The 72,089-nt window shown below is 40.6% G+C and overlaps 2 long non-coding RNA genes across 2 annotated transcripts; one reads left to right on the forward strand and one right to left on the reverse strand.

Annotated features, from left to right (window-relative positions):
- Nucleotides 1-20,838: 20,838 nt before the first annotated feature.
- LOC116044934 lies at nt 20,839-38,084 on the reverse strand. Its single transcript, XR_004103783.1, has 3 exons — nt 37,992-38,084; nt 36,119-36,122; nt 20,839-20,850 (listed from the first exon to the last, which is right to left on the reverse strand). It is a non-coding gene; the product is annotated as an uncharacterized LOC116044934 (long non-coding RNA).
- Nucleotides 38,085-39,685: 1,601 nt separating this feature from the next.
- On the forward strand, nt 39,686-40,780 carry LOC118495902. Its single transcript, XR_004898354.1, has 4 exons — nt 39,686-40,001; nt 40,114-40,185; nt 40,316-40,399; nt 40,526-40,780. It is a non-coding gene; the product is annotated as an uncharacterized LOC118495902 (long non-coding RNA).
- The last annotated feature ends 31,309 nt before the right edge of the window (nt 40,781-72,089 follow it).

Genomic DNA, 72,089 nt, shown 5'->3' on the forward strand with positions numbered 1-72,089 from the left:
CCCATTATTATCATAATAATAATATCATAATATATAATATCTATTTGAACATATACCATTATGTGTGCAGCTACATACTTCTTAGTCTGGATAGATGACCGTTCATTTACCAGAATAGTTCCGACGCCACCAGGAGCTTCTCCCAGATGTCGCTCACCTTCGACTTTCTTAAACTCCGGTTGTATCGATGAATAGCAACCGGAACCTCTGAGCAACATTACACGCTGAAAAAGGCAAGTTTTGAAGAAAATTTTAATCATGCAACAAGGCGGGCCTGCTTGGTTATTTCGGGGAATGATTGTAAAGATTTACAAAGAATATGTTAACCGCATTTACTCTACGTTTCAGACCTATAATCGGGGAATTACTATGGACAAAATACAAACGTGATACACTGGTAAGACGCAAATTACGTTTAACCATGTATCCAGTAAATTTAAATCGCTCAAGTTACTGTACACTGTTGTATGAACAGTTAACTTAAAGTGACTATGTAATTTTTTTATGTTTTGAAAGCTCTGTCATTTTTAAATGACCTGTAACAGCAAACGAGACTAACAGTGAAAAGAACGTTATTTTTATATCGTTTTTCGAAAGGCATCTACCCGGGTTTGATTTTTCCCGCGAAGTCACAGAATGATTAGGTAGACGGAGCTACAGTAACACATTCTGACAGGTCACAGATTTCAGCGTGACACCGGAAAAGCCTGTGTTAGCGTATACCAGCGGAGCCAGGTCAAAGGAAGCAGGAGATTTCTCTTAAATAGGCCTAATTGTATTTTAATGTTATTTTAGAAGTGATCTGTTGTAGTTATGGCTGATACTGGGGCAGCACCATCACAGAAAAGAAGGAAATTAAACAAAGAACAACTAAAAGCGGGGAAAAGTGAAAGACAAAGGGCGATACAGTTTTTTTCCGATTGCTAAGACAGTGGGCACAAGTGGAGTCACGTGCAAAACTCCAACTACAGTCTACACAGCAGCAGTTCATGTAGACCAGACTCTAACTACAGTCTACACAGCAGCAGTTCATGTAGACCAGACTCTAACTACAGTCTACACAGCAGCAGTTCATGTAGACCAGACTCTAACTACAGTCTACACAGCAGCAGTTCATGTAGACCAGACTCTAACTACAGTCTACACAGCAGCAGTTCATGTAGACCAGACTCTAACTACAGTCTACACAGCAGCAGTTCATGTAGACCAGACTCTAACTACAGTCTACACAGCAGCAGTTCATGTAGACCAGACTCTAACTACAGTCTACACAGCAGCAGTTCATGTAGACCAGACTCTAACTACAGTCTACACAGCAGCAGTTCATGTAGACCAGACTCTAACTACAGTCTACACAGCAGCAGTTCATGTAGACCAGACTCTAACTACAGTCTACACAGCAGCAGTTCATGTAGACCAGACTCTAACTACAGTCTACTCAGCAGCAGTTCATGTAGACCAGACTCTAACTACAGTCTACACAGCAGCAGTTCATGTAGACCAGACTCTAACTACAGTCTACACAGCAGCAGTTCAGTGGACCAGACTCTAACTACAGTCTACACAGCAGCAGTTCATGTGGACCAGACTCTAACTACAGTCTACACAGCAGCAGTTCATGTGGACCAGACTCTAATTTGTTTTTCATTGCTTGAACACAGTTTTCAAAACTCTACACAATTATCCCATGACTTTAACCACAACCTGCACTAATGCTAACACACTGCTGTCAAAACTGTTAACTACACATTCAAAACAGAATAGATTTCAGCCTGGTGCATTGCGTTAGTGAATACATATTGTATATACAGTATATAGGGAAAGCTCAGAAAGCCTTATATGGGAAATAAAGAAACCCCAAATAAGAATGAAACAGTTAAACAGTACATTGTACCATTTGAGAGAAACAGCGAACAGGTAAAAAAGCAAAGATACCAACATGTCCAGGTAAGATGTCTGAGGTTACATACTGTACACAGTTGTGAAAATGTGACACTTCCTTTACTGTAGTAAAACTGCGCACTTACTGCTTTTCAGAAAGTAATGGAGGTGTAAGCAATGGGAACACCACAGACATTAGTATTTAGAGATGATGTAGGTTCATGACAAGAGAAGAAAAACTTGTAAAACTTCTGGACTATTACATACCTTTAGTTTGTAACATTTCCAGTAATTATGTAAATTACTACAAACAAAATAAAAATAAATAAATAAAAAAGAATATATATATATATATAGTGCTGCTCATAAGTATTTATACCCATGCTAAAGTTGACTAAAAAAGGAATAAAAAAATCATCTTTTGGAAATTGATCTTAATGCCTTAATTTAAAAAAATGAGGAAAAATCCAACCTTTTAAGGACACCAATTTTTTTGTGAATTACAGTTTTTCTTGATTGCTTTGACCTGCTTAACGAAACTGGGATCCACTCGGTTTTCATCATCACTGTCTCAGCAGAGCAGAAGACACCGCTTGCAAATGTGTTAACCCTTTCTCATTGGATTGACACATTTTCCCCACCCTTTTGCAGAACAGTTAACACGGATGTCATTCAAGCAGTCCAAACTCCATTGTTTTAGCTATGGTAACCAAACAGAAACCATCTGTTCCTCACTATTAGAAACTACCTATATCAGTATGAAATCACTGAAGCACCTGTTTGACACTCCTTCACACAAATTTTCAATCAGTCTGCAGACCTTAAAGGTGCAGCGTCTGTGTTGTTCTTTGCCAACATGGATGGAAGAGGTCAAAGGCAGATGAGAGTGAGGGGAAGAGGTAGAGGGGTCCAAGAAAGAGGAGTCCGAGTGCGAGGTGGAGGTATAGTTGGAAGGGCTCAGGTTGCTGATGAAATTTTGGCAACTGTTATTGATCACGTTATCAATCATGGCCATGTGGCCCCATCATCAAGACAGAAGAGACTCAGTATCAATAGTGGCTATTTCTTATACTCTACAGTAATAGATGTTTATACTTTACTGTAAGATATTTTATTTTTATGTTCTTAATTTCTTATACTCTAATATATTTTATTTTGGTTTACATGTATTTTGTGTTATATTTACAGTATTTCAGTTTTCAGCCACAGTTTGAAAATAAGAATTAATGGAATCAATAAAATTTGCATCAAAGCATTTCTGATTCTGGATCCAATTCTTTGCAAGAAGGCAAATTTGACAACAAATGGCACTGGCATGAAAGCTGAGTAGAGTAATAGGCTACAGTGACAAGCAATGGTGCACCGATTCCCACTGAGTGCTGTATTTTGTATTTTGTTGTCCACTGTGTAATGGTTGATTGGAAGAGCTCATACACGTGTTTGCAAGTTGTGTTGTTTGAAGGCAAAATTAGCTTTTGTTGCATATTTTAAATGTTTTGGCATGGTTAGAGCCTTTTGCAAACAAAATGTGTCATTTTGCCCATGAGTGCCACTGTTTCGGCCTGTGTGTTAACTGTTTTGAAAAATGTGGAGTTTGAGTTGACTGCTGCATCAAAGCAATCAAGAAAAACTGTAATAATGTATTGTAAATAAATAAATGTTCTTCCTTAAAATACAGGGGCCATAATTATACATACCCCTATGTTAAATTCCCATAGTGGATGGCAGATTTTGGATCCAGGATACTATGCATCCTGATAAAGTTCCCTTGGTCCCCACATCATCACATCCCCTTCACCATACCCCACATCATCACATACCCTTCACCATACCCCACATCATCACATACCCTTCACCATACCCCCACATCATCACATACCCTTCACCATACCCCCACATCATCACATCCCCTTCACCATACCCCCACATCATCACATCCCCTTCACCATACCCCACATCATCACATACCCTTCACCATACCCCCCACATCATCACATACCCTTCACCATACCCCACATCATCACATACCCTTCACCATACCCCCACATCATCACATATCCTTCACCATACCCCCACATCATCACATATCCTTCACCATACCCCCACATCATCACATATCCTTCACCATACCCCACATCATCACATACCCTTCACCATACCCCCACATCATCACATATCCTTCACCATACCCCCACATCATCACATATCCTTCACCATACCCCCACATCATCACATCCCCTTCACCATACCCCCACATCATCACATACCCTTCACCATACCCCCACATCATCACATATCCTTCACCATACCCCCACATCATCACATATCCTTCACCATACCCCCACATCATCACATCCCCTTCACCATACCCCCACATCATCACATACCCTTCACCATACCCCCACATCATCACATATCCTTCACCATACCCCCCCACATCATCACATCCCCTTCACCATACCCCCACATCATCACATACCCTTCACCATACCCCCACATCATCACATATCCTTCACCATACCCCCACATCATCACATACCCTTCACCATACCCCCACATCATCACATACCCTTCACCATACCTAGAGATTGGCATGGTTTTATCTCAGTTAGCCTAATAGCTAACTGAGATAAGATCCATATCAATGCAAATCAAAGCTATTAGGCTAACTGAGATAAAACCATGCCAATCTCTAGGTATGGTGAAGGGTATGTGATGATGTGGGGGGGTATGGTGAAGGGTATGTGATGATGTGGGGGTATGGTGAAGGGTATGTGATGATGTGGGGGTATGGTGAAGGGTATGTGATGATGTGGGGGTATGGTGAAGGGTATGTGATGATGTGGGGTTATGGTGAAGGGTATGTGATGATGGTGGGGTATGGTGAAGGGTATGTGATGATGTGGGGGTATGGTGAAGGGTATGTGATGATGTGGGGTTATGGTGAACGGTATGTGATGATGTGGGGGTATGGTGAAGGGTATGTGATGATGTGGGGGTATGGTGAAGGGTATGTGATGATGTGGGGGTATGGTGAAGGGTATGTGATGATGTGGGGTTATGGTGAAGGGTATGTGATGATGGTGGGGTATGGTGAAGGGTATGTGATGATGTGGGGGTATGGTGAAGGGTATGTGATGATGTGGGGGTATGGTGAAGGGTATGTGATGATGTGGGGGTATGGTGAAGGGGATGTGATGATGGTGGGGTATGGTGAAGGGTATGTGATGATGTGGGGGCCAAGGGAACTTTATCAGGATGCATAGTATCCTGGATCCATGAAATAACTGGCCTTTAAAAATAAAAGTCTGCCTGCCTCTATGGGAATTTAACATAGGGGTATGTATAATTATGCCCCCTGTATTTTAAGGAAGAACATTTATTTATTTACAATACATTATTCATTCACAAAACAAATTGGTGTCCTTAAAAGGTCGGATTTTTCCTCATTTTTTTAATTAAGGCATTAAGATCAATTTCCAAAAGATGATTTTTTTATTCCTCTTTTTAGTCAACTTGACCATGGGTATGAATACTTATGAGCAGCACTGTATATATATATATATGTATATATATATATATATATATATATATATATATATATATATATATATATATATATATATATATATATATATATATATATATATACTGGTAAGCAAACTGAGGATTATTATTCATTCTTCTTTACCTCAAAAAAGAAAATAACTTCACTCTTTTCAAAAAAGAAAATATTGATTAGTGTAAAGTCACTTAAACTATACAGACTGTAAAGATGATAAAGTTTGTATTTTCTGTATTGGTGTTTGATGCTAGTGTTTTTACTATCAGTGTGTTCTCAGTGTCAGTGTGTGTGTTATCTCAGTGTGTGTGTTGTTCTGGGTGACAGTGTTTGTTATCTCAGTGAGGGTTGTTCATAGCGTTTGGCTGCACTGAGCCAAACGCCAAACGCAGAGACGTGTGGTAAGAGTTGTGTTGCTGTGAATGAGTTTTGCAGGAGATGTGAACTGTTTAGTTCAGGTGACTGTTGGTAATGCAGACTGTAGTTAGAGTTTTCCACATGTGGCCTCAGTTGTGACCACTGCTGTTCAGCAATCAAAAAAACTGTAACAGATGGAGACAATTACGGGATTGTTAATGATTTACAGTTTTTTCGATTGCTAAACGACAGTGGGCACAACTGGAGTCACGTGCAAAACTCAAGCTACAGTCTGCATTACCAACAGTCACCTGAACTAAACAGTTCACATCACCTGCAAAACTCATTCACAGCAACACAACTCTTAACACACGTCTCAGAACAGGCTCAGTGCAGCCAAACACTATGAACAAACCTCACTGAGATAACACACACTGTCACCCAGAACAACACACACACTGAGATAACACACACTGACACTGAGAACACACTGAGAGTAAAAACACTAGCATCAAACACCAATACAGAAATTACAAACTTTTTCATCTTTACAGTTTGAACAATTTGAGTGACTTGACACTACTCAATAGTTTATTTAAGGAAAATATATACCAATTTTTACGTAAGGTAAATAAGAAGGAATGAAAATCAGCAGTTTTCTTCGATATAGTATTTTGTCTCTAGTAATTTATGGAATTACTGGGAAAAAAACTAAAGGTACATACGTAACAGTAACAAAGAATAGTGTGACTAATCCTGCCTCTCTCCAGCATCATGTGGCAAGTTTTCTTCATCACATTGGATGTCTGCATCATCTCTAAATACAAAAGAATGTGGTGTTTCCATTGCTTTCACCTCCTTTACTTTCTGAAAAACAGTACGAAAGCAGTTTTACTTTTGTAAATATATAGTGTTTTTCATTTTTTTTATAGCTGTGTATATAACCTCAGACATCTGACCTGAACATGTTGGTATCTTTGCTCTTTTACCTGTTTCTCTCAAACAGTACAGTGTATAATTGTTTCATTCTTATTTGGTGTTTGTGTACAAAAAAAGTCTTTCTGATCTTTCTCTGTATAAATACCATATATGTTCACTAACTAGTCTAAAAGAAGACACCTGCTCAGGCTTTCAGTTAAAATTGCAATCAGCAGTGTTTGATAGGCTCCAGACTGAAATCTATTCAGTTTTGAATGTGTGGTTAACAGTTTTGACAGCATGGTGTTAGCATTTGAACAAAGTGCTGTAGATCCACAGTGTTGTGCACGTTGTGGTTAAAGTCATGGGAAAAGTGTGTAGAGTTCTGAAAACTGTGTTCAAGCAATGAAAAAAGAACTAGCGTTTGGTCTACATGAACTGCTGCTGTGCAGACTGTAGTTAAAGTTTTGCACATGTGACTCCAGTTGTGCCCACTGTCGTTTAGCAATCGAAAAAAACTGTAAAACCGTCCCTCAGGTATGTAATAAGTCTATTTCATTCATAAAATAACTTTATAGTGCACGATGTGGTTGTACGTCAGTAGCCAACATTACATTACGTCCCCCTTCCATTTAGCACGGACGTTTTCCTTTTAGTCCGTGTTTGTGATCGCTTACTATTTTCTTTTCCCTTGTCCCCCTGTAACGTTAATTGTGTAAAGCGTCCGTAGGTTTCATATAATTAATTTAAATTAATATTATGTTGGTTGCTTCAACAAACTCCTAATGCTTTGGCTCGTGACAGTGACAGTGATAACGTTACCTGGTTTATCTCACGATACATTCAAAGTAGGCTAAGTTACCGTATGAACACTTGAAATGCAACGATGCATCTCTAACTTATTCTCTTATTGTAAAGGAATGATTTTCTGTCTGAGCTAAACATTCCTCGCAACTATATGGCCTCCCTAGTGTCACAGACGCAATGAATTTAGTACTGTATGTGGCATTTTCTTTTGCGGGAAATGTGTGCAAATGTTCCACCTAAAGAAGTTCCTTCCTGAGACTATTTTGCAGAGGCACGGTCGCTGCGTCCGGAGCTTAGCGTCGCCCAAAACGATTGTGATTGGTTTAAAGAAATGCAATCCCTGACTGTTTTTTTTCCCTCCGCAGCCCTGTGGAGATAGGTCTGTGATGCCAGACTATATAGTTCTACTCCTGCCTGTCACAGTGTATTTCCATTTAAATGTCTTTTAGTGCAGGTTTGCATTCATGCACGACAGTATGCATTTGATTGCTACATACAGCTATATACAGTACATGTATGCACCTGCTTGAATGTGTACTGTATGTGCATGTGCATGTGCATGTGCATGTGCATGTGTGTGTGTGTGTGTGTTTGTGTGCGTGTGCGTGCGTGTGTGAATATGTGCAGCTAACAAACAGGGGAGCAGCTGACAGAAAACATTATTCAAATCATGCTTATCCCCCTCTGACTGCTAAAACCATTAGCAGTCAATTAGACATTTATCTGCAACATGAGCCACTGCTGAAAGTAGTAACACACACCAACACACATGCTCGAACAGAGAATTTAGACCACTGTTTTCACTCTCATTCCCAGAAGCCCTTGTGGGATTTGACTCTGGACCCTTGCAAGGTGTTATTATTGTTCCTCTCTTATTAATCAAATATTTAATTTGGGCCGATGCCAGATTATTAGCAGAGACAATGAAAAGGGGCTGATTTTCATGAAGTGTCCTCTGTCCTTTCTCTATGTACTCTGTTGTTACTTCGGGGACTGCACTCAAGGATTTTGGAGTGTTTGTTGAGTATGTGTATGTGAGAGTGTGTGCGATGTTTGCTGCTGGGTCAAAGTTTATGAAATGAGCATGCTCTTTTAAAATGCAAATACAATCTCTGTCCATGAAAACTGAGGGAAATTAATTTCACACTGCAGATGTTTGTCTTATTTTAGCACAAACAATTACACAACCTCCTTCACATGACCAGCATGACCAAGCTAGTAGGTCAGACATAATGTTTTCTTTTATAAATATTTTTCTCAAAATGATAGGACGGGCATATGCCAAGTTTCACACCACAGGTCCAACAAAAAAGATTTGTCTCTAACCTTCAGCTACATTCATAATCTGTTTATTAAATAATTTAACATTAACAGCTGTAGTGTATTCGGCCAACCATGACTTTAACCAAATTCTTACTTGAACTTTTATTACTGCAAAGTAGCATTAAAATGTCTTTGACCTCCAGGAGGCAGAAAAAATCACTACAGAAATGCAACCCTGATGTGCTATTGCAAGATACAATGCAACATGAGCATCTTGGAGACATGTTTCTGTCCACCTAAGTCCGATATTTACTCTCCTTTTAGCTCTGTTTGGTCTTCACTACTCTGGATCGCCGACTGTTCATTTGCCGGACAGTTCCAGCGCCGCCGATGTTCCTCACCTTCCACTTTCTCTGTGTTTACATTCTAAACTCCAGTGTATGGCCTGGCGTGATATGTTGAAATGCTAAAATGCCACACATTTTTCTTTTAATACTCTCAGGCTGTTTAAACTATGTAGAATAATAGCTGTAGCAATTATAGCTGTTTTTTGTTTGTTTTTTAAAACAATGATCAAGTGTCAGCGTTTCCTTTAGCTTGATGAAGAGGATGTGATGAATAGGATAGATGAAGATGAAGGATGATGATGCGTGATGATAGATGAAGCTCTGGGGGGGAGGGGGTTGAAACAGGGCAGAGCAGTACTGAGGAATCTACCTGACAACTGCGCAGATAAAGTATTTATGTTACCAATGTAGAATTTTTGAGCTCTTCCTGAAAAAAAGTCACACATAACGTTTCTGATTGATTTGATGTTGTAATGTTGCAATGTGTCTTAGATATCACATTTCCAATTCATAATTTTGACATTCTTCGCTTTGCTACAGATTCAGAAATCATGTCTGTGACAAGACCACACACGATCTGCTGATGCTGTGCTCACCACTGTTCAATACCCGTGAAGAATGTTATCTATTCTTATCTATTCATAACTGAAAAGCAACGCTGAGGCGCCTGGTCAAGGTTGACCAGGCGCATGCACACAGTGGAACAGGCCAAAACAAAAGATTCTGGTTGTAAACAGACTGGAAGCAGCTGACTGTGAGGAATGGCTTTGTGTGTGTGTGTGTGTGTGTGTGTGTGTGTGTGTGTGTGTGTGTGTGTGTGTGTGTGTGTGTGTGCTTTTAAATAAAGGAAGGCATGAAGGTGGAAATAGAATAGACCGTGTGTTTTCCTGTGTGTTCATGCGAGAGGGTAAATAATTGATTTTTATAACAGAAATGGAGCGTCCACACTTAATATTGGCATCTCTAATGGAAGCACAGGCTGACCTGAGCTGCAGATAGTATGGCCCCATGGTCACTGACACTCTCTCTGTCTGAACAGTTCAGATTCTGGACCAGTGTCTGAAATTGAGCATTACAGCATCTCTATGGGAAAATTAATTAATATTTGACTGTCACTGTAGAGAGCTGAGGTTGCAACAACAACAATGTCATGTGCAATAGGGCAGAAACACAAGCGAGCAGACAGGGAGGTTGTGAACATACCGCCATTCTGTAATACTGTAACTATTGTTTACAGTAAACAACCTGTCAACTGTAATCAGCTGTTCAGTTTTGCAGACCAAACCACATTTCCTACTGTAGTTACAGTGTGTTTACTTTCTGTTTCATCTCCAAATAAGTGGTTTTGACAAGGTTCAGCTTTATTGTCTTGACAAAAACAGTAGTGCAGCTTCACACACAGAAATTATATAAGTAAGATAAATAAATTATCTATAAAAAAGCAATGTAATTGGGATTTCTAAGGAGGTCAACCTTTCTGTTAAAGAGTAAGATCCTTTCTTTAAACATAAAAACATTTGTGAAATTGCGTTCGCTAAACCCACCAGACTCCGTGTAAATAAACAGTAATTTTAGCATCGTAAAATACACATCATTCAAAGCCGACAGAAACAAAATAAAACTATGAAAAGCCGTTTTGGGTCGTCTTTCCACTTTTCCAACCATCACAACTCTAGTTTTGGTTGAAATAAACACATAGTTTACCGATTTACATGTGAAAATATGTTGACTCTATACACGCTAAAAGTCTTGCTGGCAGAGTCTGGTGGGTTTAGCGCTAGCCACTTCAGAGCTGTTTCTGGTTAAACAGAAAGGTCTTAAAAAGGTTTTAAAGGTCTATCTCTGTAGGGATCCTTTCCATAATGTTGTCAGACACTTAGAATATTAATCTGAGCCTGTCAGTGGCAAAACGAGCACTTTTGTGAAGGTAAATACAAGCTGGACGATTGCCCTATTAACTTACATTGTAGCTTGTTTCACCGCTGCTGACTGTAGCGATCTCTCTTAATACTGGACCAATGTCAAAGATTGTTGTTCTCATCAGTCACTTAGACACAAAAACATAGATAAATAGGGTTTTTTAACTCTATTTCTAGTTCCTGCCTTGATTATGAACTCTTTTGAAGTAATCTTGCCACTCCCCAGTTACTCCTCCTATTAACTTGTTTAGTTAAATGTAATAATAATCATAGTAGATGGAATTTTGTGGATTAATACCGGACTCTGCACTGCAGCTGGCAGGCTTCCAACTCTACAGAGTGGACAGAGACAGGGACCTCTCCGGCAAAACTAAAGGTGGAGGAATCTGTTTCTACATTAACAGCGGTTGGTGCAACGACGTCACAGTGAACCAACAGCACTGTTCTCCTGACCTGGAATCTTTCATCATAAAATGTAAGCCTTTTTATTCTCCCTGTGAGTTTGCTTAATTCATTCTGGTCGGTGTTTACATCCTGCTGCAGCACAGCGCATGCACGCCGACCAGATACTGTGTGTGGAGCGGACCAACCCGGACTCCTTAGTTATTGTCCTTGGTGACTTTAATAAAGGAAACCTCATCCCTAAATACAGACAGTTTATTAAATGCCCAACCAGAGAGGAGAACATTCTGGATCACTGTTACACCACAGTCAGGGATGCTTATCACGCCGTCCCCCGTGCTGCACTGGGGCACTCTGACAACGTCATGGTTCACCTGATCCCCGCCTACAGGCAGAAACTAAAGCTCTACAAACCTGTAGTGAGGACATAAAGGAAGTGGACCAGTGAGGCTGTGGAGGATCTCTAGACGTGTTTGGACTTTACTGACTGGGATGTGTTCAGGACTGCTACCAACAGTCTGGATGAGTACACAGAGGCTGTGACATCATACATCAGCTTCTGTGAGGACTGCTGTGTTCCATCACGCACCAGGGTGAGTTACAACAATGACAAACCCTGGTTCACAGCCAAACTCAGAAGGTTAAGGATAAGGAAGAGGCCTTCAGGAGTGGGGACGAAGACAGACTTAAAGAGGCAAAGTACACGTTTAGCAAGGTGGTGAAAGAGGCTAAACAGCGGTACTCTGAGAAGCTACAAAACCAGTTCTCAGGCAATGACTCTACGTCTGTTTGGAATGGGCTCAGACAGATCACCAACTATAAGCCTAAAGGCAGCTACACACCGGGCCGATAATCGGCCGTTGGACAGTCTGGCGAGGTCAGTGACTCGAGTCTGTTCGGTGTCTTCCGTGCCGTCGTCCATTGGAGGAGCTGTCGGCCTACATTTTGGCCGACCTGACATGCTCAGTCGGAGATAGGACAGTCGGGACTCACCCTGAAATGGCAAGCGGAATGAGCGTGACTAAGCTTCTCAAAATCTGATGAAAATCTCTTAAAGTGACCTTTGTTGATCTGAAATGAAGACAGATTCAGCAACTGCACGGCCTATTTCTCTCTTAAAATGTTTTCAGAAACACGTTTCAGTGAACTATTTTAGTACAATATGAGATCGTATTCTGAATGAGTCGCCAGTAATGGCCGGTTGAAAAATCCAAAATCCGGAAACAGCAGCCAGACCCACGTGACACGTTCGTCCAATCAGCTGGCGGTTTTCATTTTTTGGGCGACAATACAGATTAGCGGCGCCTGCTGTTATGGAGACGTATTACGTCTCGTCTCTTCGGTGTGTTCTGAGGAACTTTTTTGACCAACTCGGGGAGACTGATCAGTCCAACTGCCTTTTCTGCCAACAGTCGGCGGTCTGGTTGGTCTGTAACGGCCTTTAAGCCCCCCACTCCATCAAAGACCAACGCCTAGCCAACGACCTGAGTTCTACTGTCACTTTAAAAAACAAAGGGTCAGTCCTGAAACCATCCCCCACGACACCTCCCCACAGCTCTAGCTACAGAGCATCACCTCCACCTCCACCTCCCCCACCTCAGCAGGGGCCTGGACCCCCCCACCATTGCCCACTTAAATACCATCATCCCGGCTCTGCTTCAGGAGAAACTCTCCCAGCTTGGTGTGCCTGACTCCACCTGCAGGTGGATCACTGACTTCCTGTCTGACAGGAAGCAGCATGTGAAGCTGGGGAAAGACATCGCCGACTCACAGACCATCAGCACCGGATCCCCCCAGGGCTGCGTTCTTTCTCCTCTGCTCTTCTCCCTGTACACCAACAGCTGCACCTCCAGTCACCAGTCTGTCAAGCTTCTGAAGTTCGCGGACGACACCTCCCTCATCGGACTCATCTGTGATTGAGACGAGTCCGCCTACAGGTGGGAGGCTGACCACCTGGTGACCTGGTGCAATCAAAACAACCTAGAGCTCAATGCTCTAAAGACAGTGGAGATGGTTGTGGACTTCAGGAAGAATTCAGCCCCACCTGCCCCCATCACCCTCTGTGACCCACAATTAACATTGTGGAGTCTTTCCACTTCCTGGGAACTATCATCTCCCAAAACCTCAAGGGGGAGCTGAACATCAGCTCCCTCGTCAAGAAAACACAACAGAGGATGTACTTCCTGCGGCAGCTGAAGAAATTCAACCTGCCAAAGACAATGATGGTGCACTTCTACACAGCCATCATTGAGTCCATCCTCACATCCTCCATCACCATCTGGTACGCTGCTGCCACTGCCAAGGACAAGGGCAGACTGTTCTCACATCCTCCATCACCATCTGGTACGCTGCTGCCACTGCCAAGGACAAGGACAAGGGCAGACTGCAGCGTGTCATTCGGTCTGCAGAGAAGGTGATTGGCTGCAATCTGCCGCCGCTCCAGGACCTGGACTCTGAAGCGTGCTGGAAAACTTGTGGCTGACCCCTCCCACCCTGGCCACAAACTCTTTGAGCCACTCCCCTCTGGCAGGATGCTGCGGTTCATCAGGACCAAAACCACACGCCACAAGAACAGTTTTTTCCCATCTGCCACTAGCCTTATTAACAAGGCCTATTAGTTATACAAGTTATACTTGTGTTTATATTATATTTAGAGAATGTGTGACATGCACCAACAACACCAAAACAAATTCCTTGTATGTGTAAAAAACGTACTTGGCAATAAAACTTTCTGAGTCTGATTCTGATTCTGAATAGTAAATTTATGCAGAGCTGCACTGTTTCAAACGCGTCTCTTAAACTCAATTACAGGTCTTGTCACAGACAACCAGTCTGATTAATTGTACTGTAAAAATGTCAAACTGCATCATATCCATCACATCAGCCTTGACAACAACAAGACTGAACCCAATGTCGTTTTTAATAAAAGGTCAATACTAGTGCAGTGTCGGCCTGGACTCTATCACTGACTCTGTCCATCCTCACCTCCCTCTCCTTCTCCCACTCTGTCCATGTTCCTCTATCTCCTCCCTTTCATATTCTTTGTGTAAACTCACTCTCGCCCTCTTGTATTGCTCTTCCTCTCTCTTTTAACAGACTCCTTTATATTTATCTCACCGTCACAGCTGGCGTCCATTCATCCTGATTCACTGCCTAAAGTGCAGCGTAAAAGGACGTCAACAAAATAAATAAATAAATCAAGACAGCATGAAAACAACTGGCATCACGCTGCCTCTCCAGATGATATCAGCTTTTATCTGTGAAAGGAAGCATTAAAAACACCTCGCCCTTCACCACCTTCCTCCCCCATGGCTTTCTCTCTGAAACTTCTGTTTCTATTATAAGACTTTCATTTTCACAATGAGCGAGAGGTAATCACCGACATATTTTCTGCTTGCATTCTTCACCCCCAGCATTGCCTGCTGCTGACTCCCTTCTCATTTCCTCTTTTCCATTATTTTGTTGACGTGTTTTTTAAAACGAAACTATCAAACCACTTTGGAATATGTACTTTTTATTATATATTAAAATATATTTAATAGGTAATTACTTATGTGTTCCAAAATGCAGAAACGGGCTTCAACAGAATACCTCACCAAAAGCCACACTCATTTATATATACAGTAGACTGTTGTTGCATCAGTTGTTGCATTATTTAGATTTGATGGTTTTTCACAAAGAAGGATATATCAAGACAGGCTAGCAATGCCTGCGAAGATAGGCTCTAAAGAAAGTGACTTTATTTCCAGGGTGGCTGAAGATTTTGGCAGAAAACTGCAGTGATTAATAAAAATTGGCATGAACTTGTTCAGTTTCTATGTGTCTATCCCATCACTCCCCCCTCCCACACCTGATGAAATGAAGCTGTTGCTGCTCGTCCTAATGGCCCCCAAGCCTTTGGAGGATGTTTCATGGATGAGCTCACTGGCTCTTGGTTGAGAAGGAGCCTCTTTGGGCTGTTGCTGCCTGCCGCCAAAGAATAGATCAAATGTGGGATGCACACAATGCAGTCAACGATAAACTGGAGCCAATTATTATCTTTGTTTCTCCGCCCCAGGGGCCCCAGTGGGACGACTCGACCCAGGCGCTGGGATGGGCGAGGGATGGAAGTGGGTATATGGTGATGTGTATGTGTTGGTCGAAGAAGGGGTGTTGGGAGTGCACAGAGCAGCGAGTCAAACGCCCCTGGGAAAATATCAGCCGCCAGTCCAGTCACCATAAAAACATCATGAAGCGGGGCCCTGGTTGCTCTTTTCCTTTTTTTCTATTTCTATAAGAGCAAGCTGGCTATTAACTATTAAGAGGCCAATCCGCCGAGCAGACTGTTGCCATAGAAACGAGCAATAAAGGAGTCTGGGAGAATGAGTCCTCTGGGGGGTCATGTTTGCGCTGACCCCATGGCCTTGTTCCTATATATATATGACCCATTTATGTCTCCATCACTGTTGCGGCTGACCTTGGTGTTTACGAGGCCGGCACAGCAGAAAAGGCCATCATACAATTGGCCTGATTCATGTGACATGTCGGCTAAACAACGGGCTTGTTACCCCCGCCACCCCCATCTCACTAGCTCGTAGCGGTTGCTATTTATGTTCTCGCTAAGATATATTAGCTCTGAGCTCAAGGCGTTATTTTGACAGGTAGATTTAGTTACCTGTTAGGATCGATACCCGCTCCTGTACCAGTTAACAGTCGCAGTGCTTCATATATGTTGGTGACATTTTCCAAAATGACATTATAGATTTTGTAGAGCTCAGGCTCCATTATTAAAATTTTTCATATCAAACAGCTATTACATGAATAGAAAATACTATAAATCCTCACTCACTGTTTATCTGTGACCCTTTCTTTTGATACCTAAATCCAATCTTTTCCTTTTCATTGGCACCTCAGTGATATCAGACATGTTTTGTTTTGCATAAATCGCTTTCTGTGACCTGCAGTACGCTGATTGGGCAGCCAGGAAGCAGGAGATAAAAGGCCAGTAATGCCAAATGTTTAAACAGTAAACATCAGTGTTTTTATGGCGGATCGTCAGGGTTCAGATTGGGCTTCTTTAACGCCTGTGTGCAGGCTCTGTGGATGCTGGGTACCTCAGCCTCGGGCAGGATGACAGCTCATCAAGCTGACTGACAAGAGTGTGTTACTAACAATACACTCCTTATCTGAAGCTGAAAAGTTGAATTTTGTAGTTGTAAGAGTAAGAGACATTTCATACCGCTGTGGAGGTGTGACTTTGCTGCATTTGTTATTTTTGTCTTAATTAAAAGAGTCTCATTATGATCAATCTTTGCGCCCTTGAGAAGTAGGTGTCAGTAAGCAAGTATTCTTTTACACCTTAAAAATGTACTTCAGGAGGTATTTTTTGGTTCTAGAAGAGAATACCTAGTGCTGTTGATGTAGAAAGTTGGACAGTTCTTTTGATGAAGTAAATTACAGAACATGAAGCAATGTCTGCAGTGGTTAAGGATTTTGTCAATAAAGCTCAAGGTAAAAACAAGAAGAGCTAACATTACTCTATTACGTTTCTGTGACTTTAGATCATTGCTGTAGAACCTCTCTGCTTTCTCTTCTGGTTGCTAATGGTCTGACAATGTTTTAGAGTACAGTATATTAAAATGTGGATCTGATCTGTCTTTAGTTTGATTGTTTAGGATTGGTCGAATTTCTTATTTTATAGATTGCTATCATTGTCCTGCCGATTTATATTGATTGTTTTTGGTTGTTTCTATTCATTATTTTCATTATATATATATATATATATATATATATATATATATATATATATATATATATATATATATATATATTCAGTCAATACTGTTGCTCTGTAGCTGACTCCTTATGCTTCCTATCTTTATAAATATATATTTTTAATCTCAATGAGACTTTTCTTAGAAGAAAAAGCCATGATGTTCCAGCACATTATTTTTCAGACATCACCTGTCAATCAAGCAGTGTGGGCGGTACTGTGACATCTACACACTTGTCAGATGGGATGCAGCATGATTAGCATCAATGTCATCTCATCATCTTCCAAAATGACCCATATGAGCACAACATTAAAACAAAAAGGTATTAAATCTTGGGAAATACATTTGGCTTTTTCTATGTGAAGTTTAACTGGCAGGAACATCCCAAGACACAGTTTGGTTGACATCCATTGGCAGACATATGCATCATTTCCTGTTAGTACAAAACAGAAACATACACAGATTATTTTTGTGTACTAGCTGTAGAAATGGTATACTATGACAGTATAGTCCATTTCATTTTTTACAGCTGTGTATGGAACTGGAAAACAATACACAGCAAATATTTTGAGGGTGAGATGTGCTTCTATTATACAGAAAACACTGCAGCATCCAGTTTCAATAAAAACAGATTATAACCTTCATTAGTATAACCCATTTATCGCAGGACTGTTTAATTCGACTACATTAGTTTTAGCTAGCTACCTAACCACTGAGTGCAAATGAAACCCTTTAAACGTACAATATGTAATTTTCTGCCGCTAGGGGTCTCTCAACCAAAACAATGGATTGTAAACATGACTTTTGATGACGTTGTGAAGTTGGGACTGGGAAAGTGGAATTATGTGGAATTATGGGAGTTGTAGTTTTCATTGTTAAACACCATTGCTGATTAGAATGCATCTGTTCACGGACTAGTTTACCCATTCAACTTTATTCACGTTACGTTTAGTAACATTTATTCATGTCATTCTAATAAAGTAGTTGCAGTTTCCCCAACATAATTACATTTGTCTTGATTCAATTTATATTGTGTTAGCTGACCAGTTAGCTAGTGAGCCAGCAAGCTAACATTAGCCAGCAGCTAAAACCACACTATCACAATATATTTCACATGTCAATGTCACCTTTTGGATGTTTTCACCACTGGGTGGGAAGGGGTTTGTTGTAACGTTACGCAACGAGGCTGAGAGACGGTGTGGGGGGGGGATTGCTGGGGGAATTTCTGGGCGGTGAGGACATCCGATGGCCAAGGTTGTGCAGCAGCAGAAGATCTCCCAGCTGCCCGGAATTATCTCCCCCTTCCCTTTTCTGTAATCTTAACTAGTTGTTTTGGTGCTTAATCCTCCTTTTGTTGGCTAAATGTAACTGTAAAGACAGCTAAATGCGAAGGGGAGAGAAATTTGGCAGGGAGGATATTTCCGGCATGAACACCGTTAACGCTAACGGAGACGCATCATTACGGATGGCCGCTGTTCTGACTTGGGTGCCTGGGGTCTAATATGGTCTGTTTCCCGACGCTTAGGGTCGTTAGCACCCGGCGCTGGAGTTAAGTGCTGGCCGGGATCAGACTGCTGTAATGATAGTGGCTGGCTGGCTTGAGGCTAACGGTAACTATATGTCTGGGGCTGTTGTCAGCTTTCATCCCGACTGAAGTCTCTCTGTGCTGGGGGAGTGAGGCAGACAGACCGGGGTGTGCTAGTGGGCTAAATAAGCATTAGATTAGTCGTCTATCTATACAGCTAACATTACTAGTGAATTTATTCGTGGGTTAGTCCAGTGCTGTTAACGTGGTCAAAACAATCATACTAAAAATAACTTTATGAGCGTGTTGAACGATGTTGTAACCTTATGTTACTCACCAAACATTAGCATTAATGTTAGCTACTTGTTAGCCAGCACATTGTAGTAAAGTTAAGCTGGATCAGTCGATATTGATATGTATCAATAAATAAGGTTTCTGCTGTATTACTGTGTTGCAAAGTGGCATGTTATTAATCACAAAATGATGTCTTGTGGCAGAAAAAAAAGCAGTATTACGGTTACAAGTATTTCTTTCTGTGACGTTGTATGATTTACAATTACTCTCGAACATGTCATCTGGGTGCCTGTGTTTTGACAGAAGTTAGTGTAACTAGAGGGTGAAAGGTTATAATGATGGCACTGACGGGCGACTAAAGGAAACACAACTCAACAAAATATATAACATAGCTATAGTTGTTTTTGGACATTGTAATGCAGAAATGTTATATATTGTATCTTTAAAGTTATGTGTTTAATTGTAAATGTTCATATCAGTCACAGATCATACATAATAGAATCACAGATCATAAGACCAGTTCTTCATATTTCATATTAAATTTGAGGTTCTGAGGTTCATATAAACAATTTGAATATCCTCATAAAACTGATTTCAGGAGCAGAAATATTCCTCCAATATGAATATTGGAGGAATATTTCTGCCACTGATGTGGAAAATGTAGTTTACTGTGCTGTGTTTGGTGATAAAACTGCTGGCGGAAAAAAAATGCAAACGGTTCCCTGGTAGTTTTCTTGACAGGTTTTAGAAGCTTTTTCCTCAGTAGCTCCATGCATAAATTCTCTCTCCTTCCATCCTTATGTCTCTGTCTTTGAACCCACAAACGCACCCATGCTCCCACTCGCTACCCCACACTTTCCTGACTTCATTTTCTTCATTGACATACTATCATTTCCTTTTATTTCCAATAGATTTTCTTAAATTATTGCTTCATTTGATGTTTCTGTTTGCTTTGATCAGACACCTCATATTCCTATACAGTTATCATGCATCACATTTGTAATGTTCTATTGTACAACGAACACACTACTCTTAATAAAAACTTGAAACAAACGAATATCAAAGGCGAGTCTTGACAGTTGATTCAATTAATACCCCACATACACACACACACACACACACACACACACACACACACACAACCCTGACCCCCCCACTCCACTTCCCCTTCATTCCCCCTGAGGTTGCAGTGCAGCATGGGTCCCAGCTGCATGGAAGCAAGCCTGAGTGCATCTCACCGTTGTCATCGCAACCTCATAAGCCACAGGCGACTCTGGGTGCCGAGCATGAGGATATATTTTGTGTTTACATAGAGAAAGTGGGTGAATGTGGTGATTAAAAAAGAAGCCGCAAACACACGCTCATATACACACGGACAGACAGCACAGAAAATGACAAGGCTTCATTTGGAAAAATTCAAAAGCTGCATTCAGAGCGGGGAAATGTCGAGTCTGCGCGTCATTTTGTATGAATAATTCCTTTTATTTGCACTTTCAAAAGATGGCTCTTTTGATCAAAACGGTGTCAGGCTGTTCACAGGTGTGCATGTGTCCTTGTAGCGCTGTATTTCATGGGATGCTGTGTTTGTGAGTTCAGTCCCAAAATGCTTTAAATTCACCCTGGGGAAACATACAAAAAAGTTATCATTCAGTATTTGTAAAAACACGAAGAATATGGTTCGTAAAAGTAGAAAACTGCCAGGGTCATAAGTTTGTTTTAATGTTTGCCTGTTTGTGCCTATTACATCTCAGTGAGAAGCAGGCTTCACTAGATGTTTGCTGGTTCAAATCTTATGACAAATTAGTGCAAGTAAAGTGAAAGACTCAAAGTGCCTTTGAGCAAGACATGAGAGGAGCTGCTCATTGTCCAACAGCAGAATATACCAGTTGTCTGTCCAGTTGTATATTCTCCTTACTTATATTTATTTATTATTTGTTTATCTGTTTCTTGTACTTTTCCCCCAATCCCTTGCTGCTGCAACAGTGTGAATTTCCCCATTGTGAGATTAATAAAAATATTTTGAATCTTGAATCTTTTGAATAACTGCATGAATGTAAAGCAAAGCTTTACAGAGGCACTATTGTGCACCTTAGCTAACTTTGATTAAAGGTGGAATTCTGCTCCTTTATTAGATGTCAGTGGCCAGCTATTATTCTTGGAGTTGTTGAAAACCTTCTCCATTCATCCTGCGGTCCCATCAGAGTCACTGTATTCTGATCAACACAAACTGAAGAAAGAAAGTGAACAAGCTGCAATTATCAGACAATGAACATGTTGATGATAAGCTGCTTAGCAATCAGGGCCTCTTAATAAGTACTTATTGGAAGATAATAGGCTTCAGGCTCATGACTATGAACCATTAGCAGGTAATTGCTAATTAATTAGCTTTGCAGACTCATCCAATTAGAGAAATATGAGTCCATTAAGGAATAACCGATCGGTCGTTAGTGTCAAGTATGCAAATAAATGCTTACTCATTAGGGGGAAATCTATCCAAGGACAATCCTGGGGTAGTGTTGGAGTTTTTGTCCAACTTGGCAGGGTTAAAAAAAGTGTCTATATTTTAGAGATATTTTGCTTCCTGAATTCATCAGTCAGTATTTCAAAAGATTATTCACTCCTCATAAAGAAAATATTTTCAAAGCTAATTGTTAACTTGACTCCTGACTTGCAGTAATCATTAATCTGTTTGAATTTCATGCCAGTGGTTTTGTTATGTCTTTTGTCTGTTTTGTTTTCTTCCAGTGGAAATCTTCATTTACAGTGCAGCTCTTCATCTGCTCTCACAGGCAGCTCTGCCGTGGGTTTCTGCCTAACGCAGCACTGAACATTTAACAAAACCTCAATACGAACACTCTTTTATTCAGAAACACTGAGACAAAAATACTACAGAGTGCTGGCTGCTGGAGGAGAGACCAAAGATGCAGTGAGGAAAGTAAAAGCAGAGCTCAGTTCAGTAAAAATGTGACAAGGAGACGACAGATGGAGAAGTTTTTGTTTCAGTGAACTACTTCGATACAGTTTTAGGCTCCGCAGCTGCAGATATATTGTATGTCATGTTGTCTGCATTCAAAAAATGAACCCAAACATACAACAATGTTACACAATATGTCACGTCCTATACTTAGAAAGTGCATACTCGTAGTATACTCATAATGCAATAAAAAGTATTGCATGACTGAGTGAAGCAATAGCAAGAATTTTGGTTTGACATTCAGTATTATGTTTTACTAATCTGTCAAATTCTGGTTCCGTTTATACATTTTCTTTATTTAGGATCTTTACATTTCAGTATTTCTTTCCTTGGTTTATTGTTCACTTTGATTAAATGTTCTTTTCTTTGAGGTCTTCTTCCTTGTTGAAGATGTTGATCTCATGAACGTGCACACATTGTCACGGCTGGTGCGAAGGCAGGCAAGGTTGGGACCCAAATGCAGTTTAAAGAGCTTTAATTAAACAAAAGCAACACTTACTGGGAGCAATAATCCAGAAAACAAGGAAATCCAAGACAGGGAACTCAAACAGAACGCACAGCAAAAATAACGAGACGATCCGACAAGAGACAAGGGAAAACAGAGAGGCTAAATACACAAGGTAATGAGGGAATGAGAGGCAGGTGACACAACAGGTGAAACAAATCAAAAAAGGCGGGAAACAAACAAAGACAGGAAGAAAGCTAGACAAGACAGATAACAGAAAAAAGTCAAACGGGGCTAGGGAATGGAGATGCCACTCGGGACAGGAAGACCCCAGGACAGGGAACAGGAAGGCCCCGGGACAGGGACAGAGAGGCCCCGACAACAGGGAACAGAGAGGCCTCGGCAACCGGGAACCATGGGCACCTGGACCAGCAGCGAAGACAGAACCCTTCAGGCGGCGAAGGCTGAATCCTTCAGGCGGCCGAACAGGTCGGCGAAGGTAGAGCCCCTCTGAAGGACGTCCGTGAAGGCGAAACCCCTCTGGAGGGCGACGGCGAAAGTAGAATCCTTCTGGAGGCCGGTGGCGAAGGCGAAACCCATCAGCAGACCATCCACGAAGGCGAATCCCCTCTGGAGGCCGTCCGCGAAGGCGATACTCCTCCGGAGGCCGGTGGCGAAGGCGTAACCCCTCTGAAGACCGGCGGCGAAGGTGAATCCCCTCAGAAGGCCGCAGGCGAAGGCGAATCCCCTCTGGAGGTCGTCCACGAAGGTGAATCCCCTCTGGAGGTCGTCCACGAAGGCGAATCCCCTCTGGAGGCCGTCCACGAAGGCGAAACCCCTCCGGAGACCGGCGGCGAAGGCGAAACCCCTCCGGAGACCGGCGGCGAAGGCGAAACCCCTCTGGAGGCCGGCGGCGAAGGCAGCATCCCTCAGGCGGACAAGCAGGACAGCTAAGGCTGAATCCCTCTGGAGACCTGGCGGGCCAGCGAAGGCTACACCCCTCTGTGGGCCGGGCAGGCAATGGGTCAGCTGGGCTGAAGACAGGCGACGGGTCAGCTGGGCAGAAGACAGGCGACGGGTCAGCTGGGCAGAAGACAGGCGACGGGTCAGCTGGGCTGGAGACAGGCGACGGGTCAGCTGGGCTGGAGACAAGCGACGGGTCAGCTGGGCTGGAGACAGGCAATGAGTCAGCGGAGCCAGTGTCTGCCAACAACGCAACAGAATCAGGAACAGGAATCAAGGCAACAGGATCAGAAGTCGGCAACTCCACCGGCAGGGTAACTGGAGCAGAAGTTGGCCGGACCCCCGACCTAACACGGGGGGCAGGAGTGGGCCGGACCACCAACAAAACACGGGGAGCAGGAGTCGGCCTGACTGCCGACAGGACACGAGGGGCCGGAGTCGGCCTGACCACCGACAAAACACGGGGAGCAGGAGTCGGCCTGACCGCCGACAGGACACGAGGGGCCGGAGTCGGCCTGACCGCCGACAGGACACGAGGGGCCGGAGTCGGCCTGACCGCCACAGGCAAAGTCTCATGGGTGCAGAACAAAGGCAAAGTCACTAGGGAGGTCTCTGGGACGCCGGAGACCGGCAAGGCTTCAGGGGCAGTCTCTGGGATGCCGGAGACCGGCAAGGCCTCAGGGACAGTCTCTGGGGCGCCGGTGACTGGCGAAGTCACTGGCTTACCCGTAGACGAACCCCCTGGGAGAGCGGTCGACGTAGACTCTGGGAGATCTGTCGACGTAGACTCTGGGAGAGTGGTCATCGAAGACTCTGGACGACTGGAAGACTCTAGCAGAGCGGTCATCGAAGACTCTGGATGACTGGAAGACTCTAACAGAGCGGTCATCGAAGACTGTGGACGACTGGATGACTCTAGCAGAGCAGTCATCGAAGACTCTGGACGACTGGATGACTCTAGCAGAGCGGTCATCGGAGACTCTGGACGACTGGAATACTCTAGCAGAGCGGTCATCGGAGACTCTGGACGACTGGATGACTCTAGCAGAGCGGTCATTGAAGACTCTGGACGACTGGAAGACTCTAGCTGAGCGGTCATCGGAGACTCTGGACGACTGGAAGACTCTAGCAGAGCGGTCATCGAAGACTCTGGACGACTGGATGACTCTAGCTGAGCGGTCATCGGAGACTCTGGACGACTGGAAGACTCTAGCAGAGCGGTCATCGAAGACTCTGGACGACTGGATGACTCTAGCAGAGCGGTCATCGAAGACTCTGGACGACTGGAAGACTCTAGCTGAGCGGTCATCGGAGACTCTGGACGACTGGAAGACTCTAGCAGAGTGGTCATTGGAGACTCTGGAAGGCTGCACATCAGCGAAGCTTCTGGAAGGCTGCACGTCAGCGAAGCTTCTGGAAGGCTGCACGTCAGCAGAGGAACAATGGTGAACTCAGACTCAGGAACACTGGTAGACTCAGGAACAGTAACTCTGGTCCGCACGGACTCAGGACCGCTGGACAGCACGAGCTCAGGTCCGCTGAACAGCACGGGCTCTGGTCCGCTGGACAGCACGGGCTCTGGTCCGCTGAACACGGGCTTAGGTCCACAGGTTAGCTCAGGCTCAGGTACACAGGTTAGCTCAGGCTCAGGTACACAGGTCAGCTCAGGCTCAGGTACACAGGTCAGCTCAGGCTCAGGTACACAGGTTAGCTCAGGCTCAGGTACACAGGTCAGCTCAGGCTCAAGTACACAGGTTAGCTCAGGCTCAGGTACACAGGTTAGCTCAGGCTTAGGTACACAGGTTAGCTCAAGTTCAGGTACACAGGTTAGCTCAAGTTCGACAAGAGGTAGATGCAGGGCATGGCACTGGGAGCCATGTCTTCCCCTCCTCCGTCTTCGGCCTCCACGAGTCCCAGAAAACACAGCCAGGCGGGTCCCCTCAAAGGACTGTTTGCTGTTGGGGGTGCCCGCCAGACAGGCAGCAGTAGAGCTAACGGGAAAAAGTTCCGGGGAAGCAGACGAGGAGGCAGGCTGGGTCAGGAACAGAGAGCCAGTAGCTAGGAAGCTAGTAGGCCGTGAAACAGGCAGGCTGGTTGTCTGCTGCAACTCTGGAAGACTGACAGGCTTGGAGACTGAAAAGCTAAACTCTCTCTCAGTAGCCTGCCAGCGAGCCTCCATGATGTGCCTAGCAAGGGCAGGATACATACAGGCAACGAAAAAATTCAATCATGAATTCACCATCAGAATCCAACGGGTGAATGAGAGGCTCAAAAACTGCTGGGTCCATTACTGGTCGGATCGTTCTGTCACGGCTGGTGCGAAGGCAGGCAAGGTTGGGACCCAAATGCAGTTTAAAGAGCTTTAATTAAACAAAAGCAACACTTACTGGGAGCAATAATCCAGAAAACAAGGAAATCCAAGACAGGGAACTCAAACAGAACAGAACGCACAGCAAAAATAACGAGACGATCCGACAAGAGACAAGGGAAAACAGAGAGGCTAAATACACAAGGTAATGAGGGAATGAGAGGCAGGTGACACAACAGGTGGAACAAATCAAAAAAGGCGGGAAACAAACAAAGACAGGAAGAAAGCTAGACAAGACAAGGGAGACAAGACAGTCTACAAAATAAAACAGGAAACCAAGCAAAACAGAGAAACAAGACTACACAATAAAACAGAACAAAATACCAAAACCCTGACACACATGAATGCCTCGTTCTCTACCAGGGCCACGTTCAGCCCTGACAAAACGAAGATAACTGTTTATTTAAGCTGAAACGGGTGCGGGTGTGTGTGCAAACCCACTGCCTTTTTATCATCACAAGTTAACAACCTCTCTCTCTTCCATCATCATCCTTCTGGACCTTTCTGCTGCCTTTGACACAGTGAATCACCAGATCCTCATTTCGACACTCCGAAATCTGGGTGTCTCAGGCTCTGCACTCTCATTGCTCACATCTAACCTACCGGGTAACTTGGAGAGGATCTAGCTCAGAACCTTGCCCACTCATGATCCCTGGGGTTACTCAGGGATCAGTCCTGGGTCCCCTCCTCTTTTCTCTGTACACCAACTCTCTCGGGTCTGTCATTCAGTCGCACGGCTTTTCTTATCACAGCTACGCAGATGACACCCAACTAATTCTCTCCTTTCCGGAGTCTGAAACTCAAGTAGCAGCACGTATCTCGGCCTGTCTGACTGACATCTCTTCTTGGATGTCTACACACCATCTGAAACTCAACCTCGACAAGACTGAGCTCCTTTTTTTTTCCAGGGAAGGGCTCTCCTACCCAAGACCTGACTATAACAATTGACAACTCTGTGGTAGTCCCCACCCAGACTGCTAGAAACCTGGGTGTAACACTTGACGACCAACTCTCCTTCACTGCTAACATTGCTGCAACCACCCGATCGTGTAGATACATGCTGCATAACATCAGAAGGATACGTCCCCTAACGCAGAAGGCGGCTCAGGTTCTGGTTCAGGCTCTAGTCATCTCACGTCTAGACTACTGCAACTCCCTCCTGATTGGCCTGCCTGCATGTGCCATCCGACCCCTGCAGCTCATTCAGAACGCAGCAGCTTGACTTGTCTTCAACCTTCCCAAGTTCTCTCACACTACACCGCTCCTCCGCTCTCTTCACTGATTATCAATTGCGGCCCGCATGCGCTTCAAGACACTAGTACTTACATACAGGGTAATGAACGGATCAGCCCCAGCTTACATCCAGGACATGGTCAAACCATATACCCCAACCCGCCCACTTCGCTCTGCATCAGCCAAACTGCTGGCTGCACCCTCACAGCGAGGGAGAACTAATCACTCAACGAAATCCCGACTGTTCACTGTCCTGGCTCCCAAATGGTGGAACGAGCTCCCCATCGACATCAGGATGGCCGAAAGCCTACACATCTTCCGCCGAAAGCTAAAAAAAACATCTCTTCCGACTACACCTCGGATAAAAAAAAAAATTAAAAAAAATTCTTGAATCTGCACTTTCATATGTGTCTTTGTAGCTTTGCCTATTTAAAGCTAATGTATTTACACTTACTACTTGTTGTCTGGAGTTTGAACCTTCACAGTTGAAAGCACTTAATTGTAAGTCGCTTTGGATAAAAGCGTCAGCTAAATGACATGTAATGTAATGTAATGTAATGTAATGTAACAACACTGCTGATTAGGTGACATCTCTGACACACCCGTTTCCAGTGATGGAAATAACGGCGTTATAAATAACAGCGTTACTAACGGCGTTACTTTTTTCAGTAATGAGTAACCTAATTGATTACTCTTCCCATCTTAATAACGCTGTTACCGTTACTGCCAAAAAATGTGGCGCGTTACTATAATTGAAGCTGTTTTTTTCATCAGACCAACTAGATCTCTTTTTTTACTGTTCTTTCTTGGTTAGTGGGCAGTGCACGAGACAAGCGCATAAATGTTGACGAAGTCTGGCTGAGGTTGAGTAAAATTTCATAGTAAGCCAATCAGAGGTAGAGTTGGGCGGGTGTTCGAAAGCACGCATAGTCGGACACACACTGAACAACACAAGTGAGTGAGTCAACGAGAGAGAGACAGGTATGGCGAGCCCAAATAATCCAAAAGTAGCCTTCTCTAAATGGAAGTATAGCCATTACTTTTCCCTCCAAGAAATTAAAGGAACGAATGTAATCATGAAATGCACATTATGCCCTGGGCAAAAGTGCCTATCCACGTCGGTGTCAAGTAATTCAAACATCTATTGTGTTACTGGTATCGATTCACTATATAAATATAATATCTACATACATGGCATTTGATTGGAGGCTAGTCTCACTTTGTCCCACAGCAACATTAAAATAGTTTAGATTTGTGTACATTGTTTCTGTTAATAATGTATTGTATTAAGTGTCCATTTTATTATAATATTCAGGTTTATCATAAATAATTGAACATGCACATGTATTTTAAGTTCTGTTAAAGAGGGGTAGGTGGAGGTGGGGTCACATTTAAGCATTTAAAAATGTACTTGAAAGTAACGCAATAGTTACTTTCTGAAGTAACTAGTTACTTTTTAGTAACAAATTTAGTTACTTTTTGGAAGAAGTAACTAGTAACTGTAACTAATTACATTTTAAATAAAAATAAATCCAGACAGCTAGCTAGACTATCTGTCCAATCTGAGTTTTCTGTTGAAATTAAAATATTTTTATTAGAAGAAATAGACAATGCTGATGACAATGGGTGCAGTCTATTACCGTTATCCCATACATAGCATCCACAACTTTTAAATGAGTGATTCTGTCACAGCAAGTGGGTTCTGGGTTGGAACTCGCTGGCCAGATTGGGCCCCTTTGTGTGGAGTTGGCATGTCAGCCGCCCCCTCGTAAGCCATTACAAATAATGAATGGATGGACGGATGGTACGATCTTCAAGGTCCATCCCTGAACATAAAGCCACTGTTCACATTCAGCTGTGACTGACAACTTAGACTTGGTAGGCCACAGTGTGATCACATTGAGAGTCTGACAGAAATATTGCTTAGGCTGACAAAGAACAAAGTGAACAAATCAGCTGAGGTTGTCCTAAATTTTCCCAGTGAGCTCTGATAGAAATAGAACCAGACTGATCACTTGTACTGAGCAACAACACAACACACCTTCAGCACCCGGAGCCTTCCCATAGAAACAAAGCTTCTAACACACATTTAAATTAACATGTGTCAATGTGACCTGAAAATAAAACATACATTTATATTTTCTTTTCTTCTTCTGTTTTCAGTTTTTGGGGAGGCAGTAGAAGAATGACAAAGAGAAATAAAGATTATCTTGTCTCACTGATGCAAATAAAAACCAAATAAATGTATTCTTTCATCAAAGCAATATGTAAATGACGGTACTCTCAGAATAGGGTTCCTTGAGGACTTGCTACAGTAGCACATCTGAGTTGCTGAGGGTTTGCTGTTTATTTCTTTTTTTCATCACTGTTGTCTTCATAGAGACTCAGCTGAGGCAAACGAAACAAACGCCCCGTAGTTCTGTCAAGGAAAAAAAAAGTGGGAGACAAAATTTATGCCTTTAATTAAGAATGTTGCGTGGCCTTTGAAGGATGTTACTCCATTCCAGTCACCCCGGGCTCCGTGTGTGTGTGCTGATGTGTGTTGGTGGGGTTGAGTGTATTCATTGTGGTCGTGGGTGTTGTTTTAGGTAGAAGGAAATGGCAGAAAGAGAACGAAATATGTTGTAAACTGCCTTGGAAATGTTGTTTCTCATGAGTGGTGATGTCAATACAGCAACACAAAGTGGGAGCAAGACCAGCAGAGGGAGAAAGAGATATGGAAAAAAAATGTAAATTAAAAAGATGAGGAAAGAGGTGGGAGAAAGACAGGAATGGAAGTCACAGAGAAACAGATTATGATAATGAGAGACAAATTCATTGTGAGCTGCAACAGCAGAGTTAACAAATAAAAATGAAAGTAAGAATGTGATTTTATATCATTTTTGTCCACTTCAGAGCAGAAATGTATCCGACCTGCCAAGTTACTCGGTAGCGTGTTGGCATGTTAATGGCTAGCATGTGAACAGGTATACCTATTTACACAAGCATTCCAACCGGGCCACCCCAACCGGCACCGTCAGACAAGAAAACATCTGGCTCTTTTAGCTGCTAGATGTTCCACTTTTGTTTAAGGGCGTACTCACACTTGGCCCAGTTGCCTTAAACTGTGCCCGAGCATGAGTGCCCCCCTCCCCACTCCCCCCCTGGCCTGCACTCACACTGCAATAAAACAATCAGGGCCAGAGCACGCTTACATCATTACATTGCGGGACTCGCCAACTACAATTCCCATTTATTTGTAAGGTAAGAACCAGACCGGGAAGTTTAGCGATCACACTGATGTGTACCATGCCAGAGTCCAATCGCACCGTGCCCTGGTCCACCTCTTACAAGTCTGCCTGTGTGCTGTTTAGCGTTCCGTGCCCTGGCACGTCACAGAGCGATCACACTTGTCAAACAAACCGGAATTTTGGGTTAAACGTGCTCAGGCACGGTTTAACTGGGCCAAGTGAGTACGCCCTTAGACTAGTTAACTAGTTGTAAACTTGGTGTATCTCCAGTTTGGTGCTAGGCAGGTAGTGCATAGCTGCTAAATAAGCTGTAAAACCAAAACAAAAACTGAAAGAGGCTAAAAGGCTCCTGACAGCTTGGTGATCACTCTTAGTGAGGTTGTCACTTCAAACTACCTCTTTCACAAAGTACCCAAAACCCACTCTGTCCTAACAAAAAAATGTAATTAATACCTAACTGCACAAAAATTCAAGACTGTGGCTTTCATAATTGATGTTATGTTACGTTGTAGCTGACATCGATGTACAGAAAAATTGGCTCTTATAAAGTAAGAAGAGCTGTTTGAACTGAAGTGACATGGTGAGAATATGAGCATGAATATTCCATTTCATGATCTTTTATGTATTTAACCATGAATGTTTCATGTAGCCTACAGTCTTTACTGTTGTAACTTTTGTTATATCTTAAAATTGTGTCTTTTGTGAGAGACAGAGAGAAATTATTGTATAATTTTTTTGTATTTATTAAATGTATGTTTATTTTTGCATCTGACATCTTGACCATTATATTGTCTTTGTTCTTAGAATGTTGTATGTTATGTGAAAAAAATATGGAGAGACAGTGAGCGAGCGATGATGATCTCATCAGGAATGATCTCATCGGTGTATATCTGTGTAGACTAGGTGTGTGTGTGTGTGTGTGTGTGTGTGTGTGTGTGTGTGTGTGTTTGTGTGTGTGTGTGTGTGTGTGTGTGTGTGTGTGTGTGTGTGTGTGTGTGTGTGTGTGTGTGTGCCAGACTGACTGGGTGACTCTGGGGGGAGTTGAAGGAGGGGGGTTGCCCTCTCTCTTGTCTCTCCCTCTGCAGCTCTGCCCCCCCCCCCCCAGACTGAGCTTTTGTGTTTGACTTTGATCCGGCACTGTTGCCAACATCAAAAAGTACTCTGTCACTGGGAGCAACGCAGCGTACAGTCAAAGAAAACGTGTGTGTGTGTGTGTGTGTGTGTGTGTGCTCTTACCAACCTATCCAACTGTGGACTTCGGCATCGTTACACATCCACCAACAGGGGACGTCTCGCCAACAGGGGACATTTTTCAAGTCCCCTGTTGGAAATGCTTTAAATCATGATAAAATGATGTCTAAAACCATCTGGTGATTTTTTTTTAATTTTAGCCAAGTGGGGACATTTATGTTTGTGAGTGTTAAAGCCATACTCGGCACTGCCCCTGCTGGTTGGAGCAGGGATTTTTACCACTTATTCACACACGCCGTTTTCAACACTCCTCCAAGGTGTGAATGGCTTGCAGCCCCAGACAGCCTGTCAGACTGTAGAGGGTCTCTAAACAGGCTACTTAAAAAAATAAACTAGTTTCTAGAAACATAAAGTTTTTGTAACAAAACATAAAGGCACAACTTTAGTGGATGTTTAGAAGTTTCAAGTTTCTCATTTTAATAAAGAGAAGGCAAGAGAGTAGTATTTTAGAATCTAAAAAAAGGAAGAAAAATAACCACCACAAAATTAGAATTGAAATGGTCATCATGAAAATCTTTTTTTTTAATTAATCACCCAAGCTGATTTAAGATCAGTAAGGACTAGACCTTTTCAATGTAATTGTTTAAACAATCTACACTACTGTATGGAACAGAAGTAGCATTTATGAAAAATAATTGACCCATGCAGGTTCTGTTTTAGAGAACAAACTTGAAACACCATTGCAAGAACAAAGTTAAAACACCATTGCAAGATAACGTTTTCTTTTTTCAACTATCCTACACTTAAAACCTATATTAACACACTCACTAACCCTAAGTACATGTCTAATTCCTGTAATAATTCATTTTATGTTTAAATGCATGCATCAATGGATATTTCTTTTGTGCACATTTCTTATAGTTACATTTCTGACAATCTCAATGTACCGTCTTCATAAAGTCCTTGAATTTCATCATTTCAGGACAGGGGAATGTTAGTCTAAATGTTGTATGACAATCTGGCTATTTCACATTAGCAACCCTAAAGCTCAAGGTGTAAAGGCCTAACGACCATCATCTGATACTGGTAACCCTTCCCCACACAGATAAGGCCTTTCAATCTCATTTATAAATGAAGTAACATGTATGAAAAAGAAATAAGCACAATTCATAATACGGATAAAAAAGGATAATCTCAGTATGTACATTATAATATTAACACATTATAGATAAGCGTATTAAAGAACAAATGAAACATTAATAACTTTGATTAGGAATTACATACTAATGTGTAAGTATGTCGGACAGTTGAAAAAAGAACTTTATGTTGCAATGGTGTTTTAAGTTTGTGCTCTAAAACAGATTGTCCCCACTTGGCCTCTATTAAATGACAGAAGTCCCCTGTTGACTAGTGTGCTGAGACACTAACACTCCTGTATGAGTCCATACTGTACATTAGTTCAGTAAAAGACAGTATCAGTGTCAGGAGTAATATGACAAGTTTGATAGATAAGATTTAGTTAAGTTTCATAAGGTTTTTCTCATTAGTAAATGTTTAGATAACATTTTCTTTTTCCAACTATCCTACACTTAAAACCTATATTAACACACTCACTAACCGTAAGTACATGTCTAAGTCATTATGTGTTTAAATGCATGCGTCAATGGAAATGGTCATCAGTAAGATCATTTCTTTTATTGTTTTAATCAATCACCCAAGCTGATTTGAGATCAGAAAGGACTAGACCTTTTCAATGTAATTGTTTGCACAAGCTACACTACTGAATGGAACAGAAGTAACATGTATGAAAAAGAAATAAGCACAATTCATAATACTGATAAAAAAGATAATCTCAACCAAATAATGATAATAATTCTTGTAACCCTTGACAGCTTCTAAATCAATGCTTTGTAATTGATATAATACTTTAGAAATGGGGAATCCATCATTCATGAAGTATGAACATTATAATATTAACATATTATAGATAAGCGTATTAAAGAACAAATGAAACATTAATAACTTTGATTGGGAATTACATACAGTTGAAAAAAGGGTTATGGTTAGGGTTAGTCCCCACTTGGACTCTATTAAATGAAAGAAGTCCCCTGTTGACTAGTGTGCTGAGACACTAACACTCCTGCATGAGTCCATACTGTACATTAGTTCAGTAAAAGACCCAGACAGCCTGTCAGACTGTAGAGGGTCTCTAAACAGGCTACTTAAAAAAATAAACTAGTTTCTAGAAACATAATGTTTTTGTAACAAAACATAAAGGCACAACTTTAGTCGATGTTTAGAAGTTTCAAGTTTCTCATTTTAATAAAATCAAATGCTACAGAGAAGGCAAGAGAGTAGTATTTTAGAATCTAAAAAAGGAAGAAAAATAGAAAAATAACCACGACAAAATTAGAATTGAAATGGTCATCATGAAAATCTTTTTTTTTAATTAATCACCCAAGCTGATTTAAGATCAGTAAGGACTAGACCTTTTCAATGTAATTGTTTAAACAATCTACACTACTGTATGGAACAGAAGTAGCATTTATGAAAAATAATTGACCCATGCAGGTTCTGTTTTAGAGAACAAACTTGAAACACCATTGCAAGAACAAAGTTAAAACACCATTGCAAGATAACGTTTTCTTTTTTCAACTATCCTACACTTAAAACCTATATTAACACACTCACTAACCCTAAGTACATGTCTAATTCCTGTAATAATTCATTTTATGTTTAAATGCATGCATCAATGGATATTTCTTTTGTGCACATTTCTTATAGTTACATTTCTGACAATCTCAATGTACCGTCTTCATAAAGTCCTTGAATTTCATCATTTCAGGACAGGGGAATGTTAGTCTAAATGTTGTATGACAATCTGGCTATTTCACATTAGCAACCCTAAAGCTCAAGGTGTAAAGGCCTAACGACCATCATCTGATACTGGTAACCCTTCCCCACACAGATAAGGCCTTTCAATCTCATTTATAAATGAAGTAACATGTATGAAAAAGAAATAAGCACAATTCATAATACGGATAAAAAAGGATAATCTCAGTATGTACATTATAATATTAACACATTATAGATAAGCGTATTAAAGAACAAATGAAACATTAATAACTTTGATTAGGAATTACATACTAATGTGTAAGTATGTCGGACAGTTGAAAAAAGAACTTTATGTTGCAATGGTGTTTTAAGTTTGTGCTCTAAAACAGATTGTCCCCACTTGGCCTCTATTAAATGACAGAAGTCCCCTGTTGACTAGTGTGCTGAGACACTAACACTCCTGTATGAGTCCATACTGTACATTAGTTCAGTAAAAGACAGTATCAGTGTCAGGAGTAATATGACAAGTTTGATAGATAAGATTTAGTTAAGTTTCATAAGGTTTTTCTCATTTGTAAATGTTTAGATAACATTTTCTTTTTCCAACTATCCTACACTTAAAACCTATATTAACACACTCACTAACCGTAAGTACATGTCTAAGTCATTATGTGTTTAAATGCATGCGTCAATGGAAATGGTCATCAGTAAGATCATTTCTTTTATTGTTTTAATCAATCACCCAAGCTGATTTGAGATCAGAAAGGACTAGACCTTTTCAATGTAATTGTTTGCACAAGCTACACTACTGTATGGAACAGAAGTAACATGTATGAAAAAGAAATAAGCACAATTCATAATACTGATAAAAAAAGATAATCTCAACCAAATAATGATAATAATTCTTGTAACCCTGGACAGCTTCTAAATCCCTGCTTTGTAATTGATATAATACTTTAGAAATGGGGAATCCATCATTCATGAAGTATGAACATTATAATATTAACATATTATAGATAAGCGTATTAAAGAACAAATGAAACATTAATAACTTTGATTGGGAATTACATACTAATGTGTAAGTATGTCGGACAGTTGAAAAAAGGGTTATGGTTAGGGTTAGTCCCCACTTGGACTCTATTAAATGAAAGAAGTCCCCTGTTGACTAGTGTGCTGAGACACTAACACTCCTGCATGAGTCCATACTGTACATTAGTTCAGTAAAAGACAGTATCAGTGTCAGGAGTAATATGACAAGTTTGATAGATAAGATTTATTTAAGGTTTCATAAGGTTTTTCTCGTTTGTAAATGTTTCTTGCTCTGTCTCTGCAGAGGAAGATCAGTACTTTACCAGACAGTCTGCTAATGACATGCAGGAGTGTGAGTGTCTCTGCACACTAGTCAACAGGGGACTTAAGTCATTCAATACAGTCCAAGTGGGGACAATTTGTTCTGTTTTTAGAGGTGTGTGTATTGTTGTTCAAATAAAGATGGGACTATTGAAACACAAATGTGCAGTCCCCTCATAACTATGTGAAAAGATCATCAGGCCATCTCAAAGTGCTTACAGCTATTGTTGTGGAAAAAGGCTGGGAGCCCAGGTATATCTGGCTTTACATATGTTAATCACAGTTGAATAACATGAATGGTGATTCAATGCAGGTGGACCAGACAGATATGCTTCTTCATTTCACTAAGGTTTACAAGCAGTGGAATACTCACTGGAAATATTACCTATGCATACACCAGCTTTTTTTGTTGTGCACTAAATAACATTATTAAGTGGTTATAATTCAATTTTAGCTTTTACCACCATGTCTGAAATATACAATAACCCTCATTTACGAAACAAACCTACGACAGAAAACAAGCGTAAAACTGGCGTGAGGTCATTTCAATGCAAAGTTCTGCATTTATCAACATGGACGTGAGTGGAGGCTACGATCGAATCTCACGTCAAGTTTAAACTTTATAAGTCACTATATGTATTTGACACTTATTTACTTTGTGCATAAAAAACTAACAAATTATATGCTTGAATGATGTGAGGCAGGGGCCTGTTTCACAAAGCAGAATATATAAATCCAGGATAACTGGTAAAGCGAGGCTTGACCTAGTCTAATCTGTGCATCCTGTCTTGGTGCGTTTCACGAAGGCCAAGCCAGGCTGAGGAGGAGCGACTAGGTCGAGCCAGGTTGAGGAGGAGCGACTAGGTTGAGCCAGGCTGAAGTAATTTGGATCGATGCGCGTTCACGGCTTTCCTTAACAGACTGCAAGGTCGATAACAGATTTATTGATGCTAAAATGGAGATATATGCATTGTTCATACTTTACACAGAGTGAGCAGCAGCATAATCCCTTATCTTGGTTTTGTGAAACAGGCCCCAGGGCTTTACTATTAACCTACTCAGTAGCATACAGATTTTATAAAACTGGCTCCACATTAATGAACATAGCATTACAATGCACATTGGTGCATTGTGATAAAAAAAACACATTCTATTATATTTTTTAAAATATAACCCTTTAAAAGGAGCCATTCTGCATAATCAGTAGACAACTCAAACTTTTGATACTTAAAGTGCATTGTGATGATAAAACTTCTGTACCAGTCAGTAACATTTTGTATTTTGTATTTTATAAGTGACTTTTGTATTCCAAAAATAAAATGCATTTCACCACTGGTCAACATAGACTCTCACTCTTCTTCTTCTCTGTTGTGCACAGTGGCAGCAAAAAGTGCTGCTAAGATGTGAGTGACTTGGAGGGGGGGGGGGGTGTGAATATGCGCCACTAGATCTGGTCATGAAATGTCTGTGAGGGGTTTTCTGTAGCTGAGGGAGGTAGTTAGGGCTTTTCACTTTCTACACATCTCATAGCCAAGATGTTCTAGTCAAAGAAGACTGACACTCAGACATGGCAAAAATAATTGCATGTGTGTCATTTAGTACACCACATAAAAATTGTTTGTGTTAAAAGCCTTTTAAAATATCATTGAATAATTTTAAAACCACATGAATTTCCCCTTGCGGGATAATAAGTTCACTTTGACCTTTGACTTCTTTAAGTTGATTGTGTGTGACATGGTCTTTAAAGCAGTAGAGCTTTTTGCTCTCAGTGGCTCTATATGTCTGACTAATTGACCCTACCTGCAGTAGGAAATGGACAGAATGGAACAGAGTGAAAGAAGTCGACTCCAGATCTAATCTTACCCAACTGCCCACTTTCCTTATTAATTGGTTGTTCATCTATCTTTATCTGATTGGCCAGACACATACACAGCTGCAACAAAAAAGTAATAAGAAAGTAATTAAATAAATAAAAATAAAAAAAACAAAATGTCACTATTTAGATGGAGAATGTATTTAAAAATGCAAATATTCTATTTCAAAAGAGCGTACACTGGTTATTCCATAATGTTTGACCATATTATTTGACTACTCACAAGCATAATACTTACAAAAATAAATCATTGTGTCTATGTTAATGCATGAGTTGTAACTGCATGTCTTGAGTTAAAGTGTAAATTTCGACTGGTACCTTTCTGTTTCTACCACAACCTTTGTTCAAAGCCAGACCTTTTGAATTACTACCTCAGCTAGAACTAAATTAGAGCTATGAATATAATTCCTCATTTTATTTGATCGAACACAGTGACCAAAGGGTTTCAGGTTAAACATTTGGACATTAGTAGGAACGAAAGGGTTGTTGTACATGTCAGACATCTTAAACTTAAACACCTATTTTTCTTTCTTCATTTTTCCTAAGTGAGAATTCCACTGCTTGTAAACCTTAGTGAAATGAAGAAGGATATCTGTCTGGTCCACCTGCATTGAATCACCATTCATGTTATTGAACTGTGATTAACATATGTTAAGCCAGATGTACCTGGGCTCACCCTTTTTCCACAACAATAGCTCTAAGCACTTAGTAAAATCACTGTCCAGTTATCTGGTGGGGTACCATGGTAAGCCAATCAGAGGCAAAGTATGGCGGGTCATGCATTTGCCAACCAATGAAAAGAAACATCTCGGCCAGGATTGTATATATATTCTAGCCTGTTCAAGGTTCTTTTCTAACTTTGGCTTTCGTTGACCACTTTGCAAGGGTTTGGAGGACAACACCTTGAGCTTGTTCTACTTGTTTCATTGCTCTTTTCCACTTCATCTACAACAATCTTCCACCTATTTTGTACCTACGGATTCAGGCGCATTTCACCTCTTCCTTTAAAAAAAAACTATGCGGATAAAGTGAGAGGTAAGTTCCAAATTTTTACAAATTCTTCTTGCATGGATAAATCAAGTCAGTCTGTTGGTAAAACTATGTTGTAAAAATACTGATAGCTGAATATCCTTTTATAAAGTCATTCAAGTTATCATGCCTTTCATCACTTACTGTATAAACTATCACTTTACATTGTCTTGTTATAGGTCATATAGTTAATCGTGTTTTTCCCCTTAAATATTTCACAGAAAAATGAGACCAAAAAGGGTTTGCCCTGAAAAGGACGCCTTGCACTTCATTGCTTCTGGGAAAGATTAAGACATATTTCAGAAAAAACTCATCAATGAGGAGAAAGGTATGTTAATACATTACAATATACAATTCTCTTTTCAATACTACATGCAGGCACAAGGTTTTTGGTATTTGGTACTAATCTTCTCATTTGAACTAACAGCAGGAAAGTCATTTTAAGCAGGACAGATTGAGTTATGTGCAATTATATATTAAGCATTTTCACTTTCTGTAAACCCTTAAAGTGACAATGCATATCATCATCATCAGTGCTATAATTGTTGAGATAGTTTTTGTTGTTCATTGTGGTGACAGTTGCAGTTATGTTTAATGTAATTAATAAATAAATATAATTGACTTATTCAGTTTCATGATCTATTTTTCAGGTCATGGAGTAATCGCCGCCATAAACATTGAGCAGGGAGATTTCTTGCTTGAGTATGTTGGAAGACATATCACTGGCTTGGAAGGAGAGGCCCTGTTCAAAGAGTACTCAGAGAAAGATGCCGCATTTCTTTATTTCTACTCCTTTCAGGAACAGACTTTCTGGTAAGAACCGTTGAATGAATGTTCTTACTATAATTTAACTGTGTTTAATAATATTTCTAAACTGTAAAATGTATTTCCTTATTTTTTGGTATGCAGTGTTGATGGCAGTAAGACTACAGCAAGACTTGGACGATTCATAAATGATGACCATATAAAACCGAATAGCAAAATTAAAATAGTAAGTAACAGTCAAAAGTCACTCTGCCAGCATTTTTTTCATTATTTGTTTTAATCACAACATACATATATTGCTAAAACTACTGTTGTATTTTACATTACTAATGTGAAATAGAATAACTGATTATAATTCTGATTTTTGTGCCTGTGCTTATGTGACCAACAGATACTGGATGAACAGAAAAGCCCACATCAGTGTGCATTTGCAATCACAAAAATAAACGCCGGCCACAATGACCTTGTTTTCAACATAAACATGAAGATCGCAAATGGATGCAATGCCACAGAGATTTTCCCAGGACTTTTTCACAACTGCCTCGTGGCAGTGAAACGAGTTGCCAAGCATATTTCCCAAAAAGAGTTGGAAATGGCTCATTACTTGTGTTCAGACAGTTCAACTTTACAAGCAGAGCATCTTTCTATTTGCCCTGCAAGATGGAATAGGCAAATTCAAAGGAAAATCTCTGGAAGAAATAACACCCAACATCAACTGTAAGTAAATGATTTAAAGAATCCCTCTACTTGTTTTTAAATACTTTAACTCATAATGGAGAAAAAAATACCTTTTCGCTTTTAAGTATTCATTTTAAACATTGTGTTGCAGCTGAGCAGGACCTGAGCGACTCAGATGCAGAGGAAGTCCAATCTGAGCAGACTGCAACACCAAGTCAAGAAGGTAAGATTTTCTTCTGCATGTAGTGTTTTAATGGCAAGAAAAAAATATGTCCACTAAATGCAGCCTGACTTTCAATTATTCAATCACCTATTGAATGTGTAAACATTGAATTGCATCAATGTGGTTTCAGGAAACTCAGAGGGTGGACATTCAGATCACAGGGCTGCTACCTCAAAGAAGAAAACTGGGGTCATAAAAAACTCAAATCAAAAGGGTGAGTTTTTCAAATGAATCTAAAAAATATTGTATACATGGAGAACTCTTGACATTTGTTGACAAAAATGGTTAGTCATTTCTATTCATCAATTTATTCACTTGCTCTCTTTTGTTTTATGTATAGAGAAACCAAGAAGGCCCTGGTCACAGTCTGAGAGAAAAATCGTGGAACACCATTTCAAGGACTTCCTGGAGGAAATGAAGCTCCCTGGAAAAGTAGACTGTCAAAGATGCTTAAATGAAAATCAGACTCTAAGGGACAATGGAAGAGACTGGAAAACCATAAAATACTTTCTGCACAACAAAATAGTATATATCAAAAAGAATGTGTGCCAAGAGCGTTAAGACCAATAAAACTGTTGGAAAAAATGTTGTTGTACTGGATAGTCAGGATCCTGTATTGGAGACTGCACTATTCAGTAGGAAAACACACCTCAACGCATCACAACGTCGAAGTCATCCACAAGCGACAGCAGTCAGCGGGAAAGAGGAAGTCGGCAGCTGCCTTCACTCTCCTACCCATCGGCTCTATAGCCTAGTTTCTAATGTATTAATATAGTGTTTTTAAAAAAACAAAGATACATTTTTACATGTAGTAAGCATTTAGCCTCACGCTAATTTATCAAGACTCGAGTAGGGCTTCATCGCCTCCTGCCTTCAGCCTCTCCAACCATTTCAGTGCCCTGTCGGAATCGGAACTAGTAGCGGCCGATGTGGTTCGCCGGGCTCGCCCCGCTTCAAAGCCGACTGACCAGCCGTCGTCACAGAAGAGGACCGCTGCCTCGCAGCTTAAGCTTGTAAGAGAAGCGGTAGCCAGACGATCCGGTGGCCTGCACTGCCTGGATCGGCCCTAATGACAACGTTTCTCAAAAACAATCTCCCCAACCGACCGGTAAGCAATCTTGCTCTTCTTTTCCATGTCCATCTGTAACCGACACTGACTGTTTTGCTCCTGTCACCGGCCATCCACACCCCCCCACCCCTCGTACGCACCACAGTAATTATTGGTGACTCCATCACCAGAGATTTAACGTTTCATAATGCTGTCACACACTGCTTTCCTGGAGCCAAAGTTATGCTATTATAATTCTAGACTGCCGGGGAAGTTCCTTCCTTCCTATGACACACTGAGCTGCTCTCTCATCTCTGTTTTCATCTGTTTCCTTTTGTGTGCATCGTTGTCCCAGAAATACATGTTAGTAACCTAGCTCCGGGGAGTTTACTCCCTGGAGTCTTTATATTTTTTCTTCGCAGAGCTACGCTGCAATGTCCGGTCGTGTCCTGCTACGTCCTGCTGCGTCCACTGCATCCACCCATGCTCTGCTGTGCCATGTTACATCCCGCAACACCCTCCTGTGCCCTGCTATGACATGAACTACAACGACTACCTTGTAGTCACTGTTCCATTATCTTTATTATGACTGCCACTGTCTGACACCGCCTATCTAGAGGTCTGCCGAGGTTTCTTCCTAAAAGGGAGTTTTTCCTCGCCACTGTCGCAATAGCCACTGCTAATACTTGCTCTTAAAGGAATTACTGTAATTGTTGGGGCTTTGGAAATTATAACTAGACCTACTCTATCTGTAAAGTGTCTCGAGATAAATCTTGTTATGATTTGATACTATAAATAAAATTGAATTGAATTGAATTGTTGGTTGTGTGCCGTTTACTTAATTCAAACTCCATTTTACAATGCTGTACTATTTGACAGCCCTCAAAGATGCCTTATCTATTCACCAGTTAATGTATAACAGAGATTATAATTATAAGAAGAATTTGCCTGTTACATCACTGCAGATTATTTTTTTTCTGTACATTTCTTATAGTTATATGTCTGACAATCACAATGTACCGTCTTCATAAAGTCCTTGAATTTCATCATTTCAGGACAGGGGAATGTTAGTCTAAATGTTGTATGACAATCTGGCTATTTCACATTAGCAACCCTAAAACTCAAGGTGTAAAGGCCTAACGACCATCGTCTGATACTGGTAACCCTCCCCCACACGGATAAGGCCTTTCAATCTCATTTATAAATGAAGTAGCATGTATGAAAAAGAAATGAGCACAAGGAGTAATATGACAAGTTTGATAGATAAGATTTAGTTAAGTTTCATAAGGTTTTTCTCATTTGTAAATGTTTAGATAACGTTTTCTTTTTTCAACTATCCTAAAAGATAATCTCAACCAAATAATGATAATAATTCTTGTAACCCTTGACAGCTTCTAAATCCCTGGTTTGTAATTGATATAATACTTTAGAAATGGGGAATCCATCATTCATGAACTATGAACATTATACTATTAACACATTATAGATAAGCGTATTAAAGAACAAATGAAACATTAATGACTTTGATTAGGAATTACATACTAATGTGTAAGTATGTCGGACAGTTGAAAAAAGAAAACTTTATCTTGCAATGGTGTTTTAACTTTATCTTGCAATGGTGTTTGAAGTTTGTGCGCTAAAACAGGTTGTCCCCACTTGGACTCTATTAAATGACAGAAGTCCCCTGTTGACTAGTGTGCTGAGACACTAACACTCCTGCATGAGTCCATACTGTACATTAGTTCAGTAAAAGACAGTATCAGTGTCAGGAGTAATATGACAAGTTTGATAGATAAGATTTAGTTAAGTTTCATAAGGTTTTTCTCATTTGTAAATGTTTAGATAACATTTTCTTTTTCCAACTATCCTACACTTAAAACCTATATTAACACACTCACTAACCGTAAGTACATGTCTAAGTCATTATATGTTTAAATGCATGCGTCAATGGAAATGGTCATCAGTAAGATCATTTCTTTTATTGTTTTAATCAATCACCCAAGCTGATTTGAGATCAGAAAGGACTAGACCTTTTCAATGTAATTGTTTACACAAGCTACACTACTGTACAGAACAGAAGTAACATGTATGAAAAAGAAATAAGCACAATTCATAATACTGATAAAAAAGATAATCTCAACCAAATAATAATAATTCTTGTAACCCTTGACAGCTTCTAAATCAATGGTTTGCATTTTAATATAATACTTTAGAAATGGGGAATCCATCATTCATGAAGTATGAACATTATAATATTAACACATTATAGATAAGCGTATTAAAGAACAAATGAAACATTAATAACTTTGAATAGGAATTACATACTAATGTGTAAGTATGTCGGACAGTTGAAAAAAGAAAACTTTATGTTGCAATGGTGTTTTAAGTTTGTGCTCTAAAACAGATTGTCCCCACTTGCACTCTATTAAATGACAGAAGTCCCCTGTTGACTAGTGTGCTGAGACACTAACACTCCTGTATGAGTCCATACTGTACATTAGTTCAGTAAAAGACAGTATCAGTGTCAGGAGTAATATGACAAGTTTGATAGATAAGATTTAGTTAAGTTTCATAAGGTTTTTCTCATTTGTAAATGTTTAGATAACATTTTCTTTTTCCAACTATCCTACACTTAAAACCTATATTAACACACTCACTAACTGTAAGTACATGTCTAAGTCATTATGTGTTTAAATGCATGCGTCAATGGAAATGGTCATCAGTAAGATCATTTCTTTTATTGTTTTAATCAATCACCCAAGCTGATTTGAGATCAGAAAGGACTAGACCTTGTCAATGTAATTGTTTGCACAAGCTACACTACTGTATGGAACAGAAGTAACATGTATGAAAAAGAAATAAGCACAATTCATAATACTGATAAAAAAGATAATCTCAACCAAATAATGATAATAATTCTTGTAACCCTTGACAGCTTCTAAATCAATGCTTTGTAATTGATATAATACTTTAGAAATGGGGAATCCATCATTCATGAAGTATGAACATTATAATATTAACATATTATAGATAAGCGTATTAAAGAACAAATGAAACATTAATAACTTTGATTGGGAATTACATACAGTTGAAAAAAGGGTTATGGTTAGGGTTAGTCCCCACTTGGACTCTATTAAATGAAAGAAGTCCCCTGTTGACTAGTGTGCTGAGACACTAACACTCCTGCATGAGTCCATACTGTACATTAGTTCAGTAAAAGACCCAGACAGCCTGTCAGACTGTAGAGGGTCTCTAAACAGGCTACTTAAAAAAATAAACTAGTTTCTAGAAACATAATGTTTTTGTAACAAAACATAAAGGCACAACTTTAGTCGATGTTTAGAAGTTTCAAGTTTCTCATTTTAATAAAATCAAATGCTACAGAGAAGGCAAGAGAGTAGTATTTTAGAATCTAAAAAAGGAAGAAAAATAGAAAAATAACCACGACAAAATTAGAATTGAAATGGTCATCATGAAAATCTTTTTTTTTAATTAATCACCCAAGCTGATTTAAGATCAGTAAGGACTAGACCTTTTCAATGTAATTGTTTAAACAATCTACACTACTGTATGGAACAGAAGTAGCATTTATGAAAAATAATTGACCCATGCAGGTTCTGTTTTAGAGAACAAACTTGAAACACCATTGCAAGAACAAAGTTAAAACACCATTGCAAGATAACGTTTTCTTTTTTCAACTATCCTACACTTAAAACCTATATTAACACACTCACTAACCCTAAGTACATGTCTAATTCCTGTAATAATTCATTTTATGTTTAAATGCATGCATCAATGGATATTTCTTTTGTGCACATTTCTTATAGTTACATTTCTGACAATCTCAATGTACCGTCTTCATAAAGTCCTTGAATTTCATCATTTCAGGACAGGGGAATGTTAGTCTAAATGTTGTATGACAATCTGGCTATTTCACATTAGCAACCCTAAAGCTCAAGGTGTAAAGGCCTAACGACCATCATCTGATACTGGTAACCCTTCCCCACACAGATAAGGCCTTTCAATCTCATTTATAAATGAAGTAACATGTATGAAAAAGAAATAAGCACAATTCATAATACGGATAAAAAAGGATAATCTCAGTATGTACATTATAATATTAACACATTATAGATAAGCGTATTAAAGAACAAATGAAACATTAATAACTTTGATTAGGAATTACATACTAATGTGTAAGTATGTCGGACAGTTGAAAAAAGAACTTTATGTTGCAATGGTGTTTTAAGTTTGTGCGCTAAAACAGATTGTCCCCACTTGGACTCTATTAAATGACAGAAGTCCCCTGTTGACTAGTGTGCTGAGACACTAACACTCCTGCATGAGTCCATACTGTACATTAGTTCAGTAAAAGACAGTATCAGTGTCAGGAGTAATATGACAAGTTTGATAGATAAGATTTAGTTAAGTTTCATAAGGTTTTTCTCATTTGTAAATGTTTAGATAACATTTTCTTTTTCCAACTATCCTACACTTAAAACCTATATTAACACACTCACTAACCGTAAGTACATGTCTAAGTCATTATGTGTTTAAATGCATGCGTCAATGGAAATGGTCATCAGTAAGATCATTTCTTTTATTGTTTTAATCAATCACCCAAGCTGATTTGAGATCAGAAAGGACTAGACCTTGTCAATGTAATTGTTTGCACAAGCTACACTACTGTATGGAACAGAAGTAACATGTATGAAAAAGAAATAAGCACAATTCATAATACTGATAAAAAAGATAATCTCAACCAAATAATGATAATAATTCTTGTAACCCTTGACAGCTTCTAAATCAATGCTTTGTAATTGATATAATACTTTAGAAATGGGGAATCCATCATTCATGAAGTATGAACATTATAATATTAACATATTATAGATAAGCGTATTAAAGAACAAATGAAACATTAATAACTTTGATTGGGAATTACATACTAATGTGTAAGTATGTCGGACAGTTGAAAAAAGGGTTATGGTTAGGTATAGTCCCCACTTGGACTCTATTAAATGAAAGAAGTCCCCTGTTGACTAGTGTGCTGAGACACTAACACTCCTGCATGAGTCCATACTGTACATTAGTTCAGTAAAAGACAGTATTAGTGTCAGGAGTAATATGACAAGTTTGATAGATAAGATTTAGTTAAGTTTCATAAGGTTTTTCTCATTTGTAAATGTTTAGATATCATTTTCTTTTTCCAACTATCCTACACTTAAAACCTATATTAACACACTCACTAACTTTAAGTACATGTCTAAGTCATTATATGTTTAAATGCATGCGTCAATGGAAATGGTCATCAGTAAGATCATTTCTTTTTTTAATCAATCACCCAAGCTGATTTGAGATCAGAAAGGACTAGACCTTTTCAATGTAATTGTTTACACAAGCTACACTACTGTACGGAACAGAAGTAACATGTATGAAAAAGAAATAAGCACAATTCATAATACTGATAAAAAAAGATAATCTCAACCAAATAATGATAATAATTCTTGTAACCCTTGACAGATTCTAAATCCCTGGTTTGTAATTGATATAATACTTTAGAAATGGGGAATCCATCATTCATGAAGTATGAACATTATAATATTAACACATTATAGATAAGCGTATTAAAGAACAAATGAAACATTAATAACTTTGATTAGGAATTACATACTAATGTGTAAGTATGTCGGACAGTTGAAAAAAGAAAACTTTATGTTGCAATGGTGTTTTAAGTTTGTGCTCTAAAACAGATTGTCCCCACTTGGACTCTATTAAATGACAGAAGTCCCCTGTTGACTAGTGTGCTGAGACACTAACACTCCTGCATGAGTCCATACTGTACATTAGTTCAGTAAAAGACAGTATCAGTGTCAGGAGTAATATGACAAGTTTGATAGATAAGATGCAGAGGAAGATCAATACTTTGCCAGAGAGTCGTGAGTTGAGACAATCCTCTATTTTTCGCAAGGATGAATGCTAAGAAAAGCACATATAAATTGTGTCATGGGGAAACAACACTTAACTTTTTTACCTGCAATATTAGTCACATAACGTTTATTTTTATTGGTGAACAGACAAGATGAAATGACATTTGTCTAATGATTCAGGATTGCAACACTGGAACTGAGAATTTGCATGAAGCGGAAGGCACACTGATATATTTCTCAATAACTAAAGAAAAAGTAAAAATTAACTTGAATTGTATGCTAATCTTTAAAATGTAACTTTAAAAGTATATTATATATAAAGGAACCTGATAAAATCAATGTTGTTGCTAGTAATTCAGTCCTTGATATAAGTGCATGCAGTCAAGGCACTTCTGATTTGCAGGTAAAACAATGTTTATTCTCTATTTAAGTGGCCTGATTATTTCTTAATATTTGTATAACAGAGAAATGTTTGAATAAAGTTGAATCATCAATCTTTGAAATAAACTAAGTAGTTGCTGTAAACAAACAATCATTGAAAGAATAGGTACAGACAGTTTCACTTCAGTGAATGGAGGTCCCCTTTTTAACATACAGACATCGCTTAACCCACAAGTCCCCTCTTGGCAATTTTTTAAAAAAACATAAAAAAGCCTATTTTCAGTAATATTATAAAAAAAGATCTTAAAAGTAAATGTCCTTTTCTATTTTTGTATTTTTTAAATGACCAGAAATAGAAGTCCACACTTGGTCGGTGTAGCCTGATAGTCCCCTGTTGGTAACATAGACGTGTATGTGTGTGTGTGTGTGTGTGTGTGTATGTGTGTGTTTTATTAAGTATAGCACTAGTACTCACAGCAGGAAAGGTGATGGTAGTGTGGTTATTTCATGCTGTAGGAATTTATAATTTGATCTTTGTGAAAGTAAATGATTAGTGATGAATAAAATAAAATGATAGTAAATTTATAAACAGTGTTCAATGTGACGCAGTGGACGAAAAAGGGGAGAGATTCATCATTTTTGCTTACACACAATGCACTAACATGATGTGAAAAAATACTTTAACGGGGACATATTATGCTTTTCCGTTTTTTCTGTCATAGCTACAATGTTATAATGTCATATTTTCATGTTAAACGTGGCCACAACTTCAAATAATAAAGTTAACCTATTTTAGAGAAATCCCTGTGAGCTAAAACTTTCAGATTTCTACTAATCTGAACGCTCCAGTTTCAACAGTTTTTTCTTCTTTCGGCTCAGTGTTACACAACTCCAAGCCGGCCTTCTTCAGGTAGGCAGGACTAGAGTGTTTTCTTTATTTAAGCCACTGCGGTGTTAACATTGTGGCATGTAGCTACATGCTAACGGCAGTAAAAGATGTCATCTTGGCTGCCAGCGTGGTTAAATTCTCCCAAATTCCGGTTCACATTACTCCTGAAACATTTTCTGTGTATCTAGTATTTGGTTTAAAAGCCTTTATCTGCTGCTATATTCTATTAAGTGTCCACTGCTAACTATAGTAGCTACATGGCTAATGGCAGTAAACAATGTCATCTGTGCTGCCTATGTTGTTAAATTCTCCCCAATTCCGGGTCGCATTACTGCTGAAACATATCCGATAGGGTGATGTCTGGTTCAGAAGCCTTTATCTGTGATTTTTGACGGTAGAAAGTGCTGCTTCATTCCACTACAATCTAACGTTAGCATACTGCTAGCTATTAAGCAGCTACATGCTAAAGCGTTTATTGGTGATTTTTCACGGTACAAAGTCCTGTTATATACTCCATTGCAGTAGCTCCAGCTTCAACTACTGAAACAGGGAGCGGAGGCTCTGGAGTTTCCAGGAAGCGTGCTGGCCAATCAGAGCAGACTGGGCTTTTTCGGGAGGGGGGCTTGAAGAGACAGGCGCTCCTACAGAGCGTCTCATACAGAGGGTGAATACAGGTGCAGCAGCCATGGGCGGTATGAGATAAATAGTTTTTTTTTTTACATTAAAGCATGTAAACATGTTCTAGTAAAAACACAAAATGCAAGTATAATCCTGAAAATGCGATATAGGCTAATAGTTGCCCTGTAAATCAGAAGGTGTGTTGTACTCTACTGTAAAAATCTACTGATCGTTCTACTGTAGAATGAGGATAGTTCATTAGACATTGTTTTCTTTCATTAGATTATGAAATGAGATAGGAGATGAGAAATAGGAAATTAACATTGCTACAAAGACGTCCGATATGGCAGAAAACATGAGCAATGCAGACTGTCCTCCCAGGAACAACGACAAATGCCCAAAAGCAACATGTTTACATTCAAGAACTGATTTTATGACTGAATAAGTGCATTCTGTGCTGCGTTCTGGCCTCTTCAGGCACTCCTACAGTTAAACTCCATGTCTTCTCTTTTCTGGCGTTTTCTTTATTAAAAAGATCTGTGAATTGACTAGATACTCTCGCTGTACGAGCGGCCTGTGGCTCGCGCGAATATAGACCTGCCGCGTATCTTTAGCAGGGCTGAGCTGAAAGCCGCTTCACACATGCTTCTGGGACGCACCTGGTTGAATAGCAAGCATAGAGCCCTATCTTGCACCCAGCGCAATTGACTTTGTACACCGACGCATGTATCATTCCTATTTTGCACCCGACGCACAGCAGACTTTCCCCTCCACAGACTCACGTCGGTAAATATGGGAATGAACTTTTTTCAGCAAAAAGAGGAGCCATGTTCCAGCACAAACGTTCCCTAGTGCTATTTTGCAGTTTCAGAAAACAGTTCCACAGACCAGGAAAAAGCTAGTCTAAAGTCAGTGGCGTGTTATTCAGATGCTATATTAAAGGAGCATGCTTGGCCGTAATGTAGAGTGTGCACACTGCCCATACACTTTGCTTCTCTCATCTCACGGACCCAGCAGTTCCCATTTTTGCAAACCATACATAAATACAAGGAAAAATATGACCTTGTTTTACACAACATTTCCATGAATCATGGATGTGTTGATGACATAAATGAGGAAATATTAGAGGACTTAAGGAGATGTGATGTTGAACTGCATGTGCCGATGCCACTTAACCCAAATGCCCCAGCAGCAGCACTGGAGAGGAGAGACAGAAGAGCTGCATCATCTATAGTGAGGTCATCTCGGTCTAATGTTAGACTACATTGTAAAAATATCACCATGCATTCATAACCTCGTGATTCAGTGAGAGTGAGCCCAAGACATCAGAAAGTATGTTTTTGTGACATTTCTTTATTTACATTTTTTCAAAAAGAAAAATCAATAGCAAACGTCGGTCTCCTCGGCTGTGAACCGCTCCTGGCGTGCGTTCCTTGAATTTGTCTGACGATTTCGGTGTTGGCCCTTACGACAGAAGTTCCCGGATCTCGTCGTCTCTCCGGTTAGACATTTTAGTTGGTGTCTTTGTGTAAATCACCCTTCTTCTTCTTAACCTACAGATGTTTGTATTCATCCGGTTTAGCACTAGCAGCATATAACACAGACTTTGTCCTCAGGAGCTAGCAGCGTAAAGTCTGTTTAATGTCCCCTCCAAACGATTTGGACATTTGCCTTGTCACATACAGCTCCTCCAGGTAATGTCTAGATAATTCCAGGGTTGCAGTGCATATGAATATGTGTTACATTTTGATACATTACCTAACATTGGTTTCTTTTAACCATGACCAGGGTTGTTCCCTAACCTTACTAATCCAGGCAGAATTCCAGAGCTCTGTTTTCTTTGCTTCAGTAATATTTTTACAAAGACATCACAGCAACAGACTTACAAGTGGCTTACAGCAGACATAGCAGATTTAGCAACAGTTGAATAGCTGAGAGGTTTCCTCCAGCCCACAGACACCCGATGTGCAGAATATGTACATCGGGTGGGAGAGAGATGGGGGATGACACGCAGCAAAGGGCTGCAGGTCAGAGTTGAACCTGGGCTGCTGCAGGACTCAGCCAACATGGGGTGAACGCTCTTACTGGGTGAGCTAGAGGCCGCCCCATGACCTCTGTATTATTGTAACAAACTAGTGCAGTGTCTGTTCGAAACATGCCTGTTTGGAATGGGACGATTGCTTGGCCTCCTGTATTGCTGCTTGCAGCTTTCTCCAGAACCATTGTACCCCGAAATTACTTACAGAAGGTCCTCAAAGCAACCCAACTGTATACTACTGACTTACTGTGTACTTCTACTTCAGAAGAAACTGCGTCATTTGGTATTTGCAGTAATACACCCGCCAAGTGTGAAGTAGATTGGATGAGTAGTTAGTGATGAAACATACAAAGGAAAAACTGTGTAAAGACAGTAAATTTGACTTAAGAACAAATCATTATAAAGTTTTATTATCGTCACATAATTTAATGATGAAAATCTACAACATGAAAGGGAAAGGTGCATCCCAGCACTGCTGATGGAGAGGGGCGCAAATCTGCTCAAACAAAAGGTTGTTTCAAGGGGGGAAAAGCCATAATTGCATGATTGTATTGATTCTTCACAACTTAATGAGCTATGATGAAACAGACTTAACACTAATATTTCTGTAGACACAGCAACCATGAAACCCAACTTCAGAGATTCCTAAATGGTTTCAAACCAGAAAACAATTAAAATGTGATTGCTTTTACATGAAGTAATGAGAATCTTTGCACAGTAGCTCTTGCACTCTTGTGACAACAGCAAAGCCCAGAACTACACAGAAACAATCTCTCTTCTGTTCGGGGCTGTGGTGTTGGGACGACTGTGGCTCAACTAAACAGCTTTAAACTTTGTTTTACGAGCTCATTTCGTTGTGACGAAAGATTTTTCTCTTGTTCTTTGCATCAATGCAGAATGGTGCAGACAAAAGAAAATCTAGAATGTTTCTCAAAATCCTTCTTCTGTCATATGTGTGAAGAGTTGACATTGACTCATGTCAACGCAGAAACATAAGACTCGTGCATTCCCTCCTGAAGAACCGGTGAATACAGAGAAAATGAGGTGTATAGCATCAACCTTTCTTCATCTTGGAATGGAATGGATGCACTCAAATACATGTGGGAATGTGATCAATAGACATGATTAGAAGTGTGATTATCATTTGTACAGTAGACCAAAGTATTAAGCTTTACCAAGGTCTGGATTAGCTTTTTTTGCAACTGATCTGTGGAGTTAAACTGGGAACAAGTGTGAAGGTTATTAACTCCTACAGGGACTAGACATGGCACGTAATGACGCACTTCAAACCTACAAAGATTTTCAGTGTTTACAATGAGATGTGCTAACAAATGAATGAATACACTCAATGTATGAATGATTAAAATTAGGTCTGGCACAAGGCAACCCCCCTAAATCCTGCAGGAACGCAAAACTTCTGTGTTTGTGTACCTTATCAGAAATGGACATCCATCAGTACACTGCATTGTTAAATGTTGGAGACACCTTATTAGTCAACATACCTAATAAGGACTATTAGATGAGTGACAATATGTTGCCAGGACATGTGTTACATGCACTGTTGTAACCTTGTTGCTAAAACTGCTTTAAAGATGTATTTTTATCAGTTCTCGTCCAACTTTGAATTGAATTATGTTGGATACAAGGAGGCACTGGTATGTGTCAGGATGTTTTCTTGAAATTAGAAACTTGTTTGTTTGTTTCTCAAGGAGAATTGTGCAACTACTTTTTCTATAAGTATTTACTTACTAAAAAACAGTAAAACTGTGAGTAGGATATGACCATATCATCAAGTCAAAGTGAAATGTCTAGTTATAGAGCATAGCCTCTCATTGTTTGAGAGCGGCAGCCTCTGTTGATATTTTTGAAAAGCAGCTAAAGATGCATTTTTTTTAGTCAGGCATTCGTTTAGTTACAATGTTGACGATAGTTATGTATTGTAACTCCAGATTCTATGAGTATAGGCGTAGCCCTTGTGGTGTCTTAAATAGTAGTGCTGTGATGCTGTATGAAGAGGAATCCGCCGACACTGATCTTGATTATAAAAAGGTTTATTACAAGCAAAGATTCAGCATCAATTTTACAAACTCCTGCAGGAAGCTTGGAGAACGACCAACTCAAATTCTTCCAAAAGTCGTTCTGCCTTTCCTTTGTGTGAGCAACGTATATATCCTATGCATGGTATCATCATAGGGCGTGATATGTGTGAATACATGGTTCGACACAGAACTTAGCCAATCAATGCCTGTTATCTGGCACAACTCCAAAAAAGGTCTCTTCTGTCTTGGGGGGACCTCCGCTCTGCTTAACATTTTCCAGATGTTCTCAGTAAGTGTAGAGTAAAGTTCATAGGACTCCCTTATAACAAACCTTTAAGCAAAGTTTATAGAAAGTTATAGAATGGTCATATACTACATATTTCCCCCCTTCGAGACTTAATAAAGTCTCGAAAAACAAAAAGAGTAAGAATAACATTTCTCATTATAACATGTTCCTTATAATATAACTTTCGGAGTGTAAACAAATTTATAGAATGTAACAAAAATGAAATCGTTGGAGTGTGAGAGCGAAAAACCCATCTGGCAGCTATCTTTCAAATAACCATCAATCAATCAAGATAGGAAAATTCTCTCACGGTCCCTCTGCCTAGGCGACCACCTTGGTACTCCAGATCAATTAGAGAATAAATCTTTATCAATATATGTAGAATCATGGTTTAAGCAAATACATGTGAAAACCTCAGAAAATGAAATAAAATCAAAACAATGTCCAAATTCAGGCAGGTCGACCCTTCGGATCTGAAAAAAGGACTTCTATTCCCTGCCTGGACCCCATTTCCCTAAGCATCAACAAAAAAAAGAAAAACATCTGAGATCTCCATATATTCACTTCATGACAGAAAACATCATTCTTCAAACAATTAATGCAAGAATATTATATAAAGTATGTATTACTCTGCAAACATGTATATATATATCAGACAAACACAGGAATGTAGTCCACTACATTGCAGCTTCTCAGTAATGTTGATGTGGTGAAATCTAAACAGATCCACACCATCCTGGTTCAGAAGTCTCCTAGTTCCTTCATATTGTCCATATTTGTATCTGAATCTCCCTCTGCACATTACCCCATATGCTCTGGAAGAAAAGAAAACACTGACCAGTATCGTTTGCAAAACAACACATGAAAATTAAAAACATCAAATAAGAATAAGAAATTAATAATATCAAAAATAATATATGATAATATGAATCACATTCCATTTCCATTTCCCCCCTTTGATTAATAACAAAATCCAAAGAAATGTGAAAAAAAAACATACAGTAAAAAACTAAAAAATTAAACCAAACCCTCATTTTAAACAAAATGTCTAATTCCCTCTTCGCCGACCATTGATAGTCAGCAACAAAAGTTATCATTTCTAAAAAATAACTCTTATCCTGATGCATCAATCACACCTTCAACAAATTAAATCAAACAAATCATAAACATCCCTTTTTAACACGTCTTGGTGTAGTCAATTGGGGATTAGAGAAGACCAAATTTATTTTAAGAGCCAATCATTTTATAGCATATAATTACTCGCTTTTTACAAAGTACCACACAAAAGTCTCTCTTCACTGTTTGGTTACCAGATGGTGGGTGTAATAAATCTCCTTATGTCCAACTCTGTCAACCTCATCTATGTGACATTCCTGTTTAAATTAGACACAAGACAAATCAAGTCTGCTTGCTAAAATTAACTTGTTTCTGTAATTGATAAACCAAAATTGTAATCAATATCAAAGTTCAATAAACTACAGAGCTTCACTCTGGAATTTTTGTAAGTTATTATTATTTGGTTTTTACCCTTTAACTCTACAGCCTTAAGTAACACCACTGCAACTCATGCAGAATAGTGAAATTCAAATCAGATTTCTAAACCTCTGTATCAATAACAAAAGATGCTGGTCCATCATTGGGCTATAATAACTGATTTCCATTCGCAAATCTTAGAGAGAAGTCATGAACAAATGACTGGTACACTATAAACAACAAATTAACCAATGCAAACAACTTTTAATTTGAGTAGACTATATCTATGATTGGGAGTTGTCTTATCTTTTCTCACATTATCACTGCTAATGTTTTTATGCATTCTCTATGCATCCCTATTTTACTTATAGTAACACAATTGTTCTAAGCTTACTTTTAACCAAATTCTGAGAACAGCACTCTTAATCTGCTGTTTGTAACAATTCAAATTCATACATGAGATTACTTCCCCATAAATTATCTGGGCAACACTCAAATAATAGAAACATCTTCAAAAGTTGTAAACTAAATGTCATTAGAGCACAAAAATAAAACAGTGAAATGTTCTTTTAACATTTCCTGACACAGCAACCAAAGTAGCATATTTGTCACTAGTCTTGTTAGAAGCTGTCACAGGAAAATCATTACAACTTTAACAAAATAGATTTCACCAGATACTGACAAAATGGAAGGTTTTCATACCAAGTTGCTTAATTTAGATGTCTTAACCCTTCACATAGGTGTGTTCACATAGGAGTAACTCTATTTTAAAAGCAAAAATACTTTACTACTATTAATTACTTCTTTAGAGTAATTGTATTTTCAAATTGTGTGTTTGTCGGTCCATTACCTCCTTTTTATGTGTTGGTGCGTCGATGCGTCGATGCGTCAGAGCAAATCCAATCTCTCTCACTCCTCCCTCTTTCTCTGGTCAGTCTGCTGATGTCAACGCTCATCTGTGCAGATCTGTACCAACTTGTGACTGTCCTTGTCCTCAATTGTTGGATCTCTTTCTGGTCCTGATGACACCAGCTGACACCCCCCTTTCAGATCTTCTGGGCATCTCTAGAATCTTGGTTCCAGACTCCTATAAGGGTTCACCAGTCCTCCTCTGTAATTTCCTCTGGAGTTTCTTCCTGGTCTATTACACTCACGGGCAAAGTGTCCATCCTGTCCACAATTAAAACACGCTTGTGGTGATTGCATAGAGTATGAATCAAATCTTCTTCCTCTTCCTCTGCCTAAGCTTCCTCGTCCTCTTCCTCTCCAGTTCTGTATCTGTCCAAAAACTGGCTGTGGATATAAAACAACTGGAACCACAAATGGTGGTTGGAGCAACTGCGGTTGGACGTTGCTCGGCTGAAGTTGTGGCGGTGAGTGTTGATTTGGTGGGCATTGATTCTGCACAACCAAAACCTGCTTCTTGTCCTTCTTATTCTCCACCAGCTGCATTTGATTGAATTTTCTAAGAGTTTCTCGGTCTTGTTCTTTCACTTTTTGGGACCCTTTTTTCAGCAATTTCTCCCTCTGTATCTTCAGCTTCTCCAAGTGCTCTTCCAATTGCTCCATGTCTCTTTCAATCTCTTCTATGCTAATCGCTGCAGGATGAAGTCCTGTAGCTCCTCTGCTCTCCAAATCTTCATTACTGTCTCCATCTTCACTTTCATCACACTCTTCTGAATCACTCTGATCATCATCATCCTTTGTCTTGCTAAACCTCAGTCTACCCTTAGTTTCCAGATGTTTCATTTTCTTCTTACTTTTGGAGCTTGGATTCATCTTTATGGTTGTTTCAGCTTCTCAATTATTAGTTATCTGTGAATGTTTCACCAAAGTACTTTGTAGGCATGTGTGACGTTACTTCTTTAATGTCAGTCTCTGGTCATGCCCTGACAGCCATCTGGGTGTCCAATTCAGTCACTTAACCATGGACAGTTGTAAATCTGTCGCCCCTCCTTCTCTGCTGCTCCAGCTCCAGATGCAGTTTCTGGTGCAAGTGGTGGGGGATGGGACCAAAGTTGACTACCAAATCAGCTTGTAGAGGAGTAAGACAGGTCTGCTCTGACATCCATCGAGGCACACTGAATAAACACAAAACACAACACCTCCAAGAAGCATTACTTATACTTTTAATCATACTCATTTTAGTGTTCTTGCTTCTAACCTATGACCTCATTGATTCAAAATGTTGCTACAAAAATATTACCTAAGTAAGAAAAGTATCATAGAATATGTACTTAAAGTATCAAAGTAACAATGTAGAAAAATATGTTTGTTCTCACAAATCCTAATTCATTTTTTATGATATGTCAGATTACAATAATATCCAAAAGCAATTTGTCTTGGAAATTACCACTAGTCATTCCTGAAAATTACATAATTTATCTCTTTTCCCTAAGTTGTTGGTGCTTATGGTATAGCAGTTTTTACTATTTTCATCAAAACATTTACCCTCCTGTAGATTGTAACCCCAATGCTACAGTTGTCTCTGTAACAACAATATTAGTATGAACTCCAGTATCCTAATTCAAAAGTACATTTATCTCTTTCTTTGTCTTTCTGTCACTTTCACAACACTCTCTTTCTGTCTTTAACCACCTTAGTACCTTATTGTACCCTTAACTTTCTCTTAAAGTCATGCCTTTTTTCCATTATCCCATAAAACTTTCTTTTCCCTTTCTACAGCATACACTTCTCTCTCAGCTTTCCTGACCATCTTTTGTAACAATAGTTACCCATTATTAACTCTAACTGTTTGATTAGGATTGAATTACTCGCTGTTTCTTCACAGGAATCAGATTCATTCATTCTGTTTTCCACCTTCACAAATGTCACTCATTTCCTTGGTGCAATGACATAACCACATGTGACAGTGGAGAACTTTAGCAAAATCAAAAATCTTATCGAATTATCAAATTTTGAATTGTTTTATTCAAAGTAAAATCATTTTAGATGCCCTGCCACTCAAAACAAGTGATCCAACATTTTAAAATGGCAGAGGTGACAATCCTGAAGCCCATCAATCAGTCCTCTCATCTCTTACTTTCAATAGAGGTATAGAGGCTGGACTTTTCTTAATCCAGGGTGATCAATCACTGATTTGAGTTCCAGCAAATCACCTATGCCAGCTATTAATCTCTCTTTTTTCCTTTTTCTTTCAGGCCTGAGCCTTATTTATCCTACTTTTATCCTCAAATCTTTCTCCCAAATTTTCTTTTCATGCTACAGAAGCAAGCATAGTTAAGGCTTCCTAATTAGAAGGACATTTCAAATTCTAATGCCATTTCTCTAGGTGTTTATGACATTTTCTCTCTCTTTTTCATCAACATAACTCTCATTCATAAATTTAATGGATCTTAATCGCATAGTTTCATAGTCAAGCAACAGCCACTTTAATGTTTTACCAAGCTACATTTAACCCCCCTTTTCCTTTAGCCGCTCCGTCTCTGCCTTTAGTGCAGTAAGGAGTGGCCTAAACTTTCTGTGAAGACTTGAATTCCTAGCATTCTTGGACATGCGCAGATCAGTCAGCAGTGTGATTTCACAGTGAGTGGAACTCCACTGGAGTTAAGGAACCTAGGCTCACACTCAACCAAAAGAATAACTAAAAATCACTCAGCGTACTTTAACACAGAATTTCTTAATCTTAGTAGTTTCAAAGCAGCAGATAATGCAAATAGCAATATGCTATCATAAAGCAGTTTAAACAATCTCAAAGAAATCAGAGAAAACTTAATGATTCCTACAAATTCTCTCAACAGACAGACCTATTGTCTCTCCATTTTTCCCTTCAACGGACCACATTAAAACAACAATGACACAGGACAAAACAAACCAACACAAAACATAAAACACAAATACTACTTTTGAAGCTTCTTATTTTTACTATAGGTTAGCCTAATCTATTTTCATGTCCTCCAAAGGGGCTCATAAGTTTTTATATGTTTTTGAAAACGTTCTCCTTCAAAGAAGACTCATAAGATTATTAAACAAAAGTCCTCCTAAAGAAGGCTCATACATTTTAACACTTTAGAAAACGTTCTCTTCAAAAAGAGACACATATTTTAGCCATAATGAACAGAATATCTTTCCTTACAGATAACTAAAACTCCTGTTTTCAACTAAAACATATATGTATATATATATCTAATATATTAGGATCCTTATGACGCACGCACAGCCTATCACACACACAGCAGAAACACCACTGTTCACACTCACACCGCTGCTCACACGCACTCTCTCTCATACACACAAAAGTCGACATCATTCATGCATGTAATTCCTAAAAAGAGTTTGCTTTCCGCCGTTTTGTTTTTTTTTGTCTTTTTTTTGTTTTGTTATTTTGCTACCTAGGTATAGAAGCCCAATGGAGTCTGTTTCGAACATTATTCGTCAACAATGCATCGAGTGGTAAACCTACCATTGAACTGTTAGTCTACACCTCAGTTCTCAGAACTGGCTCAAACTTTTCACCTAATAAAAGTTCAAGACTACGGCCCATCCTGTGATCGCCTTTTCTCAAAGGGCTTTTTTTGTCAGATTAACGGCGTTATCCTTTATTCTTTGTTTCTGTTGGTTTCTCTTTATTGTTCCTGTTCTTTTCTGTATTCTTTTATTTTCTCTTATTTCCTTTTATCTTCTCCGTACTTCTTGTTTTTATTTTCTCTTGTTTCCTTTTTCTTTATGTTGTTTAAGCCAAATTGCCCTGGCCAGGGTTAAACTGTTTTCTTTAATCCAATTTGCCTATTCCTTAAAATCTTTTCACATTGTCTATGTGAATATTCCTTAATCCCTTACTTTTTCTCCCTTTTCTCTATTTCTTCACTTAAATTTCCTTTCCCTCTGTTTCTCTAACTTTTTTAAGCCTTTGCTTCATTTGTCTCATATTCCTTTTTCTCTGTTTCTCTAGCTTGCTTAAGCATTTGCTTTGTTTTCTTCTTATTTCTCATATGTTAACTCACACTTCCCCTGTCTGCGCTAATTTTAACACAAATAATTTAAAACGGAACCCCATCACACAGCAATCACTACACCAAACACACACAGATTCGACACGGTGCAATCCCTCATCGCACACACAGAGCCACACATGAACTGACCAGCGCCCAAATAGTGAGAAAGCTCACCTTATAGTCGACTAGTGAAGCGGGAGTCAGTCCCTGAGTGCCCATGATGAAACGATGACCTGGGAGATGCAACCGATCCCATCCTCGTCGCCAAAATTGTGGTGTCTTAAATAGTAATGCTGTGATGCTGTATGAAGAGGAATCCGCCGACACTGATCTTGATTATAAAAAGGTTTATTACAAGCAAAGATTCAGCATCAATTTTACAAGCTCCTGCAGGAAGCTTGGAGAACGACCAACTCAAATTCTTCCAAAAGTCGTTCTGCCTTTCCTTTTCATAGGACTCCCTTATAACAAACCTTTAAGCAAAGTTATAGAAAGTTATAGAATGGTCATATACTACACCCTCTAAGCTGTTGTTAGTCGGTTTATCCCTTGCGCATGCGCAGTCATGAAGATTTCTTTTGCGCCCTTGTGCCCTGCACAGTCCTCTCTTACGTCCGCAGTTACTGTATATTACAGCTGCAAGACACGAGATCTGCTCCCAACATCAGCATTTTTCTTGAGCCAATGTTAGTGAAGCAGGTGGCCTGGATCTTAGAGGGCTATACCTATACTCAAAGAATCTGGAGTAACAATACGTAACTATCGTTCTATTTCCTATAGGCTTCGCCCTCTAAGAGCTGTTGCTATTGAGTTAAGGGCGAAGCTGATGTAGTCAATGCCACCTGTTACACCAAAATCCACAAGCAGATATCATAGACTAGCTCCTCTTCCTTCTCACACTGTACAGGTTTTTTTATGTAACAAAATTATAGTGTTTGCTTAAAAACCTGTCTAGCAGGCTCCTGGCTATTTCTAATAGCCGGGCTGAGTGTACTCGCCGCTGTCATGTTGTCTGTTCGTATCGACACGTCTACCTCACAGACTCAGAGCAAAGTGTTTCAGCTCTTTAGCACCGTGGCAGGCTCCAGGCAATGTGGAGAGATGGAGGCTCTCCCCATCTCCCTCCCACAACCTGGGACTTGGACTTGCCCTGCCAGCCAACAAGAGATGCGATTGTGTCTGTTACGTGTAACGTCACCCTCCCAAGGGGAATCCCCGATGATAGAGCACAGGGGGTTTCAACTAGGCCAGGTTTGACTGTAGCGAGGTGGTATCCTTACCTTACCTCACATGCGCGAGGGATAAACCCAATAGCAACAGCTCTTAGAGGGTGAAGCCTATACGAAATAGAACTGTATTTTTATGTTCCTTGCCTTTGTGATTCATTGTGATTTACTGTGATTTATTTGTATTGTATATGGGTATAAATGTATTTATTTATTTGGCCTGAAAAGTACTTTAAGGAATCTTAAAACTAACTAAACTAACTAACTACTCAAGATTATGCATTGCTTCTATTGGACTCCTTCCAGATTGTTTAGACTTGGTTTGAAAGATACACTGAATTGTTGGAAATATAAGACAGAGGACAGACAATTTCTTCATTTCCTATGGTCCTGTGATAAGATAATTTTTAGACAGGGATACATGATAACATAGAGTATGTCACATTGCAGGGACCCAGGTTCCATTCAGCCACGATTATGTGTTCTAGGAGATGGATCAATCCTAAACGATATAGATAAGCACATAATAAACTGGGTCCAGACTAGTTTGATGATAGCCACACAGATTGGTTTAAGAGGATGGAGGAATGGAGGGGTGCTGTCAATTCAAGAGTGGGTTTGTGAGATGGCTAGGGTTGCAGCATTTGAAAAGATGTAATATAAATGGTTTGCCAGATTGGATGTCTATCAAGGGGCAATCTCCCGTGCTGAGCAGTGATGCACATGCGGAAGTGTCAAAAACTGCAGTTCATCGAGTGGCTGCTTGAGGCTGGCTCCAGAAGTGAGTCAATTTCCTTAGACCCCCATGTTAAAAATTCCCAACTTTACAGCAGAATTAAACATGTTCGCAGCCTGCAATGTACATAGCCAGATCAAATGAAACAACCCCTTCAAACAAGTCATGACCAAGGCATGGAGGGAGTCCTGGCTGGCAAACATGAAAATATTTCAACTGATTGAAAATTGAGTCAAACTTTACTCCACTGTTCATTTCCTGGTCTACCTGTGCCACACTGTTTTTGTAACTCTCTATAGTTCTTTTAGGACCAGATTTGCAGGGATCGGTTTGAAAAGACACTCTGTCGATGACACAGTACCGGCAAAAATGTGTGCTTTTACTGAAGTTTTCAGTAAACCCTCCAATACTGTGTGACCCCAGATTATCTCCAGTAATGGCAATCACAGAGCCTTTTATCATCTCCACAGCACCATATTCAATTCCATTTTCCTCCATTTCTTTTAAGTCACCGACTAAAGTGGAGAACACTTTTTCTTGTCCAAAAAATTGGAAATCCTCCTCTCTGCACAACATAACAAGTTGCATTGGATCAATGGAAGACCTGTTGTGTGGTGCAATCTCTGCAAGTGTCATGTACATGGCCAGTATTTTGTGTTTTTTTCTGCCTGAGCCCAGTGGGTTCGCAACTTCGAAAGAATCCTGATACAAGATGAGAGACAATGAAGATGGTGAATCTTTAAAAAGTATATTCTCTTTAAAGTTTCTACCATCTCTCACATCTTCCAGAACATCAGGATTTGTTTCTGTGTCAGCTTTAGCTTGGGCATACTGCTCTTTAACAGAGTTCTGAGTGAGGAGTGATTTTATTGTATCCTTGATGGGCACATACTGGTAGAACCTCTCTTTGCCTTTAGCATCAATGCCCAAATAAGTCTTGACTGGCTCAACATAGCTTAATCTGCTCTTAAAGAAGGTTTTACGGGTTTGATCCATTCTAAAGGCTCCTTCGTTGCACATTTTCAGAAGGTTGTCTTTTGAGAGATTATCAAGGAGCCTCTTAATATCACTTTCAGGCACATTTAGATTAGTTAACTCTTCATGCATCCTAGAATATAGATGAGTCAAACCAGTGTTGTGCACCTCTGTCAGGGTTTTGGTATTTTGTTCTGTTTTATTGTGTAGTCTTGTTTCTCTGTTTTGCTTGGTTTCCTGTTTTATTTTGTAGTCTGTCTTGTCTCCCTTGTCTTGTCTAGCTTTCTTCCTGTCTTTGTTTGTTTCCCGCCTTTTTTGATTTGTTCCACCTGTTGTGTCACCTGCCTCTCGTTCCCTCATTACCTTGTGTATTTAGCCTCTCTGTTTTCCCTTGTCTCTTGTCGGATCATCTTGTCTTCTTTGCTGTGCGTTCTGTTTTGTTTCTGCATTCCCTGTCGTGGATTTCCCTGATGTATTGGATTATTGCTCCAGTAAGTTTTTGCTTATCTTTAAATAAAACTCTTTTGATTGAGTTTTTCCGCTCCCTGCATGAGGAGGACCCCGCCTTCGCTAGGCACCTTATGGAGGTGCGTTGGCAGGCCACAGCACAGGAGTTTCGCTTCCCCGTCTCCATGCCTGTTTTTTGTCCTGAGCCTCAGCAGACCTGTTTATCTGAGCCTGAGCTGACCAGTGTATCTGAGCCTGAGCTGACCTGTGTTCCTGAGCTTAAGCTGACCTGTGTTCCTGAGCCTGAGCTAACCTGTGTACCTGAGCCTGGGCTAACCTGTGTATCTGAGCCTGAGCTGACGTGCAACCCTTCTGTTCCCGAGTTGACGTGCAACCCTTCTGTTCCCGGGCTGCCGTGCAGCTCTCCTGACCCTGGGTTGACGTGCAGCTCTCCTGACCCTGGGTTGACGTGCAGCTCTCCTGATCCTGGGTTGATGTGCGGCTCCCCTGACCCTGGGCCGAGGTGCAGCTCTCCTGACCCCGGGCTGACGTGCAGCTCTCCTGAGCTGGCGTGCAGCTCTCCTGACTCCGGGCTGGCGTGCAGCTCTCCTGACCTTGAGCTAGCGTGCAGCTCTCCTGAATTCAAGCTAGCTAGCAACCTCCCTGAGTCCAGGCTAGCTAGCAGCTCTTCTGAATCCAGGCTAGCTAGCAGCCTTCTTGAGCCCCGGCTGGCTAGCAGCCCCCTTGAGCCCCAGCTAGCTAGCAGCCCTCCTGAATTCAAGCTAGCTAGCAGCCTTCCTAAATCCAGGCTAGCTAGCAACCCCCCTGACTCAAGGCTAGCTAGCAGCCTTCACAGTGTCCCCAAGCTGCCCAGTGTCCCAGCACTGCCCAGCTTCCCCGAGCTTAGTGTCCCCGAGCTTCCTAGAGTTCCCGAGTTTCCCAACGTTTCCGAGTTCCCTAGTGTCCCCAGGTTGTCCTTGATCCTGGATCCCCGGCTGGCTAGCAGCCATCCAGATCCCCGGCTGGCTAGCAGCCTTCCTTATCCCCAGCTGACTAGCAGCCTTCCTGATTCCCGGCTGGCTAGCAGCTTCCCAGAATCCCGGCTGGCTAGCAGCCGCCCTGATCTTCGGCTGGCTAGCAGCTTCTCTGAACCCCGGCTGGCTAGCAGCCTCTTAGATCCCCAGCTGGCTAGCAGCCTCTTAGATCCCCAGCTGGCTAGCAGCTCCCTAGATCCCCAGCTGGCTAGCAGCTGCCCAGAACCTCTGCTGACGTGCAGCCTTCCAGAATCTCCGCTGACGTGCAGCCGTCCAGAGTCTTCGATGACTGCTCTGCTAGAGTCTTCCAGTCATCCAGAGTCTTTGATGACCGCTCTGCTAGAGTCTTCCAGTCGTCCAGAGTCTTCGATGACCGGTCTCCCAGAGTCTGCGCTGACAGGTCACCTAGAGTCTACGCTGACCAGTCTTCTAGAGCCTCAGCTGACCAGTCTTCCAGTGCCTTCGTTGACTTCGACCTCAGAGACTGTGCCATTGTCCGACACCTCAGACTATGCCCTTCCCTGGTACCCCTGAGACTTTACCCGTCTCCGGCATCCCAGAGACTTTGCCTTTGTCGGTCCGTCCGACTCCTGCTCCCCGTGTATTGTCGGTGGTCCGGCCGACTCCTGCTCCCCGTGTATTGTCGGTGGTCCGGCCGACTCCTGCTCCCCGTGGTTTGTCGACGGTCCGGCCGACTCCTGCCCCCCGTGTTTTGTCGGTGGTCCGGCCGATTCCTGCTCCCCGTGTTTTGTTGGTGGTCCGGCCGACTAATGTTCCAGTTACCCTGTCGGCGGAGTTGCCGACTCCTGACCCTGTTGCCTTGTTGTCTGTTATTGATCCTGTTACCTTATTGGCAGACACTGGCCCAGCTGACCCGTTGCCTGTCTCCAGCCCAGCTGACCCGTTGCCTGTCTCCAGCCCAGCTGACCCGTTGCCTGTCTCCAGCCCAGCTGAACCGTCACCTGTCTTCAGCCCAGCTGACCCTTCGCCTGCCCGGCCCACAGAGGGGTTTAGCCTTCGCTGGCCCGCCAGGTCTCCCGAGGGATTCAGCCTTAGCCATCCTGCTTGTCCGCCTGAGGGATGCTGCCTTAGCCGTCCTGCTTGTCCGCCTGAGGGATGCTGCCTTCACCGCCGGCCTCCAGAGGGGTTACGCCTTCGCCACCGGCCTCCGGAGGAGTATCGCCTTCGCGGACGGCCTCCAGAGGGGATTCGCCTTCGTGGATGGCCTGCTGATGGGTTTCGCCTCCGGCCTTATGAGGGGATTCGCCTTCGCCGCCGGCCTTCAGAAGGGATTCGCCTTCGCCGCCGGTCTTCAGAAGGGATTCGCCCTCGCAGATTGCCTCCAGAGGGGTTTCGCCTTCGCCACCGGCCTCCAGAAGGATTCTGCTTTCGCCGTCGCCCTCCAGAGGGGTTTCGCCTTCACGGACGTCCTTCAGAGGGGCTCTACCTTCGCCGACCTGTTCGGCTGCCTGAAGGATTCAGCCTTCGCCGCCTGAAGGGTTCTGCCTTCGCTGCTGGCCCAGGTGCCCATGGTTCCCGGTTGCCGAGGCCTCTCTGTTCCCTGTGCCCCAGTGACTCTCTGTCCCCTGTTGCCGAGGCCGCTCTGTTCCCTGTTGCCGAGGCCGCTCTGTTCCCTGTTGCCGAGGCCGCTCTGTTCCCTGTTGCCGAGGCCTCTCTGTTCCCTGTTGCCGAGGCCTTCCTGTTCCCTGTCCCGGGGCCTTCCTGTTCCCTGTCCCGAGTGGCCTCTCCATTCCCTAGCCCCGTTTGACTTTTTTGTTAATCTGTTTGGCCCTCCTCTGGTCCCCCTCCGCCCTCCCTGGGTTGTCTTTTGTTCTGTTTTTGTTTTTGGGACATCTGGGATCTGTCCCTTGGGGGGGGGGGGGGGGGTACTGTCAGGGTTTTGGTATTTTGTTGTTTTATTGTGTAGTCTTGTTTCTCTGTTTTGCTTGGTTTCCTGTTTTATTTTGTAGTCTGTCTTGTCTCCCTTGTCTTGTCTAGCTTTCTTCCTGTCTTTGTTTCCCGCCTTTTTTGATTTGTTCCACCTGTGTCACCTGCCTCTCGTTCCCTCATTACCTTGTGTATTTAGCCTCTCTGTTTTCCCTTGTCTCTTGTCGGATCATCTCGTCTTCTTTGCTGTGCGTTCTGTTTTGTTTCTGCATTCCCTGTCGTGGATTTCCCTGATGTATTGGATTATTGCTCCAGTAAGTTTTTGCTTATCTTTAAATAAAACTCTTTAAACTGCATTTGGGTCCTACCTTGCCTGCCTTTCGCACCAGCCGTGACAACCTCTTGTATTTCCTCTATTAAGGTCTGAATTGTACTGGCTGGTAACAGCATTTTAGCCTGCATTCGGAGATAAAACATGGCCAGATTGTTCATAAAATCATCTGTGTTCACTTCATCATTTGTGTTGTCATTATCATCGTCAAAGGTTGTCTCAAAAGTGTGATCTAGTTCACTGTCTGATGACATGGAGGCACAGGTGACTTTAGTACTAGCACTGGTAGAACTTTGGCTAATACGTGGAGAACTAGACATACTCTTCTGTTTCCAATTCAAGTGTGAGGCAAAGGTTGAACGGACACGGAAATGTTTTAAACAATTAATATAAGGGCATGACACTTTTGTGCCATCTTTAATATGCCAATGAAGATGTTCACGTAAACTTGGAAAATTTGCTGACACATAGTTACAACCTTCAACAGTGCAAGCCAAATCAACTTCATCAATTTTCCTTAAGTCCTGGTTTAACTGTCTTGTGAAAGCGGTACATGTGACTTTGAACGGCACCACGCGTCACAAAAGTGGCAAAGCATTTTGCTACGCCACATGGAAATCTAAAGTTAGCTAGATTTCTGTGTATGCACAAATGACGAACAAATGCAGTTATTGAAGCTGTGGTGAAATTACAGTGCTTGCATGAGTAATTCATTTTGACAGCAAGCTAACTGGTTATACTCCTAGCTAGATGTATACATGTGGCTTTCCACAGCCTGACAAGGGTGGGACAGAACTTTTTTTTTTTTTTTTTGCTCCTGGTAGTGATGGTAAAGTTACTTACTGGTTTTCTGGAAGTCCCAATAAGCAGTTGGTGAAGGATCTGCGATTCCAAAATGGAAACTCCTTCAGACGCCATGGGTGGAAAAAAAAAAATCTTTTCCTGTCTAACGTTAGCTGCTACCGGTAACTAACGTAACTGTTACCTGTAGCATTAAGTTAAATTTAAAGGCTGTGAAAACATCTCCGTCGGAGCTGAATTCCCTGAATTCCTCTCAGGCAAAAAAGTGAAAGATATCAACACAAAGACGAAAACAAAATAAATACAACCACAAGACAAAAGCCGTGTATAAAGAAACGTAAATTTGAGTAATAGTCGGTTATTAACTGAGCCGTGAAAACGTCTCCTTAGGAGCTCTCACGGAAAATTTTTTGCTGAATTCCTCTCAGGCAAAAGTGAAAGAAATCAACACAAAGACGAAAACAAAATAAATACAGCCACAAGACAAAGCCGTGTGTAAAGAAACGTAAATTTGAGTATTAACGGAGCTTTTCTGTCACTGACGACGAGTCAGAAATTCAAGTGCTGCAGCTTCTTTCGTGCTTTTTTCCAACAGATTCCAGAGCTTTCTAGACTGGGTAAAAACCCCGCCCACTCTGTCGGCGCTTTGATTTTGCCCTGCAGCTCAGAAACAGCTCTGGAAACTTGCACGTTTATCTCTCCTGCTTCCGAAGAAAAAAAGATATAACACTGATTTTTGTAAAATAAAAATCCCATTGTACGTATGTATGAGTTAACCAGACAGCCTCAATTTTGGCAAGTAATGCACATGACATAGCCTACCCAAAATAAAATGGAACTGCTCATAAGTCATTCTGAATAGACACATAACCAACATATTTAGAAAGCTTCAGAGTTTTGGCTTAAGTTCAAAACTCAAAATTAATCAGATGTTATTAATATTGAGATATATAAGCTCAAAAATAAAAACAACAAATATTAAGAATATATTTATTAAATGTATAAAAATATAAATATTTTAATATTAATATACATAATTATGTGAATGTACTATTGCAACTTATAACCAAAGGTCATGCTTCATTTAAAATCTGAGGATGATATCTCAAAACAATTATGTGTTTATGAAGCCTATATTTTTAGACCATGTCATGGGAGACTTTGGAAAAGTTTAAGATAAGGCTTATCAAATATTTTATTTTCCTGTTAACACCCATTTACACCCAAACGCCCATTTACAGTCACAAAACAAACAAACAAACAAAAAATATTCTTGGAATCTTATGCGAATTCTTTAAAAATATTTACTGTATGGAATAGAAAGCTCCAGGTGCATCAGAGTACAAGTTACATGACACATTTTAATTTATTAATATTACACTTTTACTTAAAGCTCACCATCGAGTATTTATATCATATTCCGGTAATGAAACAATAATCTGGGTCCGTCCATGTAAAATGGGTACAAAGAAAGATATGATAAAAAAAAATTACAGTAGTTAACTTTACTATTTACAGTACTATAGTGGCTAATTGTGATTTTTTTTACAGTAATGCTTTGACTACTGTGAATTCAACTGTAATGCATGGACTACTGTGATTTTTAAGGTCTTACTGTAAACTTTACAATATTCTACTGTAAAAATTGTATACAGTAATATTACTGTGAAATCCACAGTAAATAACTGTAGCTTTCACAGCCATTTTTTACAGTGTGGTACAAAAAATGGTTTTGGTCTCTATAGATAAGTTTACCCTTCATGACAACTCTGGGGGGAGTTCATTTTTACACATTAGATTAAGTTATATTCAGGCTTAAAGTTCTGCATAAATTAGGGTGTGGTCACTTTGACAATCACGGTTTGACAGGTGCTGTAGTTCAGTTGACCTACCGACCGTGTTTTTGCCTTTCGGACAATTTTCAAGCAAATATCCAACGCATAATATGGCTTGCTGTACATTTGATTGTACTAACGGACCCTCCCAAGAAGTCTACGCTCCAGTTCTTTCGGTGAGTAAAATTCTAATTTCTAATTTTTTTTACATTTGTGAGCATTATTAGCACCTTAATTAGCCATAGACAGAAGCCTCGTCGAAGGACGCTAACGGTACACTAAACCGATTCGCACCGAATCTTAAACATAATTTGTAGTGTTTAAATGTACAGTGATAACACTTAGAACAAAGGGTACTTGTATGAGGTTGGAAAATAAATAGTGGATGGATGATGGATTCATATCAGTCTGTATGAAACGTTGTAATGTTAAGTACAATTTTATCACTATAATAAAAATAGATCTAGAAATGATTTGCTCCTTAAATAGCTATAATAGTTTTTTTAATGAATACAAAGAAAAAAGAACAGAAAAAAACAAGCAATTTGTTTTGTTTTCTTTTCTTCCAGTTGGGGTTGAAGGGCTCGACCAATGCTGCATCATAGCAGCACAGTGTCTTATCACCAACCCATGAAAGCTAGAAGTCACCCTGCTGCTCCAGATCTACCTACTGTATGACTGGCTACAGACTACAACCATCTGCTCCAGATCTACCTACTGTATGACTGGCTACAGACTACAACCATCTGCTCCAGATCTACCTACTGTATGACTGGCTACAGACTACAACCATCTGCTCCAGATCTACCTACTGTATGACTGGCTACAGACTACAACCATCTGCTCCAGATCTACCTACTGTATGACTGGCTACAGACTACAACCATCTGCTCCAGATCTACCTACTGTATGACTGGCTACAGACTACAGCCATCTGCTCCAGATCTACCTACTGTATGACTGACTATAGACTACAACCATCTGCTCCAGATCTACCTACTGTATGACTGACTATAGACTACAACCATCTGCTCCAGATCTACCTACTGTATGACTGACTACAGACTACAACCATCTGCTCCAGATCTACCTACTGTATGACTGGCTACAGACTACAGCCATCTGCTCCAGATCTACCTACTGTATGACTGGCTACAGACTACAACCATCTGCTCCAGATCTACCTACTGTATGACTGGCTACAGACTACAACCATCTGCTCCAGATCTACCTACTGTATGACTGGCTACAGACTACAACCATCTGCTCCAGATCTACCTACTGTATGACTGGCTACAGACTACAGCCATCTGCTCCAGATCTACCTACTGTATGACTGACTATAGACTACAACCATCTGCTCCAGATCTACCTACTGTATGACTGACTATAGACTACAACCATCTGCTCCAGATCTACCTACTGTATGACTGGCTACAGACTACAGCCATCTGCTCCAGATCTACCTACTGTATGACTGACTATAGACTACAACCATCTGCTCCAGATCTACCTACTGTATGACTGACTATAGACTACAACCATCTGCTCCAGATCTACCTACTGTATGACTGACTACAGACTACAACCATCTGCTCCAGATCTACCTACTGTATGACTGACTACAGACTACAACCATCTGCTCCAGATCTACCTACTGTACGCAGGGCCGCCTTAACCTAATGTTAGGCCCCAGGGCTGAGGGGTTTTGTAGGCCCCCCATCCCCTCGATTTATAGAGTCTCATTTTAAAAAAGTGTAATATCTAGGTAATCTACATCACAAAATGCAACAGTGAGTTTTCCCTCTTTGAGCCAGAAAACACCATACTGTTGTTATTAACATATCACTGAGCCCACTTGAGCATAAACACAAGACACTATTTAACAACCACACACAGCAACTTATGGTGATAATAAAACCAAAATGTGTGAAAGTATGATTTCAAACGATATTATGAAAAACATCACCAATCATCACCTGTCTGCACAAACATTGATAATAACTGATAACTGCATAAGCAAAGAACAGCAACAGATCAAAGTAGGTGCCTCTTCTCTGGCCTCAGCGGGCCCTGTGAACCAATCACATGCACCTGCACAGACACACAAACACACTCCATTCAGCACCATGGATAGCAACATGGCCTAATGCCAGGTACCAAAAAGATGAAACATTTATAGAAGGTTTGCAGTATAAATGTGCATTTCTCTTAAAACAATGCACAACCACAACAATTTAAAACCTGCACAAGCTATAAAAACAGCACTTTCTTACTTTTTTAGAAGTGCTTTCGTCTGGTCTTCTTTGAAGAAAAGGCCCTTATTATGTCCTTATAATCCAAATCACGAAGGATGTCATGCTCAATAGACATCAGTGTGAGATGACTGACTCGGTCTTGCTGCATGCTTGATTGCAGTCTATTTTTCACCAAGCCCAGCTTGGAGAAGGACCGTTCTCCGCTCGCGTTGGTCACTGGCATAGTCAGGAATAGCCGTAGAGCTATGTCCGTGTTTGGAAACACTGTATGGAGTTTTCTTCTTCTTAAAAACTCATCTCCCCCTAACTGGTTTGCGGCCTGGTCCTCTCTCTGGGGCTCGTGTGCTCCCCCCTCCTCCTCCCCTCCATTGCTGCGGCCTGCGGGCGGTCCCCTGCTCCTCTCCAGCTACATCCACCTGCGCGGCCTGCGCCTCCTCCGCTCTCTCCGGTTTGTGGGACAGCGATCTTCCTCCGGTGCTGGGTCCATCTTCAGTAGCAGCTGGTTTAAAAAATCCGGTGAGCTTTGGGATGCTCTTTAGTAGATCTTTTTCACGCAACTCGTTCTTAATAAGTTTTTTTCTTTTCCGGGCACCACTCTCAAACGTCCTCCCCGATATTTTCCATTTAATGTCACTCAATCATAGAGGGACACACCCCAAAACTAACTATAGACATTCTGATAGGTAAGCCCACGGGCCATAGGCTATGGGGCCACGT

The sequence above is a fragment of the Sander lucioperca genome, chromosome 9, assembly GCF_008315115.2.
Source record: "Sander lucioperca isolate FBNREF2018 chromosome 9, SLUC_FBN_1.2, whole genome shotgun sequence".
Classification (NCBI taxonomy): Eukaryota; Metazoa; Chordata; class Actinopteri; order Perciformes; family Percidae; genus Sander; species Sander lucioperca.